Raw genomic sequence first — 58519 nt, 5'->3', positions numbered from 1 at the left:
CCAAAATCATGCACAGGACTGCCCAAGCAAACCCATTGTTCCTGTACTATTGAACTTACCTCTTCCTGCACCAACTCCTTCCCCCCCACCCACCCCCCGTCCAGTCCATTTCCACTTACATCTGCTACTCATCTGATGCTTTAAGTCAGTGTCCGAAACTACAGTTCACGGGCGCCAGCCGCATTTTTGTCTTTGTCAACGTGCCGTTCCTCGATCAGAATGCTATCTTGCCTCTCCACTCCTTCTTGGAAAAAAAGACCTGAAACGTGCTCATCCACCAACACCCTGCTCTGCCTGGACGAGGCCGTGTTTACTGTGAACAAGGTCTCTTTAACACATCTCATTTCCTTCAGTACAACGGCATGGCCATGGGTAGCCACTTGGGCCCCAGTTACATCTGTATATTTCTGGGCTCGATGGAACATTTCTTGTGCACGTCCACTTTCGCTTTCATCGATACATCGATGGCATTATTTTCACTGCCTTTCTGTCTCATCTGGGATTGGAAATCTTTTTCAGTATCCCTTCCAATTTCCACCAGCTCTCAACTTCAGCTCATCAGTTTTTGACTTCTCTATTCCATTCCTGGACATGTCCATCAAAATCCACTATAAACTTATCTAATCCCATAACTACCTTGACTGATTGTTGCCTGACCTGCTGCGCTTTTCCAGCAATATCCTCTCAACTATACACCGCCTATTTCCTCTCAATACTCTAATCCATTCTCCCAGTTCCTCTGTCTCTGTCCTGTCTGATCTGACTATGACAACTTCGACAAGGGGGGAGTTGTCGAAATGTCCCCATTCTGCCTCAACCAAAGATGCCCAAGCACCGTAGTTGACCGGATCCTCAGCAGCGTCTGAGCCATGTCCTGAAATTCAGCCCTCACTCCCTCTCCTCTCTCCCTCAATAACGATAAAACCGAGCATGCCACCAGCATCGACATGGAGAGGATCATTAGCTGCCACTTTGCTGCACATGTTCCCCTCCCCTCACTTTTCAGACATCCGTGAAGACCATTCTTTCTGTAATGTCATGACTCACTCCTTCTTCACTCATAACTCTCTTCCACCCCCATAACGTAAAAGCATCTTCCCTTGCTATCACAGAGGATGTATCCACCGCCCATGTTCTTCCTCCACAAAGCACACAAAACACCTTCCATTTGACATAGCGGTCGACATGCACGTCACTTCATCTCGTAGACTGTATTCGCTGCTCACAGTGTAGTTTCCTCTACAGATTGGGTGATGGCTTGACAGAATAGCTATGATGTCCGCTAACAATACCCAGAAATTACAGTTGTGCATTATTTCTTCATCCCACATTGTTTCTTAGCCAACATCTCTGCCTCAGGCTTGCTGCAATGCTGCAGCGCCGTTCAACATAAGGTGGGAGAACAGCACTTCATTTTCCACTTGAGAAATCTACAGCTTTCTGCACTCAATTTCGAGTTCAAAAAGTTAGGGGTTGTGCACCTTTCCCCATGTGTTTCCGTGCCCTCATATTCCAGATCTTGTTATGACATGGTTTGCTACGACACACAACACATTGTCACGTCGAAACTGTCCCCAATGGAAGCTTCTCATTATCTTGGAATTAGCTTTTTTAGTCCTTCGTTTGTATGTTTCACTCTTTTCTCTCTCTCTCTCTTTCTCTACCCCCTCTCTCCACCTGTTGTTTACTCTTTTCCTTCCTCACACACTATCCCCAGCAGAAAATCTAACCTGTTCCGAGTTGGTAGCAGTTCGGAAGCAGAATCCCCAAAACCAAAACGTTAAGTCTGATTTGTCTGCATAGATGCTACCAGATTTGTTCAGTTATTTTTTTCCCAGAGATAGATGTTTTTGTTTGGACGTCGTTAAGGTTTGGTACCTTGAACTGCAACGTTTGTATTTTACATAGACCCGGATGCTATTCCTTGTAACATTCCCTCCAATAGTCAGAGAGAAAGGAACTTTTCATTGGCGGAACTGATGCAGTTTCATTAATTAAATTTCATTGAAAGAGCGAATTTGAGGAGGTGCAACGTTAAATTAAATGCCATTGCAAACACACTGTTGGAGAAAAATCAGATTCTAACGTCTTCTTTCAATTGAAAGCAAATTCCTAGAACAAATGTCCACTGTTCTTCAAACGTCCATAAATTGAAAAACACGAGTCATTGCCCTCAGGGAGGAAAAGAAACAAATGTCGTCTGCACTTTATGGACACAAGAGATACAGACTGAATATCCAGGATGAACAAGAAGCAAGTGTCAGAAAAAAAGCGATAATTTCTTTATTTTCCATGTGAACCAGAAGCTAACTTTCCTGAACAGTAATTTTTGTTCACCCATCAAACTTTCTTTTCCACGTGCACACTTTTCATTGTCACAATCACGTCACCTGCATTCCTCCTTTATCTTCATATGCTTCTATTTCACTTGCGTTGCCCAGTATTCTGTTGCATACCCTTCCAATGACCATCTCCCTTCACCCTCCTATTTTGCAGTTGCAATGTGTATCACACCACTTCCCCACTCCTCCTAATTTATCTGGTTTCCCCTTTCCATTTTCAGTCTACAACTAAAAAGATGGAAGCTGCTGATTATTATGTTGCTAATACAGATCGTTGAATGTTGCAGTCGAAATTAGCACCGCCCCTTAGGAACAGTCAACAGGTTGCTGCACAGTGAACAGGATGGCACTTGCTCCCCGTGCTACAGAGTCGAGTTGTTTTTACCGGCGTTTCTGTGATGATGCTTAATCAAACATCCTCATCACAAATAGAACAAATCTCACCAATCCTCTTGAGCAAATTGCTTAAATAAGCCATGCGCTGTATTTTTTTCTCTTTATTGTTTCAGCTAATCTTCTGAAGTCATTTTGAGTTGAGTGTGTGTCCCTGAACAGAGGTTCAAAATGGTAGCTTTCCATCACATTCGGCAGAGCTGTTGGAGATGATGAATCAACTTTCGTTTTGCTCGTTGCTTCCAAAACACACGAAGAATATCTCATACTAAAATAATAAGATGTTTTATATTTTAACATTTCGCTTTAGCTCTCATAAAAGTAAGACCTTTCTGAATGAGTGTGACCCCAGCCGACATTACATTGAGGGTTTGTTCCCTATCATTTTCAATTAGTTGTTTTCAGGAGATTGAATGTGGGATGTCAGAGGTACTGGGTTCAACATTTTTATGGCACGTTATCACAAAGTGGTATGTCGTCCATATTGAGGAACCTTTCCAATATATAAATTTCATAATTTGTAATGCAATGTTCATAGCCTAATGCATGCGAGTCAACTGAAATAATTACTTCATTGTCCTGGTTAAAATCAGACGCTTTGTCATCGTCCAGAAAGGACAATATAGAAATCGAAAGTTTTGGAGAAACTCAGCAATTTTAGCAGCATTTGTGCAGTAGAAACAGATTTAACTTCTTGAGTCGAACGTCGCGTTGTGGCACAAAATGTTCATATTACTTCCAATATGTTCAAATTCAGTTTCTTTTGATATGTGCTCTGAGCTGCTGTGATCTAATCATCTCCATCACTTTTTCTTCTCATTGTAGATTTATTTCATCCCGAGTGTTTTGCTTTTATTGACAAGTCTAGATGTTGAAATGATTCCAACAATTCAGGCTGTTGAGCCAATGTAACTTGTATCATATCGGTGCCTGCTTTTTATTGAAGTTAGAACAAAAGAGTAATTTGTTAATTTGTCTTAAATGCTCGAACCTCAGGAAATCCATTTCATTTGAAATTGAACATAGAGCATTACAGCGCAGTACAGTCCCTCAGATCACAATGTTGCGCCGACCTGCAGAACTAATCTGAAGCCCAACTAACCAACATTATTCCATTCTTGTCCATATGCCTGTAAATTGACAATTATATGCCTTTAAAGTTGGAGAGTCTATTGCTATTGCAGGCAGTGCTTTCCACTCCTTTACTACTCTCTGAGTAAAGAAGCCACCTCTGGCATCTGACCTTTTTCTATCACCCCACAATGTAAAGCAATGCCACATTGTGCGAGCCATCGCCATCCGTGGAAAAAGGCTCTCACTGACCAACCTATATAACCCTCTGATTATCTTTTATGTCTCAATTAAGTCGCCTCTCAACCTTCTTCTCTCTAATAAAATCAATTTCAAGTCCCTCATCCTTTTCTCGTAAGACCTTCTCTCCACACCAGGCAACATCCTGGTAAATCTCCTCTGCACCCTTTACAAAGCTTCCACATACTTCCTGTAATGTGGTGACCATAACCGTCCACAATACTCCAAATGTGGCCACACCAGATTTTTGTACAGCTGCAGCATTATTTATTTATAATGACAACACGCTCCCCATGTTCTGAAAGCATTTAATGTACATCATTACACGAAGATGTTGGTCATTAACACTTCGCATCCGCTCAAGCTCAGACTGAGCTGTATCCTTTCTATCTCCCTCCTGAGCTGTACCTGTTGTCCTGCACATTTCTTTCTTTCATAATAATTCAATTATCTTCTTCAATTCCATGATTTGACTTGATTCTGTACTCTCTCTGTCTATGCAGTGCATGCAAAATATATATCGCTTTGAAGGTTCCACTCCTGTGTATTTCGCATCTTTTACCAATCGAACAATATGTGTTGCCGCTGGATCTTCATTCTGTCAATATTTGGGATATGTTATTTTTCTTGGTCGATCATGGACAAACCTGGCAAAAGTTTGAACGGTTCAACCATATCTTCTTTCAATCTTCCTTTTTGCAACCATATCCCAACTTCCTCATTCTGTAAAATTGACTAACATTCCTCCACCCTGTGAATCGTTTCTGCAATCTCTCTTGGTTCCTTCCCATCCTTTGTGGTGCCTAGAAATAAGCAGAATATTTCACATGGGGGCATAATCACTGTTAATCATTAGTCTTCCTAATCTCCTTGTTTTCTTACTGCATTTCGTTCTTGAAGAATTTGACGTTGAGGAGAAAGCAAATGTGGATGATGGCGGGAGGAAACATGCATCGTGAGGAAAAGAAAGTGATCGATAGTACAAAGCTTAGAGGGGGAGGCAAGAGAGATGGGACACAGAGATGAGTGTGAGAATTTGTTTATGAGATGGAGAGAAAATGTATAGATGAAGTGATAAAGTAAAAGAGAAAATTGGATTATTGACTAAAGTATTTGTACTTCCCGAATTGCTTTGGAAAATTATGTCCGATCTAGTCCTTTGTACAGTGAATGCATGGTAGTGTAATATGTTTAAATTCAGAGTCTCATGTCATATCTTTTAACACATAGAATGTCGGAGAAATTGCTGTTCACAAATCTCAGCAAACGGAGACTGTTAAATGTCTCTGACTCTTTAATCCATTGGCTTAAAATATGAAGGTAGGTGAACGTATCACGTTTGTCTTCGCAGTCAGGTCAAAACATCCAAAAGTCATTGCTCTAAATCAAACTGATTCCAAGAAAAGATTCGCTGAAATTGTACTGAAGCGTATTGTGAGTTAAGAAACAACGCTGCCTTTATTAATGCAGTGAGAGGAACGTATTGTGACCTCAGTCTGAAGACAAACCTGATGGGTTCATGCGCTTTGATCATTAAATCTACACTTCTTCTGTGTAGACAATTGCAACCACAGACCTTCCCTAACTGGCAGCATTTCCACCGAGGAAATATCAGCATAGAAAGAGAAAAAGCTATTGATTTTGTTTTTGCGGGTACAGCGGTATTGCGTGTGTACAAACCAGCAGAATCATCTCATCTCACCTGTGAAAAGTAAGCATCCATCATTCTCCCTCATCACAAACCTCGCTGGAACAATTTCAATTTTGTGGTAATTAACCCAGACCAGGTATTATTGTGGAATAAAATGCTGTGCATTGAAAGGAATTCACTGGAGCTATTTGTTCAGTGACTGTGATCAATGCCAGTCTCAATGGAATTTTGTCACTGGAGGGATTCCGTATTCTATTAATAAGAGACTCATTTCAATCCGTTTTCCCGCAGTAGCAGCAGGGCTATTATCTCCAACATTGACAGGCATCAGCAGCTCCAGGACGAGAGTTGAAAGAATCTGTGATCAATAAACGGGAATGTTGCAGCCATGGATAAGAATCTGAGATCAATAGATCAGAATGTTACAAGATTGGACAGGAGTTTGTCCTGGGGTCTTTACTACCTTTCTCGCGATTGGGCATGGTTAGGATTGCGGATAGAAGCTGTGCTGATGATTATCCAAGTGGGTTATTATCCAATCCTCGCTATTGTTGGTGTTCCTGGTAAGTTTTCATTTATTACTTCTGCAAACATTGTGAAGGTTATTAAAATTTATGTTACCTATGTTTGGCAAAAAAGACCTATTGTACAACCCAAATAACTGCGGAGATTGTAAATAAAAGACAAAAATAAAATTTGCTCGAAGATCTTCGCAGACCTGGCAACATATGTGTAAGATCAGTGGAAGCATGCCTGGACTATTCCTCAGAGGAAGGGTCACTCCACCCGAAACATTCAATTTGATTTCTCTCTACATATCTTCTGAGAATTTTTAGCAGCTTCCATTTTTGTTACGTAGCTATTATCTTCATTTTCAAACACAAACTCCACCCCTTTTCTATGAATTTCATACCCTTCACTTACAAACACCTGAAGAGGAAGGAGATTGTTCAAATCCTCAAGGTTCACTTTTGCCCTGACCTGACGCATATCTCGGTATTTCTCTGTCATAAAACCTATTCATTACTATCCCAGTAATATTCCTGGTCTCCACCTCTTGCCTCCGTGTTATTGTTAAATAACCCAGCATCAGTGATTAAAAAATACAGACATTATGTTTCCAGTTCTGTTCTGGCCACTCTTTCAGTTTTCAATACTGAGACTGCAAACTTGTGCTTGTCTCTGCAGTTACTTCAGAACATGGATTTCACGTCAGAATACCAATTCCACTGAACAGATAGTTCAGAGTTAACTAATTAAAAATTTAAATTTCACCGCAGCTGATGGCAGAACTTAAGTTCAAACAATAAAATTTAGAATGAAAACTAATTTCAGTAATAGCACTTATTATGAAGCTTAAGGTCTGTACTCTACCTGTGAGAGAGAGAATGAATGTTATTCTGAAATGACAGCTTACAAACACCCGTCGTAATCCTAACGAGCAGTGTCAGAGTGCACTGAAAAATTGAAAATATATACGATTTGGCTGCGAAATAATAACTTGAGTTGGTTGATGGTTTGACAACAATTGGGAACTTAACCAATCAGTTTAAATTATATCCCAGAATAAGAAGACCCAATCGAGATTGAATTTAATGCTTTTGTCAACATCGAACCAATCAGACAATATAGTGTTGGGGGTTTAATTAAAAAAAACAGACAGTTTGTAAGAGGAACCGAATAATGGCCAGCGAGAGAATAACTGCCATCGAGACAATTTGCAACATTCTCAATCAAATGCACCTTTTCATATGATACATCTGACAGTAAAAAGGAAGAAGACAACCCAGGGAGATATTCAACCGGAAGAAGGAAAAGACCGACGATAACAGTCATTGTATGATTTTGAATTAAGTTGATGTAATTTTTATATTTATCTTATGGAAAAATATATTGGTGTAGAGTTGGAGACAGATAACAAGGAGTTAAGAGAAAGGTGGGCTTGGAGTTGTGTTCCGTTTTAGTTTAATGCTCACTATTTTAGTTAAAGAATAAATGGATATTATTTTTCTTAAATAGTAGAATTTGTCCGTTCTCTATCAATCATAATTTAACAGATTGCGAGGTGAGGTAAGTATTTCTGGGTGTTTGGTTGAATTAACAGAGGATGTAATCACCATGTCATCACAATTTGGGGGCTCCAGTCTATAATTTGGACAGGGTTAAACAAATACAGTCTGAGATTTGGAGAGATTTGAAAAGACCTGTTGTTCAAAATCCCAGCAAATTTAAGCATTTGCCGATACATGTTCTAGAACTTTAAACAAAACGTAGGTGAGAAAATTTATTTCATACAGTTACGTATGATTGGTTAAATCATAAGTGAGAAAATGTATTTTAAGATTGATAAAGAGGTTTAAAGATGGGGTTTAAAGATGAATCCCAAATTTGGGAAGGAAGTTTAGAAAGAAAGAGAAAGCTATACTTTTAGAATTTGCAATTAGGTTAGATTTGGATCTCAACAGGTACAAAAGGAAAGCTGAAATTTTAATTGAGTTAGTCAAGCAGTTAGGTGTGTTAGAGAAACAAACAAGCGCAGAAGAGTTAGAAAAACCGAAATTAAAATTGAGACAAATTCAGTTAGAAAATAAAGAAAGGGAATGCAGAGTCATGAGAAATGAAAGAGAAAGAGAATGAAAGAGAGAATTTGAAATTCAAAAGTTGCAAATTAGCTGGGGAAGTTAAGTTAATAGGATGAAGATGAAGAGAGAAAGTAGTGATGTATACATTTTTGTGAAAGCTTTTTCACCTTTTGTTGAGAAAAATGTCAAAGCCTTAGTTACTTCCTTTGACAACGTGGATCAGCAGATCCAGTGTCCAGATAACTTGTGGGTATTGTTAGTTCAGGCACAATAGGTCAGTGGAGCTCGTGAGGCATTTGCAGCGCTATCAGCTAAGGGGTCAAGAGTTTATGCAGATCTCAAACACGCTATTTTGAATGCTTATGAATTGGTACCAGAAGCATATAGACAACGGTTCAGAGACAGAAAGAAGGAACCAGTACAGATTCATGTTGATATCAAAAGAATGAAAAATAGCAATTTTGATATTTAGGTGTGGCCCTTAAGAATTGATAAGATCTATGAGGCTCTGAGAGATTATAAGTATTCATGTGGATGAACAACAAGTTCAGGAATGAGAAAGGCGAGAGGGGTGTCAGATGAATATGCATTAGTACAAATAGGCAAAATTTAGCATGTATTTCATGCAAGTATTTCATCCTGTGAGCAATAGAAATTGGGGGAAGAGGAGAACCTGTACAACAGAAAGAAATGTGCAGAGAGCACTGGTAATTGTTTACCAAAGAGAGTGCACAGCCTCGGAAGAGGCTGCGTCGGGGATTTGGTGCCTGATCTGTACAAAGACATCGCCTCTGTGAGTCAAGTTTACTCAGAAAGAAGTGGGGGGGGGGGGGGAAGGGGGAGGGAAAAAAAGTTTTAATTTTCAGAGATACGGGATGTAATCCGTCTCTAATAATAAAACATAAATATATTTGCACTTTTTCTGTCCTGTCACCGAAAGAGTGACACCGAATGAGTGCCAACTCAATATTAGGAAAGTAACAGGGTAGTGATTGACACAGCATCAGTTCCAGGAATACAGTTTGTTCTTGGGAACGATTTAGTGGTTTGTAAGGTGGAACCGATACCCCTTGTTGTGGAGGTGCCAAAAGAAAACCAGGGAACGAAAGAGTTAAAATAAAAAATACACAGGAGTTTTTCCAGAGTGGATATTAACAAGGTCCCACAATCATAAGTCACAGCAGGAAGTTAAAACTAAGAGAAAGACGAAGAAATTAAGGTTCAATTAGCTAACACACATTGATGTATAATGGACGGAGAAAAAAAATCCCTGTACAGCCAAAAGGTCAGGCAAAACTGCATCGACCTGAAAGGCTAATCGACTTACAACAGAGAGCGGAGACAATTAAAGATAAGTTTTATTGTCTCGTTATTCTGTTGTAAATCCATCAGCCTTTCAGGTCGGGGCACTTCTGCCTGATCCTCTGCCTGTTCAGATTTCTCCAGCAGCATTATATTGAACAGTGCATCCGCTAAATGAAACACAATTTCTTCATCTTTCTCTTTAGCATTTGCTTTGTACAGTGACTAATGATCGTCTGATCTGTTAATAGGTGTGTATATGACTGTATAGATATGTATATATACGCACACATATACATTATATGTACACACACACACACACATGCGCATGCACACACATATATAGACATATAATGCATCCTCAGGAAATGAGTCAGAATGTATTATTGCGGTTCATTATGTTAAGGATTGAATCCTAAGATGAAAAGGGAGACCACGGCAGGCTAGTGCAAAGGAGAAATGGGCAGAAGTGCTCCAGATTATGTTGGCAGAAGCATACAGGCAGCAAGTGTTATGTGTCGCACATTAACTACCAGTAGGAGGTCACGGAGTTTTAACGAAACCTCTGACTAAGGGTCAAAAGCATTTCTGTTCGTCTGGTCTACACAAGGATGTTGTTGCATTTTGAAATACATGTCATACATGCCAAATGATAGGTAAGTGACAGGCAGTAAAAACAAAATGACATCTTTGTTGCCAATTACTGCATTCAAAAAATCTTTCAAGTGAATTATGATTGAATATGTAGTTCCACTTCCTAAAACTAAGAGTGAGAAACAGCACTTGCTAACAATAAAGGATGTGTCTATCAGAGTTCTGGAAGCAATTCCAGTACAGAAAATTAATGTAAAATGTTGCCAAAGGAGTTAATGGGTTGCTTCACTCAGTATGGGCTAGGGAGAGAGATTCAGCCCGACCCAGGCTCTAATTTTACTGCTCAGCTGTTGAAGGAAGGCATGGATAGCTTAGGGATATAGCATTTTAAGTAAAATGCGTATCATCTTCAATCCTGGGAAGCTTTGGAAAGTTGGCATCCGACCCCGAAAACCACGTTAAAAGTGTACTGTCAGGATTACCCGAATGATCAGAATATAGGTATTCAATACATATTTTTTGCTATAAGAGAAACCTTGGGCAAATCTTTCAGTTTAGTCCCTTTGAGTTGATACTTGGGCATGAGGTGAGAGGTCATTTGAAATTAATTAAGTGAAATTAATTAAAGAACAATTGACAGGATGGAGGGCGGAGATTTTACACGTTGATTATGTTTCTGAGGTGAGGGAGAGATTGACTCGGGTAGCTGAGTGAGCTAAACAGGACCTGAAGTCGGCAGAGCACAGAATGAAGCAAGTGGCAGATGAAAACTCTGAAATGTGGACGTTTTCCAACTGGAATGCATATTAGTATTGTACCAGTGGTAGGAGAGCCCTTCAAAGCTAGGTTTAGTGAACCCTATCAAATGGACAAAAAGTTAAACCAGGTAACTATCAGGCAAGGAAAAATCTATGCCGAATAGAAAAAACACCGAATCGGATACATCACGTGAATAAGGTGAAACTTGTTTTAAAAGACACCAGGAACTGGCAAACAGGTGTTAGTTACTACCCCGCAGCATGACGAATCAAATTCAGATTCCATGGAGTTTGATGTGCCTCAAAATACGTTAAAGAATGAGGAAGTCCTTGAGGAATAGGTTAGGTTAGTGAACGATATGTCTTAGGAGAGAAGAACCCAGATGAAAGGTTTGTTGCAGCAGTATGAGGACATATGCAGCACTAAGATGGGGAGGGCTAATACCATTGCGCCGAAGGTGGAAGTATGGAATGCTGTTCCGGTAAATCAACACAGACTTAAACCTTTCAAAGTCACACATGTCCTGAAGAAAGTGGATGCGATTCTTGTCGGTTATATCATCGAACTGAGTCAGAGTGACTGGAGTTTTCGGATCGTGTTAGTTCCCAAACCTGAAGGGACTCAACGATTTTGTGTGGACTACCGAAAGATCAATGCCATTACAAATCAGGCTCACACACAATTCGAAGTTTGGAGGGCTGGAAAGAAAAAGTTGGATAAGCAAGTTACATTACAAAGTTGGACTTACTGCGTGGGTTAGGGTCAGGATTAGGGTTAAGGTTAGGCTTAGGGTCAGGGTTTATCAGAGAAAGCAAAAGACGTTTCTGCGTTTGAAACCGCAAATGGACTCTCTCAATTTGAAATGATGCCTTTTGGAATGAAGAACTTCACATTCAGCCACATTCCAAATACTCATGAACAAAGTTGTGGCTGAGATAATGATCTGTGCAAAATATCTGGATGGCCTAGTGGTCTTTAGAGAGTCACGGAAAGACATCCAGAACATTTATACAGCAAGTGATAAATCCACGCAGGGGCAGCTCTCCACTAGTTATGGTCTTCTCTGACATGTATCAAGATCTTTGTTGGTGTTTGATGTCATTTTTCTCGCTCCAAACCATATCTGCAACGTTCTGCATGTAGTAACTAGGCCCAAACATATTTTGCTGTTTCATTTCTGACCTTCCTTCCATCATGACGTCAGAAGTCAGGATGTTCTCTGCTGAGTGTGATGTGTTCAACATTCACGATTCCTCCGGTACTAAACAGTCCATGTTCAAATGCAACAGGCTTGAGCTGGCAGTTGGTGGGTAACATGCACGCTAGACAAATGCGAGGCACTAACAATCGCAAAATAGAGAAAATTTCAACTCCGCAAGTTGACATTAAATGTTGTTACCTTCATTGAATTCCCCACTGATTCGCAATAGTCAACATGGCTTTGTACGTGGGAAATCAAGTCTCACAAACTTGATTTGAGCTTTTTTGAGGAAGGAACAAAGTTGATTGATGTGGTCAGAGGGGTAGACGTGATCTCTATGGACTTCAGTAACGCGTTCGACAAGGTTCTGCATGGGATATTAATTAGCAAAGTTAGATCTCACGGAATACAGGACGAACTCTCTATTTGGATACAGAACTGGCTCAAATGTAGACGACAGAGGGAGGTGGTGGAGGGTTGTTTCTTCGGACTGGAGGCATGTGACCAGAGGAGTGCCACAAGGATTGGTGCTGGGTCCTCTAATATTGTTTATTTACATAAATGATTTGGATTTGAGTATACGATGTACAGTTAGTAAGTCTGCAGATGACACCAAAAGTGGAGGTGTAGTGGACAGCGAAGTGGGTTACCTCAGATCACACCAGGATCTTGACCAGATGCGCCAATGGGCTGAGAAGTGGCAGATGGAGTTTAATTCAGATAAATGCGATATGTTGTATTTTGGGAAAGCAAATCTTAGAATGACTTATATACTTAATGGTAAGGTTCTACGGAGTGTTGATGAACAAAGAGACCTTGGAGTGCAGGTTCATATCTCCTTGAAAGTGGAGTCGCAGGTTCTTATGACAGTGAAGAAGGCGTTTGGTATGCTTTGCTTTACTGGTCAGAGTATTGAGTACAGGTGTTGGCAGGTCATGTTAGGCTGTACAAGACATTGGTTAAGCTACTGTTGGAATATTCCATGCAATTCCGCTTTCCTTCCTATCGGAAAGATATTGTGGAAATGGAAAAGGTTCAGTAAAGATTTACAAGGATGTTGCCAGGGTTGGAGGATTTGTGGAACAGGGAGAGGCTGAACAGGCTGGGGCTGTTTTCCAGGGAGCTGAGGGGTGACCTTATCGAGGTTTACAAAATCCTGAGGGGCAGAGATAGGGTAAATAGTCAACGTCTTTTCCCTGGAGTTGGGGAGTCCTGAACTAGAGGGCATAGGTTTAGGGTGAAAAGGGAAAGATATAAAAGAGACCTAAGGGTCAACCTTTTCACACAGAGGGTGGTACGTGTATGGAATGAACGGTGGAGGCTGGTACAATTGCAACATTTCAGAGGCATTTGGATGCGGATATGAATAGGAAGAGTTTGGAGGGATATGGGCCGGGTGCTGGCAGGTGGGACTAGATTGTGTTGGGATATCTGGTTGGCTTGGACGTGTTGGACAGAAGCGTCTGTTTCCATGCTATAGATCTCTGTGATTCTATGACTCTATACTAATCCTGTGCATTGATTTGAAAAACACCCACATGTCAAATGTGGAGTTGCCTGATAACAGCTCCTCCCAATTAACTCACCCTTGCACCTGCCCTAGATATAATTTGCTGTCCCTCAAATTAATATCTTCTTAAGTTCTCATCGTTCACAGAATACAGCTTTGGAAATATGAAAGAAGTACAGTGGTAATCTAGCTTCCTCATATATTTTGTGATGGGTTGGCTTGGCCTGTAACAATAACTAATAGGATATCAATTATATGTAATATACCTTCATTTTCAGAAATTATTTGTCAAAACCCCACCAGCACACTTACTGTTTTATGTAAAATCACATTAGAGTGCGGTAATATGAGAGGGCAGCACGGTAGCTCAGTGGTCAGCACTGCTGACACACAGTGCCTTGCACCCAGGATCAATTCCCACAACGAGCAACTGTCTGTGAGGAGATTTCACATTTTCCCCATGTCTGTGTGTGTTTCCTCTGGGTGCGACAGTTTCCTCCCACAGTCCAAGGATGTGCAGGTTCGATGATTTGGTCAGCTCAATTGCATGTAGTGCTCGGTGCATGAGTCAGGGGTGAATGTATGAAATGGGTCTTGGTGGGTTGCTCTTCGGAGGATCGGAGTGGATTTGTTGGGCTGAAGGACCTATTCCCACACTGTAGGGAATCGAATCTAAAAATATACAAACTTGGATTCAGAATGTGGCAGCTGAGAGCAAACAGTGTATGGGAACAAAATATACCAGTTTGGTGTTTAACCTGGTATAATGTGATTTTTAACATTGCCCACTTCAGTCCAACACCGGCACGTCCATGTCATGTTTACCTAATAAAGGCAAAAGCTTTCACAGGCTGAATGACCAGCAGGAATGACCGGATCGCTGGGATTCCAGGTTTGACTTGTGAAAAGAGACTTGTTCGACCAAGTGTGCATTCGCTACACTAAATAACAATAGGCAGAAACACTGAAACATAAAATAAAAGCTCTGACAGGGATGGACAGATTGGATACAGGGATGGCTGTTAGGTATATATCAAGGGGTCACAGACTTAGTATCTAAGACTAGCCAATTTGTACTGAGATGTGCAGTACTTTCTAAATTCAGACACTGATTAGCTGCGAATGTACCCCCCCCCACATAAATCTGTCGAGTCCAGGGTATTGAATATAAATAAGAACACAGTAGATGCATTTCTCGATACGACAGGGATGGGGAGAAAGCAGGAACATGGTGTTGTGGTCGAGGCTTACCAATCATTTTAGATGATGGCGTACAAGCTTCAATCGGCCAGTTCCGAATTTCTACATTTGATTCCTATACTCATGAAAATGATGTGTATGTTGTGTTTAAAAATGTATTGAGGAGGTGGACAACCATGAACAAAATTGCAGGAGGCAGGGCAGGAGGCTCATTGTGTTCAATACTTCTTTCCCAATGTTTCTTTGTAGTATTTTGAAAAACGCTGAAAATGTTGTTACAAGCTCTCAGATGTGTGGAAAGTGGCCTGTACAGGCTCGAAATGTCTGGGTTTCTATTTCTCGTTGTCTGATGTCTAGAATCCTGACAGTGTAGAAACAGGCGCTTCGACCCAATACTCCAAACAGACCCTCTGAAGAGTAACTCGGCCAAGCCAACTGCTTAGGCTTTTACTCTACAATTATGTCGGACTAATACACATGACCTACACATCCCTGAACACTACGGGCAATTTGGAATGGTCAATTCACATAAGCTGCATATCTTTGGACTGTGGGAGGAAACCGGACTACCCAGAGGAAACCCGCACTGACACGGGAGAACGTGCAATCTCCACACAGACTGTCGCCCGAGGCTGGAGTCGACCACAGGTCCCATGCTGTAAGACAGCAGTACCTCACCACTGTGCCACTGTGCCGCCCCATCTAGAGCAGTTCCAGGTCTTCTGTCCAGTTTCATCCTATTAGAACTTCGACCAGTTTAGTATAATCGAATGTCGTGCTTGGCAAGAGGGTGCCTTTGATTTAAGCAAATCTCTGTGTGTCTGGAGTCACTTTTCGACCTGACCAGGAAGGACAATAAGTTGACGTTTTTAAAGACATTCGAGGAATGAAATTGTTATGAACAATCGACATTGTTTTAAGGTCACTATTACTGATTCCAGCTTTTGAAATTTCAGATTTTAAGAATGATTTTAACTTTCAGCAGCTGCAGCAGCATTGCCCCGGTTTTCTGGATTCGTAATTCAAACATATTTCCATCAAAATACCGCCTTCACGTGCGGATCTGTCAGAAATCCCACGGAGTAGGTAATTTTTGTGCATGTGCTGCTTTGGCAGCTGTGTCAAAGAGACCGTCCACCAATTTGGCTATTGTAATGGCACTGACAGGTTGGAAATTGATCAGAATGGACGTACTTTCCTTTTAGGAGCCGAGACCATTTGTACAATTTTCTACGTTTTTGATCAGATATCAGAGTTTGTGTTGGCCAGGGAAATGGCTTACCTTGCTGCAAAAATCATTAGTTTTATTGCACGAATTCAGGACCTATAACTTTGCCGTTCCTATTGCGTTCAGTTTTTTTTTCCTTCAAATCATTCAGCGATGTTCACAGGGGCTTTTCATATGAGCAGTGTTTGTGATCTCTCTTTCTGTACCTTTTGGAGGTTAGAACGTTGAGAAAGGATCTAATTTGAGCTTACCAAATACAGAGAGGCCTCGATGGTGAAGAAGGTAATTCACTGAATAAGAGAAATCAGGATGCAGAGCACAACCTCAGAGTGAACGAAAACCCATTTGAACATTGTTGTACAGAAATTTCTACGGCCATATGGTGTGCGTCAGTGCCACAGGGGGCTACGGAGGCAAATTTGTTGAATACTATTAAGACAGAGACAGATAGTTTCTTGTGTAGAAAGGAAAAAGTGAGGACTGCAGATGCTGGAGATCAGAGCTGAAAAATGTGTTGCTGGAAAAGCGCAGCAGGTCATGCAGCATCCAACGAGCAGGAGAATCGACGTTTCGGGCATGAGCCTGAAGAAGGGCTCATGCGCAAAACTTCGATTCTCCTGCTTCTTGGATGCTGCCTGACCTGCTGCGCATTACCAGCAACACATTTTCAGCTCTGAGTAGAAACGAAGTCGAGGGTTACAGGGGGAAGGTACGAGAATGGATTTTAGAAGTCGATTAGCAGTAATCGAATTGCAGACCGTGCTTGATGGGTTAAGTGGTCTTATTCTGCTCACATATTTTATATTAAACTCACGTGGTGTAAATCGAATTGGATAAAGACTGCGAATGTGATACTGATGACATCATTACAACATGCTAGTGGACCATCCACTTCACTGTTTTGGTTTTTATCCAGATGCACTGGGCTTCCCCATTGTTGTGGACAGAAGGTACATGAGGAGGAGTCTCCTCGGTCCGTGAGCTGTTTCAGATGCGGCTGATCTTCAGAACTTCCATCTGACACCTAAACAGACAGTAATGGAGAAATGAGATAGGTCTGGCAGCGTCTGGTGAAAAAAAGTAGTGACCTTTTTGACATAACTTAAACCAGCTGGGAAATGATGGCATTTCTACTGATAATGTAGGGTGGGATTGTTTGGGAGAGTTTACAGAATACATGGAAATGATGTCGAAAGAGATAGAGTAGGAGGTATACAAAGGGAAAGGCTAACAAAGTGACTGCTGATGTTAATCAGAGTACGAGGTAAATCTTATGGTAATACATGCGGAAAATGCTTATTTTCATATATTGAAAATGGGGTGGCTGTTCTCCTGATGAAGTTCTCCTGTCCGTAACGTCGATTTTGCTGCTCCTCGGATGCTGCCTTACCTGCTGTGTTTTTCCAGCACCACTCTAATGTTGACTCTCTTTTCCAGCAACTGCAGTCCTCCCTTTCGTCTACCTGTGCTTCTGCACTCCTGAAAAAATGGGATCCAAGTGTGTGAAGTGGGTAATTGACATGAAGGTGGGTGTTTATATTCTGAAATTGTCGATCCCATTTTTGAGTTGGAAGGATGTAAGATACCGAGAAAGAAGATGAGGTTTTTCTCCTGCAGCTTGCATTGAGCTTGCCTGGTTCATCGCAGCAAGTCTAGGATAGAACTGCTGAAATGGGAAGACGGCAATGGGGTTAAAGTGGTAAGGAACTGGAAGCTCAGGGTCATTTTTTACGGACAAAATGTAGGTGTTTGGTGAAACAATCAGGAAGTCTCTTCTTTGTCTCACCCATGCAGAGGAGAACACATTGTGAGAGTGACCAGAGTAGACAAAGTTAAATGTGCTCTAACTTGTTGAAACCGAGGGCCAGTTCTCGGACACGTCTTCCTATCTACCCCTAGATGATCACCCCACCATCATCTGACATCAAACTACTTTTTCACAACTATCACTGAGCTTAAATGGGGATTCCTTCGAACTACCCACCCTCATCACCACCACTACACAACTCTTCAAAGTAAATAGGCCACCAAACCCTACAAAAGGCATGAATAGGACTGCGATTGCAAACATATTGTTCTGCCTGTTCTTGCCTCGTGGAACTTATTGCATCATACCTGATGTGCTGTTTCTATCCTTGTCGATCCGTTCCCATTTACATCGATGAATTTTCTTCCTTTGATGTCAATTTCAGAATTTTAAATTCTCGAGCTCCTGCCGCCTTCCCTGATAATGGTGTTGCTTCCCTCACATATTTGGAATTGATAAAACATATATGATATTTGCTTCAAATTTCCATTCCCATCTGACCTTCATCTGATCCTTTTGCGATTGGTCCTTTCCTTTCCTCGAAAATCTCTCTTTCTCTTTCTGCAGATTGGGTGTCAGCAAAATCTACTTCAAACCCACCAACACCAACCTACGTTGTTTTTATACATCCTCACAGCCCGCTTCTTGTGATGATTCCATCCCAGTATCTCAGTTTATCAATTTCCATCGCATCTCTTCCAAGATGGTACCTTCTGTCCAGGGTTGGGGAGAGCTGCTGGTGTGCGTTCAGAAATGCCAACTATTTCCATCAAACTAGGTTCCCCACGATTGTGTTTAATGTGTTCGTCAGCCCTCTAAGATTCCCCGGCCAATCCACCTGCACGCCCATTTCCTATCCATAGATGAACGGCACTTTCTCTTTTAACTGGATAAGTTGTAGCACATGGACGTCTCTATCCTAATTCCATACCTTACAAGACCATGTTTGCAGCCTGCCCCTGAAGTGAGCTTACGCAGCCCATTGAGCCCCACGCACAGAGACGGAGATTGTGCTGTGCTCTGGATATTAATCACAATGTTTTGGTCTGTAATAACCCATCTGAATGAACGACCCACATACAGATAATATGATTTGTACATGATTCAGACTATCCAAGGTCTTTCTTTTTCCAGGTTATTCTGCCAAAATTACACATTTGAAATTTAGAAAAGATATATGAATTTTGCAGACAGTGATGGAGTAGTCCTTTATATATTACCAAGCTTGTCACTAGTATAGATTTACCCAGCTGTCTAAACCCTACACTCAGAGCCGGTAAGGGATCTGTGTTCTATTCGTTAATAAGTCTGCCTCGGGTCTATGTTAAGTCAACTGACTGAAGTCCACACATAGATACAGTGAGGGAGACGTGTACTATATATTACTCAGACTGTCTCTGATCTGTACTGGAGCAGCTGACTCAGCCAAACACAAAAATGCAGTGAGAGAACCGTGCGCTCTTTATGACTAAGATTGTCCCTGGTCTGTGTTCCTCCAGTTGACTTAATCCCACACACAGAGACAATGAGGGAACTGAACTCCATGCATTCCTCTCGTTTTCGCTGGTCTGTGTTAACCAAGCTGACTGAACACCCCACCGCCGCACCCCCCACACACTCACAAACAATGAAGGAGTTGTGTTCTACATATTACTCAGACTATGCCATCCATGAATATTGACGTGATCATTGTGGGTAAACGTTGTCTGTTGGCTAAGTGATGAAATTACTTTCTGATAAATTTAAAACAATCAAATTGTTGATTAATGCTCATTTGATAAATTCATTTCCCTTTGTGCTTCCAACTGCGACTATGTTCCACAGGAAATACCTGAATGTGTGTGTGACATTGAACAACAGAAGACTTAATCATCAGTCTTCATCGCGGCATCCTGGATCAAATCCTATTTATTGATTTCAATCCTCTTCTGGAATATCTGAGCAGGAACCTGTCTTTGCAGTACCTCAATACTCTCTTTTCCACTGAGCTGATCTTCTGACCACATTGAATATACATCATGAAGACTAACAACTTCTTCCTACATTCATCCTTGTCTGAACTTCTCCATTGCAGAAATTTTCATTCATCTCTATGGTAGATCCAATACACAACTATTCTAACATTAGTGCCTCAACGACACATTTTGCATACTCACTAAACTTCTGGTTATCCACGACCCTTCTGAATGTCCCCTGTACTCAGAGCGAATCACTTTCACCTATCATCTCTGCAGTCAATGACGTACACCATCCTTTTCATCGATTATCTCTGTACTCATTGAGCTACACTGTCGCCCCATTGAGCATTCACTCATCGCCCCATAGGCATTTGTCTACACTGTCCCGTTCAGCATTCACTCCTGTACTCACTGACCTACACTGTCGCATTCACCATCAGTCCTGTACTCACTGATTTACACTGTCCCATTTATGCCTCAACCCTGTACTCCTTGATCAACAGTGCGATGTTCATCTATCATCCTTGGCCTCACCAACCGACATTGTCCAGTTCAACAATTACTGCTGTACTCACTGACCTGTGCTATTCTATTCACTCACCACCACTGTATTCACTGATCTACACTGTTCCATTTATCCATCACTGCTGCATTAACTGTCCTCTAATGCTCTGTTTACTTTTCATCCCTGTACACACTGAACTCCACTGTCTCATTCACCCTTCACTCTGTACTAACTGACGAATAATTCCCCGTTTACTGAACACCCCTGAACTCAATGACTTACACTGTCACTTTCATCCATCACTTCTGTACTCATTGAACTACACTGTCCCATCAACATATCATCATTGTATTCACTGCCTACGGTATCCCGTTCAATCCATCATCCTGTACCCACTGACCCGCACACTTGGAATCATTTGTCACATGGTATTCGTTGATCTGCATTGCCGGTCGCCCATCACACCTATTAAAAAATGAGCAGTACTGCCCCATTCATACATCTTCAATGTACTTACTGACGAGCATTTCCCCAATACCTCTCTACTCGTAGACTGAAACTGTTCGGTTCCCGCATTATCCCTGTTCTCATGGGCTTCCACTGACCTGTTCAGGCATCACCCCTGTACTCACTGACCTACGCTGTTCCGTTTCTCCAACAGGTCTGTACTCACCGACCTACACCGTCCCGTTTCCCCAACACCTCTGTACTCACTGACTTACATTATAATTTGCACCCTTAATCTTATCACTCAAGGACCTACACGATCCCGTTCAGCCATCACCTCTGTACTCATGTACTCACAGTCTTTGATCCATTTATCATCCTGTATTCCCTGACCTGCATTGCCCATTTACCCATCACTCCTATACAAACTGACCCACACTGCAACATTTATCCATCACCCTGTACTCACTGACCTATACTGACCTGTTTACTTATCATCCTATACTCACTGAACTCCATCACCCCATTCACCGATGAACTCAGTGCTCCACCCAAATAATCAGTATGTACCTACACTCCCGATCACCAATCCCTTCTGTGTTCACTGACCAACACTGCCCTTCTTACCCATTACCCCTGTACTCACTGACCTAAACTGTCCTGTTTATACTTCACTTCTGTCCTCACTCACCTACATTGTTGCTTTTATCCATTACCCCGTATTCAATTGGAAGGGGACTAATATACTTGCAGGGCAATTTGCTAGAACTGCTTGGGAGGTTTTAAACTAGTAAGGGCGGGGAGGGAGGGGGGGACCCAGGGAGATACTAAGGAAGGAGATCAATTGGTACAGTTAAGAACAGAAGTGAGTCAAACAGTCAGGGCAGGCAGGGACAAGGTAGGACTAATAAATTAAACTGCATTTATTTCAATGCAAAGGGCCTAACAGGGAAGGCAGATGAACTCAGGGCATAGTTAGGAATATGGGACTGGGATATCATAGCATTTACAGAAACATTGGTCAGGGATGGGCAGGACTGGCAGCTAAATGTTCCAGGACACAAATGCTACAGGAAAGATAGAAAGAGAGGCAAGAGAGGAGGGGGAGTGGCATTTTTGATAAGGGATAGCATTACAGCTGTGCTGAGGGAGGATTTTCCCAGAAATACATCCTGGGAAGTTATTTGGGTGGAACTGAGAAATAAGAAAGGGATGACCACCTTACTGGGATGGTGTTATCGACCCCCTAACAGTGAGAGGGAAATTAAGAGACAAACTTGGAAGGAGAACTCAGCTATCTGAAAGAATAATAGGGTAGCTATGATAGGGGATTTTAACTTTCCAAACATCGACTGGGACTACCATAGTGTTAAAAGTTTAGGTGGAGAAGAATACCTTAAGTGTGTACAAGTAAACTTTCTGGTTTAGCATGTGGATGTACCTGTGAGAGAAGGTGCAAAATTTGAACTACTTTTGGGAAATACGGCAGGGCAGGTGACTGAGGCGTCAGTGGGGGAACACTTTGGGGCCAGCGACCATAATTCTATTCGATTTAAAATAGTGATGGAAAAGGATAGAGCAGATCTAAAATTTGAAGTTCTAAATTGGAGAAAGGCCAATTTTGACGGTATTAGGCAAGAACTTTCGAAAGCTGATTGAAGGCAGATGCTTGCAGGTAAACGGACAGCTAGAAAAAAGGGAAGACTTCAGAAATGAGATAACAAGAATCCAGAGAAAGTATATTCCTGTCAGCGTGAAAGGGAAGGCTGGTATGTATAGTGAATGCTGGATGACTAAAGAAATTGAGAGTTTGGTTAAGAAAAAAGAAGGAACCATATGTCAGGTACAGACAGGATAGATCGAGTGAATCCTGAGAGGAGTACAAAGGAAGTAGGTGTATAGTTAAGAGGGAAATCAGGAGGGCAAATGGGGTCATGAGAAAGCTTTGGCAAATAGGATTAAGGAGAATCCAAAGGGGTTTTACAAATATATTAAGGACAAAAGTGTAATGAGGGAGACAATTAGGCCCCTTAATGATCAGCAAGGCGGCCTTTGTGAAGAGCCACAAAAAATAGTGGAGATATTAAATGAATACGTTGCATCTGTATTTACTGTGGAAAAGGATATGGAAGTTGTAGACTGTAGGGAATTAGATGCTCACATCTTGCAAAATGTCCAGATTACAGAGGAGGAATTGTTCGATGTCTTGAAAAGGTGAAAGGTGGTTAAATCCCAAGGACCTCATCAGACGTAACCTAAAACTCTGTGGGAAGATGAAGACATAATTGCTGGGCCTCTTGCAGAGATATTTGTATCATTGCAAGTCACAGGTGAGGTGTCGGAAGACTTGAGGTTGTCAAACGTGGTGCCACTGTTTAAGAAGGGCGATAAAGACAAGCCAGGGAACCATAGACCGGTGAGCCTGACGTCAGTGGTGGGCAAGTTGTTGGAGGGAATACTGAGGGACAGGATGTACATGTATTTGGAAAGGCATGGGCTCATTAGGGATAGTCAACATGGCTTTGTACGTGGGAAATCATGTCTCACAAACTTGAGTGAGCTTTTTGAAGAGGTAACAAAGAAGATTGATGAGGGCAGAGCAGTAGATGTGAACTATATGGACACCAGTAAGGCGTTCGACAAGGTTTCTAAAGGGAGACTGATGAGCAAGGTTAGATCTCATGGAATACAGGGAGAACTACCCATTGGGATGCAGAACTAGCTGAAAAGTAGAAGACAGAGGGTGATGGTGGAGGGTTGTTTTTCAGACAGGAGGCCTGTGACCAGTGCAGTGCCTCAAGTATCGATGCTGGGTCCTCTACTTTTTGTCATTTTCACAAACAATTTGGATGCGAGCATAAGAGGTACAGTTAGTAAGTTTGCAGATGACACCAAAATTGGAGGTGTAGTGGACAGCGAAGAGGGTTACCTCAGCTTACAACAGGATCTTGACCAGATGGGCCAATGGGCTGAGAAATGGCAGATGGAGATTAATTCAGATAAATGTGAGCTGCTGCATTTTTTGAAAGCAAATCTTAGCAGGACTTATATACTTAATGCTAACGTACTAAGGAGTGTTGCTGAACAAAGCGACCTTGGAGTGCAGGTTTATAGCTCCTTGAAAGTGGAGTCGCAGGTAGATAGGATAGTAAAGAAGGCGTTTGGTATGCTTTCCTTTATTGGTCAGTGCATTGAGTACAGGAGTTGTGAGGTCACCTTGCGGGTGTACAGGATATTGGTTAGGCCACTGTTGGAATATTGCGTGCAATTCTGGTCTCCTTCCTATCGGAAATATTCTGTGAAACTTGAAGAGGTTCAGAAAATATTTACAAGGATGTTGCAAGGGTTGGAGGTTTGAGCTATGGGGAGTGGCTGAATAGGCTGGGGCTCTTTTCCCTGGAGCGTGGGGGGCTGAGGGGTGACCTGATAGAGATTTCCAAAATTATGAGGTGCATGGATAGGATAAATAGTCTTTTCCCTGGGGTCGGGGAGTACAGAACTAGAGGGCATTGTTTTAGGGTGAAATGGGAAAGATATAAAAGAGACCTAAGGGGCAACGTTTTCACGCAGAACGTGGTACGTGTATGGAATCAGCTGCCAGAGGCTGTGATGGAGGCTGGTACAATTGCAATATTTAAGAGGCATTTAGATTGGTATATGAAAAGGAAGGGTTTGGAGAGATGTGGGCTGGGTGCTGGCAGATGGGACTAGGTTGGGTTGGATTTCTGGTCGGCATGGACGGGGTGGACCGAGGGTCTGTTTCCATGCTTTACACCTCTATGACTCTATAATTAGCTACACAGTCCCGTTGACACTCCACCATTTTACATACTGAGTAACAGTGTTCCGTTCAGCCATCATCACTGTACTCGCAAAACTACATTCTCCCAATCACCCATCATTCATGCATTCCCTGTCCTGCACTGTTCCATTCAACCATCATTCTTGTAATCACTGACATACAGGGCCAAGTCCACTCGTCACCTTTGTACACAGTGACCAACACTGCCCTCTTCATACATTACTCCTATACTCACTGATCTGACCTGTCCCATTCACCCATCATCCCTCTACTGACTGAGCCGTTCAGCCACCAGTCCTGCATTCACTGACTTATACTGTCCCGTTTCCAATCCATGCATTTACCCACTGACCTTTAGTGCTCCATTCCCCATGACTTACGTTGTAATTCACCAAATCTGTCCTTTTCTCCCATTACTCAGATATTCATTCACCTTCACAGCCCATTTCACTCATCAACCCTGTACTCACTGAGCTACACCGTCCAATTCAACTATCACCCCTGTACTTATTGACCGACATTATCCCCATCACAAGTTACCCCTGTACTCAACGACCTACACTATCCCGTTCACCTTTTGCTACTCTACTCACCGATCGACTCTGGCCCGTGAGCCCATCACTTCTGGATTAGAATGGTGCTGGAATAGCACGGCAGTTCAGGCAGCATCGAGGAGCAGGAAAAGCGATGTATTGGGCAAAAGCCCCTCATCAGGAATACAGGTAGGGTGTCTGAAGGATGGAGAGATAAATCACCCTTCAGGCACCCTGCCTGTATTCCTGATGAAGGGCTTTTGCCCTGAAAAACATGCACTCCAGTTTTGAACGCGCTCACCCCAGGGAAACGACTTTGCTATTCTCCATAATAGTCCACCTCAACATGTTATAAATCTGTAAAATCAGTCACATAAATCAGTCACACCCAACCGCCTAATAACCAATGGAAAAAAATTCCGAGGGTGTTTTTGTAACTAAAACCCTCCATACCTGGAATCATCCTGGCAACTATTTCCTGAAACCCTCTCCTCTTGAGTAATATCCTTTCTATAACAGTGCGTCCATAAGGGCACGCACTACTTTAAAGGTAGCCTCACCTACGACCTGTGCAGCATTAACATGGCGTTGCAACTCCTACACTGAAACGTTTTGAGCAATTAAGGCGAGTATGCTTGACCTATAAGGATCAACTCCATACGCTTCGACCTTTTCCCTTCAGTGTCGCAGGCTGAAGGCTGACTTTGCTGACTTTTGCAGGCATAGATTAGATGAATGGCCGAGGTCTATTCTCCATGAAACGGAAGACCAAAATTAGTGGGCATATGTTGTGGATGAGAGGGGAAAGGTTAAAAAGGGACAGAGGTTAGTGATTATGATGAATGAGCTGTCAGAAGGAGTCGTAGATGTGAGTACATTCACAACATTTTAAAGCTATTTGGATAGCTGCATGAAAATGAAATGTACAGTGTTATGCGTGTGAAATGCAGGCAACCAGCACGTGCTTAGATCAGAAAACCTCGTCTGCGTGAAAAAGGTGGACATAAGAGTCTATTTCTATACCGTATGACAATATATCTCTGTATGTTCAGCCGTGCGAGGCATCCCATTGCAAGGACTGAACAAAACTGACCGACTAACTAACTGCTGAACGGCTTACTTTTTGTTTGAAGCGAGATGTGAAAACACACTCGAGCAAGATGAATGGATAAATTGTGGAGGGCAATTTACCAGGTATTATTTGTTTTTTTCGATTTTTTGTATATTATGATCAAAATGAAGGAGGTCGTGAGAAATTGGATAACCTAAAATGATCAAAGGCCATCAATGGGACGATCAAAACAAAACGACAGCTTGGAAAAGAAATGGTGCGCTGGATAACTGTTTTTTTATGCAGAAATTGCCTGTAATTGACACAATCAAGTTTCACAAATTTGTTCGAGTTTTCTGTGGATCAAAGAAGCAAGTCTGCTGAACGTTAACCAGCAGATGTTGTGTAATTGGATTATCAGAGGACATGCGATAAAGTGTTAGTTGAAAGGATATTACACAAGAATGGAGTGCTCAGTGTTGACAGTAAAAAATTAGCATGGATTGAGAATGAGATTGAAAGCAATCAGAAGACAGAGTTGAGATTATTAAGTCTTTTTCATTTTGGAAATAAATAACTAGTGAAGTGCAAGAAGAATAAATCGTAGATCCTTATTCATGTACGATCTGTTTGAATAACTTGGAGAAGGGTTAGAGTGAAATGTCTCCAGATTAAGTGATGATGCAAAAAAGACAGCAGGTTATTTCTGTTGAGGCCATCCAAATCTCTAAGTGGATATATGTATATATAGATTCACTGAGTGAGAACAAAAGTGGTTGATGGAGTTTAAAATCGGGAAATATGCGATATCTTCATTGACAGGAAGAATGAAACTATTCAGTTCGTTCTTTAACTAAAGAGAGAGTCCATAAAAGCTGAGGTACAAAGTGAAGTGCGTGTTCTTCTGTATAAAATTGAAAATCGTAGCACGCAGGATCAGCAAGGAATTAAGACAGAGGTAAAGACAGTCAATAGAGAAGCTGCAGAGCTGGGCAGAAAGGTGGCAAATGGAATTCAATGTAGCTAAATGTGAGGTGATTCACTTTGGGAAGAATAACAAAAAGATGGGGTACTGGGCTAATGGTCGGATACTTGGTAGTGTGGATGAGCAGAGGGATCTTGGTGTCCATGTACACAGATCTCTGAAAGTTGCCACCCAGGTAAATAGTGCGGTGAGGAAGGCATATGGCGTACTGGCTTTTATTGGTAGAGGAATTGAGTTCCGGAGTCCTGAGGTCATGATGCAGTTGTATAAAACTCTGGTGCGGCCGCATCTGGAATATTGTGTGCAGTTTTGGTCGCCATACTATAGGAAGGATGTGGAGGCACTGGAACGGGTGCAGAGGAGGTTTACCAGGATGTTGCCTGGTATGGAAGGAAGATCGTATGAGGATAGACTGAGACACTTGGGGCTGTTTTCATTAGAGAAAAGAAGGTTTAGGGGTGACTTGATTGAGGTGTACAAGATGATTAGGGGGTTAGATAGGGTTGACAGTGTGAACCTTTTCCCGCGTATGGAGTCGGGTATTACAAGGGGGCATAGCTTTAAATTAAGGGGGGGTAGATATAGGACTGAAGTTAGGGGTAGGTTCTTCACTCAGCGAGTCGTAAGTTCATGGAATGCCCTGCCAGCAGCAGTGGTGGACTCTCCCTCTTTATGGGCATTTAAGTGGGCATTGGATAGGTATATGGAGGATAGTGGGTTAGTATAGGTTAGGTGGGCTTGGATCGGCGCAACATCGAGGGCCAAAGGGCCTGTACTGCGCTGTATTCTTCTATGTTCTATGAATTTTGGACTTTATTATGAGGGTGCCCGAGTTTAAACTCTGGGAACTCTGATTATAACAGTAATGGCATTGGTGAGACTGCATCTGAAGTATTGTGTACAGTCTTGAACACACATTTTAAAAAAGAGAGCCTCGCACTGAAGACACCTTCGTAGAGATTCATTAGGCTGATGCCTGGGATGAAGGTTTCAACGCTTCAAAAATGGATAAACACGCTTTAATCAGAAGACTTAACCAGAATGGAAGATGAACTTATTCGATCATGATATCCCAGGGGCTGGACAGGGTAAAATTTAAGAAGATGGTTCCACTCGCTGCTAAGGCGATACCAATTAAAAGCGAGATGCAACGAGAGTTATTCTCTCAGACCTTAATCAATGTTAGAAATCTTCTGTCCTAGAATTTCGTGGACAATAGATCACTGAAAGATTTTTTTAAAAATTACGAAATGGACAGAAGTTGTAAATACTAACGGGCTGTTGACATGAAGAGCTGGTCAAAGAGAAGTTGAGGCCTTAGTCTTATTGAATGGTGGCCTGATGCACAGTATTTTCTACTCCCGACAACCTCATCCATCCATTTCCTCCTTGAACTCAGTGTAAACCTGTGCATGTGGACAATTACCGAAGTTGCTTCCGACGATTTAAAGTGTTGAAAGCACAATGCAAATTCAAGTTCGCTACTCCTCCTGGTAAGGCAGTGAAATTGTCAATCGAAGACAGAAAGTTTTACATTATTTATGTTTTGGAATCTCAACACTTCTAATTCCTGAACTTTGCTGACCCACCGTGTTTCTATTTCGCGCATTCACAGACAGAAAATTTCTAAAACAGCTGCTTGTTTGATGAAGCATGCTGTGTTTTGACTGCCAAAACCAACCATCTTCCTTTTCTACATCTGTAGTGACACAGTTAGCGGAGTTTGTGCGTCACACACTATGTTGTAGACTTGCTGCGTAGGATATATAGCACTGAGACATGCCAATTTATTTTCTCCATCTTTCTGAACTGTTGTTTATGTTCCACCTGATCTTTCTGCCACCCAGTCCATCCAGAAATTTTCACTGTTTCCTATCCTTTAATATTTCTGGAATCAGAAAAGCTTCCCTGTAACATATATAGAAGCGTTCCAGTACAAAAGAACGTTATATGACCCATTGTGGCCACACTGTGTATATATCTGTGAATCTGCCTCCTCTGCTTCATTTAGTAGCAAGCGCCACCTTCTGGCCTCTCTGTGTGTAAATATGTTTCTCATGATAACTTAATAACTTTAGGAATGACTACAATTTATTGATGACCAATATTCAATGGAAGTCACAAGTGGAAATCACCTTCTGGACATTTGCCTCAACGATTCCCTTCTTAATTTTAAACTATGTCGTTCATCTGATTCTTGATTTTCCACTTTCCAGAAGAAATAGCATCAAGGTGTTTCAGACATTTCCGAAAAGCTACAGTCTCTCAGTTTTTGGCATCATCCTTTGAAATTTTCTTTGCAATCATTCTAATATTCTTATTACAATTTACAGACGTGACCGATGGACATTGTTCCTAAGTGCGTCAAAATGTTGGAAGGAAGTGAACAGTGTGCTGCATAGAAACGCATGGGATCCAAATGAGAATATTCGCTTCTTCCTTCTTTCTCATTATACAATCAGTTATGCATCTTCCTGACTTCAATTATATTGATTGATTGCAGAAGTTGAAAGTGAGTCCATCATAGTACCAGCGGAGAAGACAGAATGTCAGTTATCATCACAAGACAGAATATGTTCAGAAAGCAGAGAAGCTACTTGCAGATACTGTCACATATCCACAGAGGGAGCATGGCCTCACTCCACAGCTCATCATCTGAACAAACCACACACTGCAGAACCGTAAAATAAAGGGACTAATAACAAGGGTTGATCTACAGATGATGAACCAGAAAGCAACAACATCCCAAGTTTTAACGGATTACCCAAAGGACATAATCTACAAATACAAATTACACACATTGTGGCACTCCCGGGACTGCCATCGCATAAAATGGCAAAATAACTCCAAGGCAAACTATAACATTTTATTAGCGGATCGGAACACTTCAAGCCATCACCACAAGAATTCTGAGACAAAGTCATGAACATAAATGCAGACACGGATGATACAATGGTCTACCTTAATGTAATGGCATTGTTCATTTCAATTAACACATTTCCAGACAGAGACACAACAACAAACCTTCTGGATAAGCAGAACAGATAGCACGACCGGGGAACCGAACAACAAAGAATACATGCTCAAAATACTAGACCTGTGCTTGACGATTCAAGTCACATTTAACAGAAAATATATAAATAAATCAGTGGAACACTACTTAGCTCACCCACCTTTAACTGACAACAGAAACAGTGATTCAAAGATTTGACCAAACAGCCTTATCACACACCAAACACAAACTCTAGATCAGATAGGAAGACAACACATGAAGAGAATAAAAATCGAGAATACACGCCGGATTATCAAAACCATGCTCACAACGATCAGATTTATGAGAGAGGCGAAAACAAACAATCATCTCCCGTTCCTGGATGTAATGGTACAAAGAACACAGAACAGTAAATGCACCACAAAAGTGTACAGGAAAGCCACAAAGGGTCCGGAATTACAGCAGCATCCACCCATACATGTACAAAATAAGCTGCATTACGACCGTCTTCAATCGGGCTACAAAAGACTGCACCACATCAAACCTGAGAAGGAATGAAGAAGAACAACTATAGAGTCATAGAGCCATAGAGATGTACAGCATGGAAAAAGACGCTTCAGTCCAACCCGTCCATGCCGACCAGATATCACAACCCAAATCTTGTCCCACCTGTCAGCATCCCGCCCATATCCCTTCAAACACTTCTTATTCATATACCCATCCAAATGCCTCTTAAATGTTGCAATTGTACCAGCCTCCACCACATCCTCTGGCAGCTCATTCCATACACGTACCACCCACTTCGTGAAAAAAGTTGTCACTTAGGTCTCTTTTATATCTTTCCCTTCTCACCCTTAACTATGCCCTCTAGTTCTGGACTCCCCAACCCCAGGGAAAAGACCTTGCCTATTTATCCTATCCATGCCCCTCATAATTTTTTAAATCTCTATAAGGCCACCCTTCAGCCTCCGACGCTCCAGGGAAAACAGCCCCAGCCTGTTCAGCCTCTCCCTGTCTCTCAGATCCTCCAACCCTGGCAACATCTTTGTAAATCTTTTCTGAACCCTTTCAAGTTTCACAATATATTTCCGATAGGAAGGAGACCAGAATTGCACGCAATATTCCAACATTGGCCTAACCAATGTCCTGTACAATCGCATCATGACCTCCCAACTGATGTGCTCAATACTCTGACCAATAAAGGAAAGCATACCAAACGCCTTCTTCACTACCCTATCTACCTGCGACTCCACTTTCAAGGAGCTATGTACGCTTAACTCGCAAACAACGTGGCGAGGAAATGCCGCACCCTAACTCACTAGCCACGATACTTCACATGAAAAATTGTCTTGAACAGACAGCCAGACGTCTCCAAATATTCGGATTCATAACAGCCCATAAACCAACTGCGACACTCAGACAACAAATCATCAGACCAAGACACTCTATACCCATCATGTGCCAAGACTAAAATAATTTAAAAGACTCCATGCAAAGACTGCAAAAAAACACTATATACGACAAACGAGCAGACAACCAGCAATCCTCGTCAACCAACACCAACTGGCCACTAAAGGCCATGACCAGCTGTCCCAATAGCCATGCACACAGATGACAAGAACCACAACATTGACTGGGACAAGACAAAGGTCACAGGAGAATCTAAACAAAGGACAGTTTGGGTACTTCTAGAAACATGTCGCTCTGCCAGGACTCGATCTACAAACACATTGATGTTGACCAAATATATTAGCGTCTACAATGAACAACCTGAACTGCTAACCACCAGCAGCAGAAACGGAACCAAATACTTTCCAGAAGACACAGGACAAGAGCGCTCCACAGAAGGCTCCAAAGCACTGGAGATATTGAGGATCTAAAATCTAGATTCAGGATGTTGTCATGACCAACAAATCTGTGCAAGCTTTTCTTAACCAAAAATGACTTTTCAACTTGAAGTAATATAAAAAATGGCTTCAGGTTAATACTATGCTAAAATGATTGGAAGCTGCCTTCCTGCTTTGCTGAGCTAGCTGAATTAAAAGATAAAGCAGACAATGGAGTCTTCATGATACAAATCATAAAACATTTGCTGACTACCCTGGCTAACCTTGAACCATAAGTATGAGGCAATAATGTACGTAAGACAATATTGTTTCCCAAGAAATATCTTTGTATTAATCTGCTGTCCATTACGTCACCTCATTACATTTCATTGGTTTTCTTTTGCAGTTAAGATTGAACTATCTCTTAAGAAACATATAAAACTGCTTATTGTTGAAAGTCGGTTGTGCAGTTATCTCCAAGGAGCACTGAAAATGTTAACCTCTTTGTTGTGGGTCAAACATGTGCCCGGCATTGTAATAAATTGTGAAACCTTGCTGAAGCAGACCATACTCCTAGTGATTCTTTTGACCGATTACAGAAACGAGAAGCCCCTCCCGGGGGTCCAGGTCTTCATATGGTGCCTTGCCTCGTGGATTCGGGCCGGACGGATCGTGGGCAGTGTTGTAAGAGCCTTGATTCCTCTAATATTGGGTATTGAGTAATTGGTCAGCCAGACGTGAGTGTTTTATATCCGTTTGGTTTTCCTCTCATTCAAGAAGTGGCTGAACTGAACCCTCGCTGTCTATTGCCTTGTCCAGCCAGAAAGGATTGGTCTTGGCAAGGATAAGGTCAGAGGGATCCTATGAAAAAGGGGAATGGTGGAATAAGCGTGAGTTGGGAGTTGGAAACTCCGTTTTCTAAAGAGATAGAATTCGAGGACTTTTTGAGTTGTGAATTCCGTTTTTAAAGATATAGAAGTCGGAGACTTCTGGAGCTGAGACCTCCGTTCTTTAAAGAGATGGAATCGCAGCTTTCCGGAGTTTGAAACTACATTTTTAAAGGGATAGAAGTCGAGGATTCCGGGATTGGGAACTCCGTTTTTTAAAGAGATAGAAGTCGGAAACGTCTGGGGTTGGGAACTTCATTTTTAAACAGATAGAAGTCAGCGACGTCTGAAGTTGGAAACTCCAGGTTTTAAAGTGAAACGAAAGTCGTGAACCTTTGTGAGAGGCAACAACTCCACCTCAGATGGGGGATCTCAGGACAGAGTTGAGAGACGGATCTGAATAGGGTGATTCAGTCGGATGGCATTATTTGAATTGTCACTTAAATTATTCTATGAGATGTGTGTGAGAAGTTTCTGGAGAAATCTGACAGTCTGTGAAAGCTTTTGGCGCCTTAACAATGGCATTAAGTGATGAGAAGTAGCTACTAGCTAGCCATAAAATTATTCAATTGATTAAGTCAGCCCAGTAATTGATTTGGCAATTAATTAGACTGTGGGGACAATTCTGTGACAAAAGTCACAAAAGATCAGTTTGCGCTTATGGCAGGATACTGCCACCAAATTGGGAATTGAATCAACTAATAATGGTACCATGAAATCTATTGAGGTCCTCTAAAATGAATGTCCTCGAGTTAAACATCAATAGAAACAAAAGCAAAAGGCACCAATGACTGGTAGTCAAATGTTCGATACTTGGCTACTCATTAGTCTTTTTGTTTGTTGTACCTGTCGTATATGTTTGACGCGGCTTGTGTTGCTTTGCTGATTAGTTTTGTTATTCTGTTTGTTTGGTGTGCGTGTTGTGCGAGAGAGAGTGTGTGTGTGTGTGTGTGAGAGAAAGAGAGAGAGATCGACAGACAGAGAGGGATAGAGAGAGACAGCAGGAGAGAGCCCTTCAGCTTGCAGAAAATGTAACCCTTTGTGATTCGGTTTGAATGCACATTTATTTGTTTCTGAAATGTGGAGGGTGATTGCTGTTCTTGTCGTGTTTAAAAAGAGGTAAGCTGGCCAGGGACAACAAAATGCTGTTTAAAATGCTGATACAATTCTTGCTACTAGGCTACAAAATACTAGTTTGTGTACTCAACAGGGCCTTAGCATTTGGACAGAAGGTTCTGCTGAAAACATCTTAAGATTTACAAAATTAGTCACACGGATTTTGCTTGCCCCAGGGTTATGACAAGTGAAACCCCTTTTGATAAGCCCTGGACACACACCAAGGTCCGCGTCATGCTTCAAGATGCCCATGATCTATTTGAGTGCCCAACATTAGTTTTAATTAGCTAGTACAAATCTGCTGTAATTATACCTGCTTGCTTCAGGACTTTAATGGATTTGGCATACAGGGCATATTGGACATGTTGGACAATTGTTAAAGACGCAATTGTATTTCACCTGGGTTCTGGGCGAACGCAGAGGCATGAAATTGTATCTTGAAAATATTGTTAAAATTACAAACGGAAATCCTGAGAGGAATTTAGATTTTGCACACTTGAATAACAAGTTATGTATCACAGTCAGAATTTATGAGAATAAACTCCCTAACTTTGAATGTTCAGGAATGTGAGGGCATCATTAACCCTACAAGAATGGAATAAACATAGCTAAAAACTGAGATATGAAGAAAGTTGGAAAATGTTCGTGTGTGTGTGAGACAGAGAGAGGAGGAGGAGAGAGAGACTGAGAGTTTGTAGAAAGTTTAACCCTGTGTGACTCGGTTTGAATGCACATGCGTTTGTTGGTGATTGAATGTTTGGGTTTTGTTGCCGAGAGTTCGAGATCTGGGACAGTTTTGAATCTGATCTGCATTTTGGAAATTTAACATGATTTCTTTACGTTTAAGGATCGTTCAGTGATTATGAAATGAAGTATTGATTCCTGTTCTTCTTACAAGCCATGACTACCCTCCAGGCAGTTTGTAACTAATCTCCTTTATCCCTACTAGAAAGCCAACCATATTCAATTTCAACGATTGAACAATTTCAATAATTTACAAACAGGATTAAAACAAAAAAACAGAGAACTTAGGTTCTACCAGGAATCAGAGCCAATATCTGGCATACCAACCCTTTTTGAGGATGGGGATTTTGTTCCTAGAAAACCCACTGAGCCCCTAACAACTCCTGATTATCCACAGCACACCACCGACATGTTACAAATCTTTCCTTCTTTTGAAACTGAAGTTTCCAGTCTTCTTACCCGATATCACAGGGATGAGTGATCTCTGCTTCCTAAACCGGATCCCATCCTGTGAATTAGAGTTATGTTAATGAAGCATGCCCCTGACACAAAACAAAACTGGCTCAATTTGGTCGACATGCCCAAGGGTGACATGAATGTAAATGCAGTAAAATTCTGGAAGTAGCCTGAATACGCAAGGCTTGTGTTACAAGACTGAAATGTGTGGCTATCTGTCTGACAGAAGGGATCCACAATTGTCAATAACCAAGAAGCTCAATTACCTTTGTTTAACCCTATGCGTTTGCAACGTTTTTCACCTGGAGTCACTGACATGATCCAGACATCGGTACAATGTAGTCCAGAAATTTCCAGTTGCAAATGAATGAGCAGTAATTTTCTATTGGGATGGCCAGAAACGGACTGAACCACGATGCAGGTTACACGTAAAACCAATTATGTCCAGCGCCCTCGCAATCGCAAATGCCATATGCCAGCCCTGAAGGGTTGATTGGAACCAGTATACCCACTGGGGCTGGAACCTACCTCAGATGCCACCCGACGACCACTGTTGTGCCACCTTTTCCCGAGGGAACTCTGACAATGGGGCCAGGCCGGCCCCACCATTTCACCTTTGAGACTTGCAACAAAACAGCAAAATCCCCCAAGGACAAATGCCTGGCCCTTGCTTTAACTGTTGAAATGTGGCGAGTGGGAAGAGATGTGTTTTTAATGTTACATTGGAGCTGATGTGGAGAATCGACATGCTTTCATCCGAGCAAAATGAAAATCTACTAATTTACACTGACTCTTCATGATGCTTTTAGTATGACCCACTATTTCAGAGCCTTGTGGGAACATTCAAGATTTTTAACCCCCAAGGGGCAACGTGATAGCAATGCTGTTTTGCCCAATCAATCTGGCAGTTATCAAGATCAAAGTTTGTGAGAAGATTTGTAGCTCGGGTGCTCGTTGCTGTGGTACTGTTCGCCGAGCTGGAAGTGTTTGTTGCAAACGTTTCGTCCCCGGTCTAGATGACATCCTCAGTCTTGGGAGCCTCCTGTGAAGCGCTTCTGTGGTGTTTCCTCCGGCATTTATAGTGGCCTGTCCCTGCCGCTTCCGGTTGTCAGTGTCAGCTGTCCGCTGTAGTGGCCGGTATATTGGGTCCAGGTCTATGTGTTTGTTGATGGAGTTTGTGGATGAGTGCCAAGCTTCTAGGAATTCCCTGTCTGTTCTTTGTTTCGCTTGCCCTATAATGGTAGTGTTGTCCCAGTCAAATTCATGTTGCTTGTCGTCTGCGTGTGTGGCTTCTAGGGATAGCTGGTCGTGTCGTTTCGTGGCTAGTTGATGTTTGTGGATGCGGATCGTTAGCTGTCTTCCTGTTTGTCCGATATAGTATTTTGTGCGGTCCTTGCATGGGATTTCGTACACTACATTAGTTTTGCTCATGCTGGGTATCGGGTCCTTCGTTTTGGTGAGTTGTTGTCTGAGAGTGGCTGTTGGTTTGTGTGCTGTTATAAGTCCTAGTGGTCGCAGTAGTTTGGCTGTCATTTCAGAGATGTTCTTGATGTATAGTAGTGTGGCTAGTCCTTTGGGTTGCGGCATGTCCTCGTTCTGTTGTCTCTCCCTTAGGCATCTGTTGATGAAATTGCGAGGATATCCATTTTTTGCGAATACCTTGTATAGGTGTTCCTCTTCCTCTTTTCGCAGTTCTGGTGTGCTGCAGTGTGTTGTGGCCTTTTTGAATAGTGTCTTGATGCAACTTCGTTTGTGTGTATTGGGGTGGTTGCTTTCATAGTTCAGGACTTGGTCTCTGTGTGTGGCTTTCCTGTGTACCTTAGTGGTGAATTCTCCGTTTGGTGTTCTCTGTACCCTCACGTCTAGGAATGGGAGTTGGTTGTCCTTTTCTTCCTCTCTCGTGAATCGGATTCCTGTGAGTGTGGAGTTGATGATCCGGTGTGTATTCTCTATTTCCGTGTTTTTAATGATTACAAAGGTGTCATCAACGTATCTGACCCAGAGTTTGGGTTGAAATTCAAATTCAAAAATAGAAGAGACAATTAACATCATCAACAACACCCTCACAGGCATAAAGTTCACCAAAGACGAAGAAACCGACAACAAACTTGCATTCCTGGATGTCACAGTCGAAAGAAAAAACAACGGAGAGCTATAAACCTGCGTATAAAGAAAAGCGACAAACACTGACCAAATACTCAACTACACCAGCAACCATCCCAACACCCACAAACGAAGCTGTATCAGAACACTAATCCAACGAGCCTCCACACACTGCAGCACAGACAAACTACGCAAAAAAGAGGAGAACCACCTACACAACGTATTCAAAAAGAACACATACCCAAAACATACAGTGCACAGATTCCTCAAGAACAAACCACGACAACTAGACCAAACACAGTCACAAACCCTAACCACCTTACCATACATCAAATAAGTTTTAGAAATGACATCCAGATTACTAAGTCCACTCGGAATCCCAGTAGCATACAAACCCACCAACACTCTCAAACAAAAACTAACAAACTTAAAAGACTCAGGACATCCCATGGACAAAACCAACATTATTGACAAAATTCCATGAAAGGACTGCCACAAACACGACATACGACAAACAGGAAGAAAGTTCGCCAGCAGGATAAACGAAAACCAGCTAGCCACAAAATGACACGACCCTCTCTCGGTCGTAGCCCTCCACACGGATGAAAAAAACCACCATTTCGACTGGGACAACACATCTATCCTGGGACAGGCTAATCAAAGGCATGCCAGATAATTCCAAGAGGCCTGGCATTCCAACCACAACTCCATAAGCAAACACATAAATCTCGATGCCATCTATCAACACCTCCGAAAACGAACAGGAAATGACATCACCACAAACCCCAGGAACCCCATCCAGGAGAAAGATATAAATAGAAAGCAAGAGACAACAGCTTCGCTTCACTTGGAGGTTCCCACTGATGATGTTACCGAGCCAGGTAACGAGACGTCTGGATATCAAACCTACAGCTCAGCGAGCAAACCTACATCCTAAATCTCAGTCTGAGGTACAATCCTTCACAAACTTTGCACGATCTGAACACTCACTATCTGCAACATTCTAAAATGGACACGTTCTAGAATATTATAAAACAGACATTATAGACAAAAGAACGAAGAACAAGACAGCACAGGAACAGACCCTTTGGACTTCCATGCCTGCGCTGATCCAGGTCCTGTAACTAAAGTTGCCGCCTATTTTGTAAGGATCTGTATCCCTTTGTTCCCTGTTCATTCACGTGTCTGTCTAGATACATCCTAAATGACACAATCGTTCTCGCCCTACGACCTCTACGAGCAATGACTTCCAGGCACCCACCCCGTCAGGTTCAAGAACTTTCCACGTATGTGTCCACTAAACCTTTCCCCTCTCACTTTGAACTCGTGACCCATGATAATTGAGTCCTTCAATCTGGGAAAATGGCTTCCAGCTATCCACCCTGTCTCTGCCTCTCGTAATTTTGTAGGACACATCCGGTTCACCCGAGAAAATTTCTTCTTTCCAATGAAAACAATCCTAAATAACTCCAACTCTCCTCATAGCTAACACCCTCAATACCAAGCGTCATCTTGCTGAACCTCTCCTGCACCCTCTCCAAATCATGCACATCATTTTGCTATGGTGGCGACCAGAACTGTACGCAGTATTCTAAGTGTGTCCGAACCAACGACTTATACAGCTGTACAGTAACCTGCCAACACTTGTGCTTAGAATCCCGTCTGATGAAGGAAATATGCCGCACACCTTCTTGGACACTCAACTGACCGCGCTGCCATCTACAGGGAACAATGAAAATGAACACTCAGATCTCTCTGTACATCAATATTTTTCCGAAGACTTTTCAATTTACTGTGTAGTTTGCTCTTGAATTGGATATTCCAGACTACATCACCGCTCATTTGTTCGGATTTGCTGTGCCTAACTGCCTTTGCTGTGCCTAACTCTCCTATATATCTATGTTCTGTTGGATTCTCAGACCGTTCCCTTCACAATTTGCGACTCCACCAAACTTAGTGTCATCTGTAAACTTGCTAATGAGGCTAGAGGCTACCTACTTTTTTCCTCCAAACCATCTATGTATATCGCAAATAACACTGGTCCCAGCACGGTTCCCTGTGGAACACTACTGGTCAAAGATATCCATTTTCAGATTCTCCCTCCCTCTACTGTTCTCTGTCTCCTATTGCCCAACCAGTACTCTATCCATTTGGCTAGAACACCCTGAATCCCATGCGATTTCACCTTCTTCATCAGCATACCATGGGGAACATTATGAAATGCTTTGCTAAAGTCAGTATATATGACATCTACTCCCCCCCCCATCAATTAGCTTTGTCATCTCTTCAAAGAATTCTATTAGATTTGTAAGACATGACATTCCCTGAACAAAACAATGCTGCATATTGCAGATTAAGCTCATTTTCTTCCATGTGTGTATGTGTCCTATCCCTTGTTCTTCAGTAGTTTCATTACCGCTGATGTCAGGCTTACAGGTCTGTAATTACCTGGATTATTTCTGCTACCTTCTTAAACAACGAGACAGCATTAGCACATCTCCGGTCCTCTGAGGCCTTTCTCGTGTTAAGGATGCTCCAAAGGTACCTGTTAAAGCCCCAGCTGTTTCTGCTCTTGCTTCCATTACTAACCTGAGATAGATCCGGTCCGGACCTAGGGACTTGTTCATCTTAATGCCTTTTAGAATATTCCAAACTTCCTCCCTTCTTATGCTGCCTTGACCTCGACTAATCAAAGATCTATCCCTAACCTCAACATCCGCTAAGTCCCTCTCGTTATGAACACTGATGCAAAGTATGCATTAAGAACCTCACCGACTTCCTCTGATTCCACGCATATCTTTCATCCTTTGTTCTTATGTGGGCCAACCCTATCCCTAGTTACCCTCTTCCCCCTTATATGAATAAAAGGTTTTGACGTTTTCCTTAATTATACTCAGTATGGACATATCATGACCTTTTTGAGCCCTCTTATTTCCTTTATTTAAAATTGGTCCTACATTCGCCATATTCTTCTAAGGCTTTGTCTGTCTTCAGTCGCCTAGACCTTATGTACGCATCCCGTTTCCTCTTAGTTAGTCTCACAACTTCACCTGTTATCCATGGTTCCCTTATCATGCCATTTCTCATCCTGATTTTCACAGAAACATATCTCTACTGAGCTCTACTCAACCTCTCATTAGAAGCCTCCCACAAATCGAATATACGTTTCCCATCAGACAGCTGCTCCCAATCAACATTATCCAGCTCTTGCCAAATGTTCGTATAATAGCCTCACCAATTCAGCAGTCATCCTTCAGGTTCACTCTCGTCTTTGTCCATTAATATTCTAAAGATTATGGAATTCTGATCACTATATCCAAAGTAACCCCCTTCTGAAACTTGAACCACCTGGCTGGTCTCATTTCCCATCTCCAGGTCCAGTGTGCCTCCTTTCCGAGTTGGAATAATGACATACTGATGTGGAAAGTTCTCTTGGAAGCTGCCAACAAATTATGCTCCATCTAGACCTCGAACACTAAGTGAATCCCAGTCAATCTTGGGAAAATTAAAATATCTTGGGAAAATAAAGATTGACCTATTGGTCAATCTATGATCTCTCTATATATTTTTGCCTCTATCTCACGTTCGCTATATGGAGGCCTGTTTTCCAGTCCCAACATTGTTACCGCATCCTACCCATTTATGAACTCTGCCCGTACTGCCTCACTGCTCGAGTCTTCCATAGTGTCCTCCTTCAACACAGCTGTGATATCTTCTTTAATCAGTCATGCAACTCCTTCACCCCTTTTACCTTTCTCTCTATCCCGCCTGAAACATCGATATCCTGGGAAATGTAGTTGCTAATTATGCCCTGACTCAAACAAGTCTCAGTAAAGCAATAACATCATACTCCCAGGTATTAATTCAAACAGTAAGTTCATCTGCTTTACCTCGGTACCTCTTGCATTAAACAAATGCACCTCAGACCACCAGCCCCTCTGCGTTCATCCTCTGCTCCCTGCCTACTCTACCCTTTGGTCACTTTGACTTCATTATCTAATTCCTTCCAGGCTTTAGTTACAATTTCCTTGCTGTCCACTAAGCTCTTCATTTCATTCCCATCTTCTGCCAGATTAACTTAAACCCTTCCTAACAGCGTTTTACATGAAACAATTTCTAACTGTAATCATTTTGAACGGTCAGACAGAATTTAATTAAACAAAGGATCCAGACGGAAGAGGTCCTGTTCCAGGGACATCGAGAAATTGTTTCGAAGTTCCCTGAAGTACTTGCGACGTTGAACACAATTTCCCTGTCTGTGCAGCTATTCACTTTGGAGGATCGACAACAACTTAGACTAAAATCCCTTTGTTTTCAAATAAAGCAGACAGAACCCTTCAGAATGGGAAGGTTTTCAGAAACAAGAACGGAAGTGGCTGGAAAAGCTCAGCAGATCTGTGGGCACTTGTGACGTGCTGTGTTCTGCCAGACCTGATGAACATTTTCAGCAGTTTTTGTTGATTGTTTCTGATTTATAGTATCAACAGTTCTTTTGGTTTTTATTTGGCAACGTTTTCACACTCTGTAATTTGAACTGTAAAGAGGGGAACTGTGTCTGCTCTCAAGTAATCAAGCCCACGGACGTTTTATAGAAATGGTCTGTTCGTATGAATGTGTGCCTGTGTGATTGAAGATGGAGTGTTTCTGATGACTTGTCTCACATTTTAAACAGTTAAGAGCTTCGATTTTCTAAATTCAGCTTCAATTATTTCAATAAATCTTTGACGACAGTAACTTGTCAGAAAATCTGAACAGACTCTCAGTGAAACTGACAGCTTTACTTCCAGGCTGATGGGTAATTTGTTTGTTTTCCTTCCTCACAGTTAACATAGTGACGATCTTCGTTCTGCTTTATAAAGATTGTGGATTGTCTCCATGTGTCAATCGTTACCTGCAGGCTATGGCTGTAGCGGATCTACTGGTCATGATCCTCGATCTGATATTGAGACACATTCCTATTACTTATCAGGAACATTTTGATTTCTTGAGGTCTATCCCTGTGTGTAATATCCACGCCGTCCTGCTTTATGCAGCCACTGACTGTTCAGTCTGGTTTACCGTCACTTTCACCTTTGATCGATTTGTGGCCATTTGCTGCCAGAAGCGAAAAAGTAAATATTGCAGTGAGAAAACGGCAGCTGTGGTGCTGGGAACATTGACTGTGTTGAGCTGTTTAAAGAACATTTTCTGGTATTTTATGCTCACAGATCGGTATTGGCTGGTGAACGATCCCTGGTTTTGTGAGATAACAATGGACGTACGTGAGTCTCAAGTCTGGGTTACAATCGAGTTCCTCCACCACATTATAACCCCGGCCCTCCCATTTCTATTCATTCTACTGCTCAATAGTTTCACCATCAGATACATTTTAGTGACTAGCAGAGCTCGCAGGAGACTTCAGGCTGACAATAATAGGAACATTCTATGTGACACAGAAATGCAAAGTCGAAAAAGAGCAATTATTTTAATGTTTGTGATCTCGGCCAATTTCATCCTATTCTGGTCAATGTTAATGGTGTATTCCATATGTTTCCGAATGTATTGGTTTGGGTATATGTCTGTGTATCTGGATAACTGTCTTATGCAACTGGGCTTCATGCTGCAGCTCCTCAGTTGCTGCACAAACACCGCAATTTATGCGGTGACTCAGACTAAGTTCAGACAGCAGCTGATGACTGTGTTGAAATATCCCTTTACCTAAATTAGACAAAGCAAACTCTTCCTATTTTAACAGACTGATGGTAGTCCTGATTGTTCAAACTTATCGCACAGGTTACTGGGACCCATTTCAAGATTTCTATCAACTCAATGCTGTTTGGAAAATTACCATTCCACTTACTGGATCTATAACTTCCATTTGTAAATGATAATCATGATAATTAAGAACAGCCAGGCGACAGAATTAACAGTATTTCACTTGTCTTCCTGTTAAAATAACTGAGCTCAAAAAAGACAAACTCGAGCCTCAGGGAAATCGGAGGACCTGGGCCAGAATTAGGTGCTGGGTTTAAAGTCACTCTATTTTTGCCTTCACCTCCGATGTTATCCGCTCTGACCTCGGCTCGGGCAAATCCATATTTCTCCCTTTCTCCATCTTTCTCCATATATTCGTTCCACTGTCAGAATCTCTCTCTCTGTATTGATGTCTCCTCCTGTGATTCCCTCCCATTTTCTTGCTTCTCTGTCTCTCCTCCTTCGCCCGTTTTTCTTCACTCTATCTCCCTCTTGCACTATCTATCTATCTCCCAATCTCCCTCTCTACGAGTTCCCTCACACACTTCATAACTCTCTTTATATAATCCTTTCTCACTTTTCATTGTAGAGGGAATAGAATGGATGACGGACAACAGTCTTCTGCTCGGGGAACAAAACAAGTGTGCAGACTCAAGCTGTTGCTGGGGCTTGGTCCAAGGCCAACTTAAGGGCACAGTGAGTGTAGCATCACTGGAGGGCACAATTGTGGGTAAAGGACTGGCCTTTTTTGCAGGAGTACTGTGGAGGTGCGATAACGTTCGTTGCCTTGGAACAGTGTGGGAGTGGGTGATCCAGCCGTTGCTAGATTAGAAAAGTAGCTGTTGGATCATCAGTCCTTGCAATAGCAGTAGGTTCAATGTGGGAACTAAGTCAGTTACGAGGGGAATACAATTGTGATGGGTCACAGGTCGTTACAAGTGATCATGTTGCTTTGAGATCATACTCATTTTGCGAGGGATCAATGTGTGATGCAACGAGCCATTCCCAGTGGAAAGGTGTGGGGGTGCGGTCATTGCTAGGGTATCAGAGAGGAAGTTGGGTTGCAGGCAGTTTCAGGGATAATCACAGTTGTGAATGGGATCAAAGCCCATATGACAGAACCAAGTGTGGGTGGGGTAAAAATTGTGAGTAATTGAATAAAGTGAAATAAATGTATTTTGCTAAGTAATAGGCTGGGTTGTGGAATAAATTACCTTTATTAAGTGATCAGTGTGAAGCTGGTTCTGAAGGGCATTGCCTTGGGAATGGTATGATTGGTACAGGCCAGTTACTCAGTGAAAACCTTGAAACCTTGGGTGCGTAATCACTGTCCATTTTTTTTTAGATTAGATTAGTTTTTTTTAGATTACATTCTAAAACACGCCGACACGAAACCCACCCATACCCCTAACCTAACACTACGGGCAATTTAGCATGGCCAATTCACCTGGCCCTGCACATCTTTGGACTGTGGGAGGAAACCGGAGCACCCGGAGGGAACCCACGCAGACACGGGGAGAACGTGCAAACTCCACACAGTCAGTCGCCTGAGGCGGGAATTGAACCCGGGTCTCTAGCGCTGTGAGGCAGCAGTGCTAACCACTGTGCCACCGTGCCGCCCGTCCAATTAAAGTGCGGTGAATTCATAGGTCATTGCCGTGGGGAAAATGAATTCGTGAGTCCTCAGGTCATTGTTAGGGCATATTATGGGAGTTGGGTGAAAATCAGTTTCAAGGCGAAACAGATGTGATTTGGGCTGCCGACTTTGATTGGGAAAAAGGGTGGATATGTGAGCTCAGCTCATTCTTTGGGAATCGTGTGGAAAGGGAAATACAATTGTGCTGCGCTGCTGCCTTTGAAGGGCGAACAGACTGCGGATGGGGCCTCAGACGCCTTCGAGCCGAAACTGTGGGTGTTGCACCACTGAATGTTGTTGAGAGAATAGAGTTCACATGAGTTCACAGGCTACAGTGTTTGGGGTGGATGCAAGGGAATTGCCTGGCAATTACTATCGGGTGAGAATGCAGGCCATTGCTCGGGAAACTGGCTTGGGAAACTCATTAGGGTAAGGAGTCACAGGCTGATACTATGGAAGGTATGTGGGTGGGGTAATGCCTAGTCGCTGCCAGAGGAACAGGGTATGGTTGGCAAGAGGCCGTTCAGAGTCGAACATCTTGGACCACAGACCATTGCTAGAGGTACAGAGTGAAATTCGGATTTCAGGACGTTGGTCGGAGATTTTAGACGATTTTGTACCAATGACAATTAGTAGGAGAGCGCTGATGCAGTGGGAAAACTCTTGTTAAGGAAACAGAGTGATTATGGATTCACAGATCATTGCTGGCAGAACAAAGTGTTCATTGCCGCAAGGCATTGCAAGAGGAACAAAACGTTTTGGAGATATGGGCCGTTGACAAGGGAACAGTGGAAGTTGACGCACAAGCTCAGTGTGAGGAGAATGGAGTTAGAGTCGGTACACCGACCATATCTAGAGGACTAGAGTATACGTGAGGCTGCAGTTTGTTGGTAGGCAAGCAGACTAGGTGTGGGACAATAGAGAGTAGGTATGGGAGCAGCAGGCCGTTGGTCAGAGAAATTGATGGGTGTTATCCACAGGACTTTTTTCATTGACATCTGATAAGGGTGGGACCACTGGCTGTTGCTAAGGGGCAGGAATCTGGGTGGGGCCCAGACCATTGCTACTGGAACAGAGTTGATGTGGGACAACTGGACATTGCTGGGCGATCAAAAACAGAAGTTACTGGAAAAGGTCTGCAGGTCTGACAGCATCGGTGAGGAAATATATTCTTCAAATATTTGGAATGGCTACTGAATCCGAAAAGTTAACAGTGATTTTTCCAGCAACTTTTGATTTTGTTCCTGCTTTGCAGAATCGGCAGTTATTTCTATTTTATTGCGAGGTGATTTGTGGGGTCACAAACCATTGCCAATAAACAGAGTGGGAGTGAATCTAAAAGTTGTCAGGGGAACAGAGTAGTGGTGAATCAGCAGTGTGTTACTACGGAAATAGGTCAGTGGTGAGTCTATGATGGTTGTTAATGGAAACACAGCGAGTGTTGTATCATTGCTGGTTAGTACGGAAAATTAATGGAATGTGACCAGTGGGCATTAATAGGTAATTAGGCCATCACTAAGTCAACAAACATGATGTACGACCAGCGTCTGTTAGAAAATGGAGTAGGGATGGCTGGGGAATAGACGGGTATGGTTGGAGACATTTCACCGTCGATCAGACTGGCTTAAACTCTCACAAGCACATTCACATACGCAGCTGTTAAGGGTCGTGGAATGACAAAAGTTTATTGGGTTTTTGAAATTCTGAAGCTTCATGAAGCAACCCCTGGATTAATACAGCATATTCACACAGCTGGGTCAGGCTCGAGAACTACCCCCTCCATTATGTTATACGAGTCAATTATTGGAATCAGATGTTATGTTTTGGAGCAGGACCAAGAACGTGGGATTAGTTTGATTGTTCTCGTGCGTTTTAAGAATCAGAAATCGAACAGGGATCAGGAGAGCTCAGAGGGCATCAAAGAACGAAATTTGATGGTAATTTGTGAAACAGTTTAACCATTGTTGATAATATAGAACTCACAATGTTTTGACTCTTGCTACACTGCAGTATTTAACAAATAAACTATTTACTGTGCCTGGCCTGGGAGGTAATGTTTGTAGTGAATTATTTCGCGCAGCCCTAACTCTGTATCTGCTAACTACTGTGTGTTTGATAATTTCTTCCGACTGTCGGTGTCACTGAAAATTTGCTGACATCCTAAATAAACGATTGAAATGATATGTCCAGATTGACAGAAAGTAAATGGTCGGTGAGAACGAAGCTCAGACGACGCAAAGACGCTCTCAACGGATATGGACATTTTAGGAGTGGAAAAGGAAAAACTAATTGGAATGTATGTGGGTGTGAATGAGTCACGTTGCTTGGAATAGAAAGGAAAATAAATACTTTCAAAAGTTGCATGCAGGGAGATTGTGCCACAGTGGGAAAGATGTTATTAGAAAAGTAATATAACACCTTTTTGTAGCATTAAGTGACAACGTGAACTTCATGGAGTAACATTTACAGTTCTACAATACATTCGATTCTTTGCTGTCTATCATATGGTATCAGCTAATAAAACAGAGAGAAATATCGGAGACTGAGGTAATGGGGTCGGAGAAGGACAGATGGAGCGTATCATAACGTTTCTACATTGTGAAAGAGGAAATTCCCTCCTTTGTGCGAATGCCTGTTATCAATCAAGCATCTATTCTGATCTAGTTTTCCAGCTTTTGGCACAGATGTAGTACACTTTGGACCGATATGCTTTAATTTATTCAGAGTTACTGCTTCTGCCAGCTTTTTAGACAGTGACATGCAGGTAAACTCTTTCTTCTTTCGGCCCCCCAAATCAGCCTGCCATCTGATTATTGACTTCTCTACGAAGGGGAAATGTTTCTCTATCAAACATGTCTGTGTCTCTCAGCGCTTTGTACATTCCAACCAGGTCCCTCTTCAGGCTTTATGTTTTACGGAAATCAACCGAAGACAATCTAATTATTTCTTTGAATCTAGATTTCTCAAGCTCAGAGTACATTCTGATGAATCTACTCTGTACATCCTCCAGCGGAAAGCCTCCCTTCCAATAATATGATGACCAGAACTCTATACACTATTCGAACAGTGGCTAAACTTAGGTTATGTGCAACTCCATCATAATCTCCCTGCTCTTGTATATAATGGCTCGACTAATAAAGCAATTCTTCTGAACGATTTTTGTACCTGATCTGCTATCTTCAAGGATCTGTGTACATCCAGTTTAAGGTTTTTCTGATTCACCGAACTTTCCTGAGTCTCACGATTCAAAATGATAACCTTGTTCCGTTAACCATCCTTAACTGGAACGATAGCAAGTATACCTTTATTTCTCCAAAAAGGTTTCCTCTCACATTTTCAGGATAAAATTTATTTGTGCCTGAAGATAATCTGAGCTTCCTTTCTCAGGCATTCCTATTTCATTATTTAACTCCAAATCAATCATTATGCCATTTGTGAGATTGTTGATCATACCTCATACGATCATATCTCGTCCATTCAAGGCGAAGTGTGAAAGATTGATAATCAGGAAGAAAACAAAGTGTGATGATATAAAAGCAGGAAAGAAGAGCTGAGGATCATCATATCAGCAAGGAATTCATTGATGGGCAAAAAGGTCTCCTTGTGCTACTACGTTTCATCTCCCAATCCTTGCTTGAAATAGGGGGAGACTTGGAGCAGCGGTCCAAATGCTGTTTATTTGAAATTAACATGTTGGTATGCGTTTTCTGTCTCTATACACCACAGTCCAAAAGCAGCATCTCCACGTCTTGAAGTTTTCTGACGATCTGACACCAATAACTTCCAATGGTTGAGAATTCCAAAGGTTCACAACTGTCGAAGTGAAGAATTCCTTCCTCATCTCAGGGTTGAATGGTTCACACCGTTGTCTTAGACTGCGACTCCTAGTTCTTGTCTTCTGCAAAACCAGAAAGATTGGATGTCGGTTTTCTTGCTCAGCTGGAAGTTTCATTTTCAGACGTTTCGTCACCATATTGGGTAACATCTTCAGTGAGCCCTTGGGCGAAGTACTGCTGATGATTCCTGCTTTCTATTTACATGTTTCTTTGAGTTGGTGATATCATTTCCTGTGGTAATGTCCTTTCCTATGGTGATACCATTTCCTGTTATTTTTCTCAGGGGGTGGTTAATGAGGTCCTAGTCAATGCATGCGTTGATAGAGTTCCAGTTGGAAAGTCACGCGTCTATGAATTCTCATATGTGTCTCTGTTTGCCTTGTCCTAAGATGGATGTGTTGTCCCAGTCGAAGTAGTGTCCTTCCTTGTTTTTTATGTAAGGATACTAGTGAGAGATGGTCATGTCATATTGTGGCTAGTTGATGTTCATGTGTCCTGGTGGCTAACGTTCTGTCTGTTTGTCCAATGTACTGTTTGTTACAACTCTTGCACGATATTTTGTAAATGATATTAGTATTACTTGTCTGTATAGTTTCTTTCAAGTTCACTGAAGATATTACCCAGTATGGTGACGAAACGTCTGAAAATTAACCTTCCCGCTCAGCAAACAAATCTACATCCAGAATCTCAAACAGAGTTAAAAATCTTCTCAAAACCAGTAGCACTATCCCATACATGTAGCCTGTTCAGTTCCATTAGGATGTTATGTTTCTATGAGATCCAACCAACGTATTCTTCTAAATTCACATTGCACAACTTTGTCGATCCAATCTTTCTTCAGATGCCATTCCTACCATTCTCGGAATCAGTGTGCTGAACCTTTGCTCGCTGCCTGTAATTATAATATTATCGTTTCTGAGCCCAGGACACCAAAAACTGCCCAGAATACTCAAGATAAGGCTCCATGAACTGCTCAAATGCATTCCTCTCTTACACTTAAATCCAATGGCTATAGAAGGCAGCCATTGCATTTGTTTTCCTTACCTCATGGTGCACCTTCAGCAACGTTATCAGCGCGAAACTCTTGCTTAGTTCCACCTCACCTTTTCCTTAACTGCCATCATTCTGCCATATTTTTGCGACCAAAGTGGATAACTTCACATTTATCCCAATTTTACTGCACTTGCCAACTATTTGCCTAATCAGCCAGCCTGTCTAAGTTACTCTCAGCATCCTTCCCATAGCACAGACTGCCACCCAACATAGTGTCATCTGAACATTTCGAGACATTGCATTCAGTTCCTTCGTCAATAATGTGTAATATGAACAGTTGCGTCGATTGTTAGTAATTCCAAACTCTACAGAATGCTGCAAAATGATCACCAATGCATCCACATTTTAGCGCCAACTCCTTATGTACACTGGACTGCAGAGCATCAGACACGAGAGACTTGTGGGTATTTATTCTCATCAATTTCTCCAAGTCAATTTTCCTGTCGAGTAAGGATACCCTTCAGTTCTTCCATTATGCTTGAACCTTTGTCCCCAAGCATTTCCGGAAGGTATTTGTAGTCTCCTGTGAAGACAGACTCAAAGTATTTCTTCCACTGTTCTGAAATCTCTCTGTTGTCAATTATGAATTCACTTGATTCCAAATATAACGGACCTGCATTTGTCTTCACCCGTCTTTTTCCCTTCACTTATCCAGAGAATGTTTTGCTGGCAGCTTTTTATGTTTGCTGTGAGCTATTCTATTTTATCTATTCAAATTAAATGCTTTGTCCTCCTCAGCATAAATTTAATTTCTCCCAGTCCAGAGATTTGCTTCTTTTTCTGACTAATTTGTATGCCTCCTCTTTGGCTTCATATGTTTCCCTGATTTTCCTTGTTGTCCGTGGATGACGCGCCTTCCCTCTTTTCCGCTTACATAGGACAACGATGTGTAAATGGTGAAGTTTAATTTAATGTCTGCCATTGCTTATCCGTTGTCAACTCCAAAAGTGTCCTTGATCAGCTTATTCTACCCAATGTATGCCTCACGCTAACAAAGTTAGCTTTCATTAAATTCAGAATCCTAGTCTCCAACTTAAGTGTGTCTCTTTCCAACATAAAGAAAACTTCTGCCCTATCATGGTCATTCATGCAAAAAGGATATTGCATCACAACGTTTTTAATTAACTTCTGTTGTTACACAATCCCTAGTATCGATTTATTGGTCTCTAGTTGACTCCTTGATATATTGATAGCGATAATCATAACTTTTGCGTTTCTGAACATCTTCATCTATCATATTGCTCACAGTTTGATTTGTCAAATCAAGACTGAAATCATCCATAATAAATTGTGTACTATTACGGCAGCATTGCTAATTTCCCCTTTGCTGCCATCTCCAAACTCACAACTGCTGTTTATTGATCTGTACAAAACTCCAGGAATGTCTTTGGCCCTGTTGTGTTCCGCAACTTCACCCATACAGATTCCACTTTGACCTTTCCTTACTATTTTGTTGATTCCCCTACTTAACCAGTAAGGTGCCCCAGCTGGCTGTATTATGGACGAGGCCGCACCCCTCAAAACATTTTTATGTAAGTAGACTAGACCTTAACCTTGCTGTTTGTTTCAGGAAATGATATAATGGATATTTTTAGACTGAATTAGTTGGTCAGATGGCCGAATTAAAACAAACAGATTTTTTGTTAACAAAATTATGGAATGAAACACAACGAACCGAAAATACAATGCCCATATACGTTATCCTATCCGAACCCAACCGGCTATCACGACTAATTATTGCTATTCCAAATTACTTGCAACAATCTTTTCCAACAAACCCCTTAATAAATGCATAAAAATGACAGATTCCATTTATCGTCAATCATTAAGTCAGTTAATTTTGTGCTGTCTGCTAAAAATAGGCTGAGAGGGTCCTCAGGCTCCCAAGTTATTTCTTCCTCTCCCCTCGTGGTTATTATTAAGGAACAATAAACTTGATATCTGTATTTGTGTCTGATCCACTGACTGCTGGACAAAAAACAGACCCTGCACATAGAGATGACACATACATCATCAAGAGAAATCACCGAGGCCCCGTACACCCACACACACAACATTCTCGACTGATTCCACTAAATTCTTCGCCAAGTGAGAGGTCCTACCAACTCCCTGGACAGGAAATAGTGCGCCCCATTCACCTGACACAGCCCCGTGTAGTAATTATGCTGCAGTGCCAAAATATATCAACTTCAGGTTAATTATCCATTGATTAAAGACAGTCTGGTCCGACCATTTTAGCTGAAGTCAAAGCGCGAACAACACTCTCGACGTCCTAACTACAGACTGTTGTCCTATTGACACACCATTGTCATCCTGGTATCCTCGTTCTTTAAGACTGGTTGTACCCAAATTAGTTGTGTGTACGGGGTCATAAAGATCTCCAAGAAAGCTGGGGAAATATATCACAATGAATACAAAGTACTCGCTTCGCCTGATTCCTTTTTCGTCAGTGCACTGCTCGCAGTACCAAATTGTTGAAGTGGAATGACCAAATGATGCACTTAACACAAAGCGTCAAAAGTCAATGGAAATTACAGCAGTGGAAAGAAACTCTCTGACCGGTCTTTGCCAAATAAAGGAGAACATATATTTTCATGCTTTTGTACTATCCTGCCTTTAACATTTGTCAACCAATCATATTCTACAATGATGATGCACATTTCCAATGAAGCCACTCATGTGGCTGAACAGTTGGAGATAGGTATATTTCGAGTAAAGCTCCATGGTTCATAATGTTCCCCAAAATGGCTTGTTTACCTTGTTGAGGTTTTTCTTAACAATGAATACTTATTGATGAATCTTCCTTCTCACATATTTGCCACTTACACCATGTTTAACGTTATCCGTGGGTGTCGGACAATGTGTTCATTCAACTCACATTCTAATGTCTGCTCGTTTCTGTACTTGTAATTCAGTTCATCCTGTATTGATATTGGGGCTGTTTTTATTACTTAGGACTGGTTTATTTGAATCATTTTTTCTAAAGCTTTTAGTGATTTCTTTCCAAATAGGTGAATCTGTGACTGCTTCAGATGCTTTAATTATGATTACTTGAAGGATCCCTATTAAAACATATTTTTCGGATTGTAACAGATTGTTGATAAAAGTAAATAGGGATTAATTAAGTAAGTCCAATATGGAATGTTCTTTTCTTTGTCTTCAGCATTTAAAAATAAACAGCTGCACGCTCTTGCACAGAGCTTGCATTAGTCTAACTTGTGCAGGCTCATGAAACACATAATTTACCACATTGTTTAACTGCTGTCAGAAACGCTATGCTGAATTTACATTGCAACTCTCAGTCGTCGTTACCCATAATAAATGACAGTATCAAAAATTATTCATCTGCTCCAATAATGTCACTGCTGTTCCAAGAAACTTGTACTTTTCTGGAAAAGGAACAACAAAACACACATTTGCGCTGAGTGCAATGATCACTCCAACTTCTTCAGGCCGCCAACTGCCCAGCATTCTCACCCAGGCCCCTGCAACTTTCATGGGTTGATACTGCCCAGCCTTGAACATGGAAATTCACTGAAACCAAAACCAGAAAATTTTGCAAGAATTAGCAGATCTTACGGCACATGTAGAGAGGTAGCGGCCAGAACATTTTGAGTGCCGCAACCATTCTGCAGCAGAGAATAACCAGGGAAAGAGTTAATCATTTCAGGAGGCAATCGCATAGTCTCTGCTATAAACTGGAAGCCATTGACAGCGTCTTCTATGAATATTTCACATCTGTCTTCATTTGGGAGACGAAAGACATATAAAGGTAAAGACATATGTCACAGAGTCATTGAAATGTGCAGCATGGAAATACATCTTTCATTCGAACTCGTCCACCCAAATATGATCTTGTTTCATTTGCGAGTATTTGGCCCATATCTCTGTAAAACCTTTGTATTCGACTACCCATCTACATACGGTTTAAATGTTTGAATTGTAAAATCCTCCACTTGCAGCTCATCCCACACATGTTTTATTTTATGTGTGAATAACATGCCCCTTGGGTTTCTTTTAAATCTTTACCCGCATACTTTAAAACTATATTCTCTAATTTTGGACTGCTCCGTCCCGGGGATACAAATAACTTGGCTATTCACAGGCTTCACGTCCCTCATAATTTTATAAATTTCAATAATGTCACCTGTCAGCCTCCGACGCTTCATGGAAAACAATCAGAGTCTATTCAGCTTCTCCGTTTAGTTCGAACACTCCAAATTTGGTTAAGTGATTTTGAACCTTTTCCTTTTAATTTTCACAACGTCACTCCTATAGTAGAGCGAGCAGAACTGATCAGGCTATTCTAAGAACGCCTAAGATAATCCTGTACGAACGCAAATGTCATGTCAAACCCTATCCTTAATACACTGGTCAATAAAGCCAAATGTGCCACATGCATTTTCGCTCCCTGCCTACCTACGAGTCCACTTTCAAAGAATTATGAACCTGCACCTCAAGGTTTCTTTGATTGGCCACGCTCCCCAGGGCCTTGACATTAAGTGTATAAGTCCTGCCCTGAATTGCCTTACCAAACTGCAACATCGCACTTATATCTACATTAAACCTCATCTGCCAGGACTTGTTAGGATAGAGATGTTACATGTGAACTTCTGCAGCTGATTGCGATAAGGATTTATTGGATTTCACAGAGTTTAGGAAATTACGCGGGACATAAACAAAACGTTCACATCATGTCTGGCCTCAGTGGAAAGGCTAGAGGATTATATTTATCAATCATCGTTACAGGACGATTGGTAGAAATAAACGAGAGAACCATAGATCAGCGACTCTAATATCGGGGGTTGGAAACCGTTGTGGAAAATGATGAGGCACAGCACTACTCTCTATTTATAGAGGGGTGGTCAGCGTCACATTTCCGGAGAAATACCATGCTTAACACATCTGATGAAATATTTCGAGAAAATGATCAAGGATTTCCATCTGCATTTCGTATTTGATGTCATCTAATTGGATATCAGTAAGGCCGTGGCCAAGATCCCACTTGAGATTCTGATCAAAAAAAAACAAACCCGGACGGTCAATGGAAACTGAACCAGATCGAAACAAAATTGGCTTACTAACAGGAGATAGAGAATATTAATAAAACACTGTTTGTGTGCATGGGGCCCGTTATGCAGTATCGAACCAGGGATCATTGCTGGATATTTTTTTTGTGTTATTCAGTAACGATGTGGATGAGAATGCAGAAGGATTAAGTACGTTTGAAGATGACACAGAGATTGATAGGATGGATGGCAGTGTGGAGACGTGTGTTAGGGTATAGTATGTCTTAAACCAAATGGATCGGTGGGCAGACGAATGGCTGAAAACAATTATCTATGGAAATTGTGAGGGCATGCACTTTGGTCAAAAAAATGAAGAAAGGAATCAGTAAATTCATAGCAGACACGAGGATGCTTGAAGGAAAGGAGGGAACTTGGAGTGCTTGCTCACAGGTCCCTGAATGTAGGAGGATGGAAAATGGGTTAATTGAAAAGACATACAGGAAGCTTCACTGATGATATGTTCGGGAGGCTATGTTGTAACTGTATAGCTGTGTTTTTGTAAAGTTCCAATTTGCGTATTGCGTCCATGACTGTTCACCACACTGTGGAAAGATTATGATTGCACTGAAGTTGGTGCATTTCAAGATCACACTGAAGTTGGTTGGGATGGAGGATTTTACCTCGGAGGAGAGACTGATACGTTCAGGCACGTTAAGGCTGCTTTCTTTGGAGCAGAGGCATTTTAGTTTTGGTACTTGTTAGAGATTCATTATGGTGGACAGGGACAGGCTGAGAATAAAACAAACGGATGTTCGCCTCAGCAGTAAGGTCAGTAACAATGACGACTGCATTTGCATTAAACTCTTGAAACCTGAGAGTTGATTACAGGTAAAAATACTCTTTTTTTCCACAGATAGTATGGTGGGTGTGTGCAATTTTCGGGAAGCCGGGATACCACATAACTTTAAAAGCACTGGGACAACTACTCAAAATATCTGTAACATTAGAAGCAGTGGCTCCAGAGCAGGAACTTGGGACTAGTGCTTACATTTCATCAGGTACAGCTTACTTAACGCTACTTCGCACCTTTAGTTTCCTTTACACTTTGATTTAACTGATAGTTATTATATTTATTTATTCTCCTCTTGCATCTTTGGTTCTATTAGAGTGTTGTTCGTATCTTCTAACGTGATGAATGATAAAAGATACTTGCTCAACTCGTCTGCCATTATTGATTCCTATTATTAGTTGTACAAATCGATTCATTGCTGGATCTACTACCAGTTTTGCTTACCTCTTTCTTTTATCGTTCAAGAAAGAGCAGCAACGCCTCTTCTTCCTCGGCGTTTCAATAAAGGACCCTCACCAAATTTCACAAGTAAACTACTGAAAGCATAACGGCTGGGTTCGTAACGGCCTGGGTTGGCAACTGCTCTGAAGAAACGACAGAATTCTGAGTGCAAAGCACAGCGCATCACAGAAACCAACCTCCCATCCATTGATTCCACTTACACTTACCGCTTCCGAGGAAGAGCTGCCAACATCATCAAAAACCGATCTCACCTCAGCAATGCTCTCCTACAGCCTCTTCCATCAGGCAGCGAAGGATTAACCTCTAACTACAACGGGATCTTGATCAGATGGGCCAGTGGGCTGAGAGTTGGAAGTTGGACATTAAGTTAGATAAATGTGATTTGCTGTATTTTGGGAAAGCAAATCTTGACAGGACTTATCCACTTATGAAAAAGGTCCGAGGGGATGTTGCTGAACAAAGAGAACTTGGAGTGCAGATTTACACCTCCTTGACAATTGAGTCGTAGGTAGGTAGAATAGTGAATAAGACGTTTGACCTTATTTTCTTTATTGGTCAGTGTATTGAGTATAGGACATTGGTTCGGCCAATCTTGGAATATTTCGCGTAATTCTGGTCTCCTTCCTCTCTGAAGGATATTGTGAAACTTGAAATGTGCAGAATGGATTTACAAAGATTTTGCACGTGTTGGAGAATTTGAGCTATAAGGAGAGTTTGAATAGGTTGGGGCTCTTTTCTCGGGAGAGTCGGAGGCTGAGAGGTGACCTCATAGAGGATTACAAAATCTATAAGGGGCATGGTAGAATAAATAGACAAAATCTTTTCGCGAGGGAGGGGGGAGTCTAGAATTAGAATTTTAGGGTCAGAGGTGAAAGACACAAAACAGACCGAACGAACAACGTTTTCATGCAGAGTGTGGTACATGTATGGAATGCGCTGCCAGATGAAGCCCTGGAGGCTAGGGCAGTGGCAACATTTACAAGCTATCTTTCAAATGCCGTTTATGCCGGACATTTCATTCACTTTATTGCTCGTAAGTTAAGTCTTCTGTTCCATCTGCTATACATTTTTGTGGCACATTCTTCTGGAATAGAGAGGTCAAATTTGTCAACAACCTATAACTGGGAAGACAAAACTCGTCAGTAGAACGTTAAATTATCTACTTGTTGTCCTGAGACTATATCTCTGGCTGAACAATCAGTCGAAAAAAAGTGACATTTATAGTTTTTGTTCTTATTCACTCGTCAGACTGGAACATTTCTGGATGGTCGAAATGCATTACCCTTCCTGATTTAACATTTAGAAGGCGGTGACCGAGAGAAAAACACTGTAAGAGTGATACAACTGATCGTTCAGAAGTTGTTGACATGGGGTCTTTGAAATTAAACACCCCACCCCCAAACTCCCACTCGATTTAATTGTGTCGACAAACAGAAGAACAAAATCCTGCGTGGGTTCTGACAAGGTAAAAGCAAATATGGGAATGCAGAGCCGAAGGGGGACATCCTGTTATTTCATGTGACGTTTCACACCCCACACTGACCAATTGCAGCTAGGATATTGCAAGGACGACTGAGCATTATAGCTAATTGGACTTTTCTCACTGACGCCAAATTCTCTGCGATCACTAACCCACTTTTATGTCCGAATTATCAAATTTGCATCGGTCCTGTGTGTGTTGACTTCCTTTTTCAGTCTTCCATACAGGACATTGTCAATGACACAGTTTTCTCCATGAAATGCCATAAACTCTAAGATCCTCCCATACTTAGTAGGTCCGTATCTCGAGAAGATATGTCAATAATGTTTTGTGGATATTGTACACATGGCAGAGCTATGCAGACTATAGCTTATCAAACCTTTCATTTTCATGTAAAGTTTATTCTCTCCTTCAGAATCTTATTTAATATTCTCACTTGATCTGACTTCAGATTTTCTCATTCGTAATTGCTTATTTTTATTCCATCACACTTACTGAACAGTTAAAGCATGTTGTTTCCTCCAGTCTTCTGGTATTGCTCTGTGGCCAGAGGAGAAATGAAGATGCGGGTCACAATCCCTTTGATTTCTTCCACTGTCTCACACCAAGCTTGGGATGCACGTCATTCGGACGTGAGGATTTGCTTTCACATATACCTCCAATATCTCTTCATTTCCTCTGCTAAGAAATCACAACTGCTCTTACAGAATCCTTGTTCTGTCGAGTGATATTCGCTTATCAATCCGCCATTGCCTCTATTTCCAAGTCAAGCACAGTACGATTGTGGATACCCGAATGTTCCTGGTCATTCTCTTCTCCTCAATAAAGAAGATTTTGTAATTCTTCCTGACCTTGAACACCACTTTTTTGTTGTTTTCATGAGCCATCCTTGCTCTTCTTTATTGGCTCCTTAACGATCTCCTTGTGGTTCCCAGTTTTGACAGAACCAGTACTGGTGCCCCATGACTTAAAGTCAATAATCAATTCTACAGCACAAATACTTGAGCAAGCAAAGGATCCATTTTTTGAGAGAATCCATTATTTCCCCAAAGAAAGATCGTTGCCTTCGTAAATGTCATTTAAATAAAACAGGAATCTCCTACATGCGTACAATTATTTAAGCAGAATCGTCTTCTTAGTCAAATCAATATCATCAGTGCAAGTAGTAACCATGA

General features: G+C 41.8%; 1 pseudogene; it reads left to right on the top strand.

The window, feature by feature from the left end:
- The first annotated feature begins 6085 nt into the window (after window positions 1–6085).
- LOC148134869 (putative G protein-coupled receptor 139) lies at window positions 6086–43016 on the top strand (annotated as a pseudogene).
- The last annotated feature ends 15503 nt before the right edge of the window (window positions 43017–58519 follow it).

Source organism: Chiloscyllium plagiosum, unplaced genomic scaffold, assembly GCF_037043375.1.
Source record: "Chiloscyllium plagiosum isolate Xiang-an unplaced genomic scaffold, Cpla_swu_hap1 HiC_scaffold_52, whole genome shotgun sequence".
Lineage (NCBI taxonomy): Eukaryota > Metazoa > Chordata > Chondrichthyes > Orectolobiformes > Hemiscylliidae > Chiloscyllium > Chiloscyllium plagiosum.
This window is presented reverse-complemented; position numbering and strand designations above follow the sequence as displayed.